The following is a 72089-nucleotide window of genomic DNA, read 5'->3' on the forward strand; positions in this document are numbered from 1 at the left end:
GGGAGGGAGTTGGGGAATGAGTGAAGGGGATTAAGAGGTACAAGCTTCCAGTTATGAAGTCACAGAGAAGAAAAGTATAGCATGGGAAATATAGTCAATAATATTGTATGGTGACAGATGGTGACTACACTTATGGTGTGCATTGAGTAATATATAGAATTGCCAAATCACTATATTGCACACCTGAAACTTATATGACCTCATATGTCAACTGTACTTCAATAATAAATATTTTAAAAGATTGAGTTAATATGGATATTGAGAGGGTGCAATTACTCAATAACTTTATGATGAACATATATTCTTTTTGAGTCAACAAAAAAATGTGTAGTTATTTGCGTTGTGGCATTATTTGGGTAATAGATTATAGCTCCCCAAGTTGGTACTGAAGGTGGGGAGCTGTGCAACAAAAGCCTGAAGTAGATGCTATTGGCTTTTGGACGGTAGCAAGGTGAGAAAACTGGTCACTGAGGCTGGAATAATGGTGAGGAAACTGCTTTATTAAGAAGCTGTTATGATGCAGTTGATAAAACAGCTGTTTGTGCTATCTTAGAAAACAGAAACCAAATGAACTTCTGGCTTTGGCCACGATGTCTCCAGGCAAAATGAAGAAAGTGCCACCTGGTGGTTTTTAGCCACATAGGCTAAAGTACTACTATGAGAAAGGAGTTGAGCTAAGAAGGAAGAAGAAAGGGAGGAAGGGGCTGGTTAGGTTGCAAGCAGAAATTAAAGGTTATATTACATAGAGAGCCAAAGTTACTAAATTGGAAAATGAAACTGTTGTCTTATGTCCAGCCAGCTCAGCTAGCAAAGTCTCAAAAAGACATGGGCACAGTCAAACATCAAATCAAGATTGTGACTATCAGATATTTTGGTAAGATTTCTGAGTTAAGGTGGTACTGAGTAGATCTTCTCAGGTGGACAAAGCCCAAGGGTGTGGTGCCACAGAAGCCTGATGCAAAAGTAGCAATAAGAAAATCTAAAGACGCATATGTTGATCGCAATTTATAGGTATGGCTTTTGGGTGTGTAATGGACCATAACCAAACAAGAAAGCTCAAAAATTTTAAAGTGTTACTAGCAAAAACAAAAACTGCTTGGGCAAAACTAAAAGATGATCACGCTATAAAAATGTCTCGTGGCCCTTGACTTTCTTTGGCAGGAAGCAGCTTGAGAAAGTTACTCAGCTACTAATAAGGATCATTTCTTCAAAGAATAAAGGATGGTGATGGAAAAAGAAGGACATCTCAGATAGTATAACCAAAAGCTGTGGGGAGCAGTGAGCCAGGGAGCAACTCCCAGAGTGCAACTAGAGTTTGGGCTGCAATCAGGAAACATTTCCCCGTTGCCAGAGAGGTAGGCCCAATAGGGTATCAGAATTGTTAGGAACCAGCGACTATATGCTTCCCTTTCTTCCTCCTTTCCAGTGGAACTATTTATTGTGGTTATTCAATTCTCTTTTAATTATTATGTATTGGGGGAGTGTGTGTGTGTGTGTGTGTGTGTGTGTGTGTGTGTGTGTGTGTGTTGAGGCAGAGGGGCAGGTAACTTAATTCCCATCACCTATTTTGTCCATTCCTCCACCCCCTCTGCTCTGGCAACCATCAGTTTGTTCTCTGTATCCATGCGTCTGTTTCTCTTTTGTTTGTTCATTCGTTTTGTTTTCTGGATTCCACATGTAAGTGAAATCATATGGCATTTGTCTCTGTCTGACTTATTTCATTTAGCATAATACCCTCTAGGTCCGTACATGTTGTTACAAAAGGCAGGATTTCATGCCTGTTTTTGGCTGAGTAATATTCCATTGTGTATGTCTGTACCACATGTTCTTTATCCATTTGTCTCTCAAAGGACATTTAGGTTGCTTCCATATCTTGGCTATTGTAAATAATGCTGCAATCAGACATAGGGGTGCATATGTCTTTTCAAATTAGTGAATTTTCATTTTCTTTGGGAAAAATACCTAGAAGTGGAGTTGATGGATTGTATGATAGTTTTATTTTTAATTTTTTGAGGATGCTCCATACTGTTTTCCATAGTGGCTGTAGCAGTGGGCATTCCCACCAACAGTGCATGAGGTTTCCCTTTTCTCCACATCCTCACCAACACTTACTAGTGCATAATTGCTGAACTATTTTTATTTTCCATATTATTTGGATGACAGTGTTATCATCAAACTTTTATATGGAATTTTTGTTACTATAGATGGTACCTTCTAAAATTCCTAGCTATTTAGAGGTAATCAAGATGGTTACCTCTTGATATATAGGGATATATATAGGGTTATATAGGGATATAGGGATAATGACAGGACGAGGAGAAGGAATCAAAGATACAGTACTTAGTATTATTGCTTTGGTATTATTTACATTTTCCTTAAATAGGATACAAGTTCATTAAATATATTATTTTCCTGTTTGTGTAATGAGGAAAGCAGTTTCAAAACTCATTTGTCTTTCTTGGGAAAATGTACTGTATTAAAATGTGTAATTTTGGGATTTGTATGTTTATGGCTAAAAGGCTCACATTCTTCTGAAAGTACAGTCTGAATTGGAAAATAGTAAAAGTGGCACATTTACAAAATAAGGCACATCCTAAATCATGGTATAAATTGCATCTTTCATTATGTCTTTTGAAAATTTTATTAGAGAAGGAAAAATACTCAGAATCTGCAGAGTTTTAGGGAGACCAGCATCAAAGGAGTTGGGGACAGAAGTCAGAGATATCCTTAGCTAAGCTGCTCTTCAAAATCACAGTGGTTTTCTCCATACTTCCCAGCATCTTTCCCACTATGCCCTCCTGTTCCCCTCCCTGCCAGGTTTCTGTGCATCCTTTCTCACACAAAGGGGACTAGAAGAGGAACTTCTGAAGCTAGAAGGTGATTATTAGAGGAGTTAGTTACTTTGCTATGAAAAAATTAATCATTCTTCATGAGAATGGTACTTCTGCATCTTCTTACACTTGAATTTTGACATAATTTTCTGTGCAACATCAGAACCTATTCAAGCCACAACTCCCAAAAAGGTGTGTACCTCTCTATATATTTGAGATTTGGTATATAATATTTATAAACAAAAGCAGACTTTTTCATGGGGCTATCTCCCTAACAATCATTCCATACAACTAGATTAGAAACTCTTGACTAGGGGCGCCTGGGTGGCACGGCGGTTAAGCATCTGCCTTTGGCTCAGGGCGTGATCCCGGCGTTATGGGATCGAGCCCCACATCAGGCTCCTCCGCTATGAGCCTGCTTCTTCCTCTCCCACTCCCCCTGCTTGTGTTCCCTCTCTCGCTGGTTGTCTCTATCTCTGTCGCATAAATAAATAAAATCTTTAAAAAAAAAAAAACAACTCTTGACTAGAGGAATTGCTTGTAAAGAGTGTTAAACAAATACTTCTAATGTAAACATATCAACTATCTATTGTAAAAAATCAGATTTGTAATAGCTTGAAAATTAAAATTTTAACAACAAATGATATTCATTCTGAGATAGCCTTATAGTTATATGACTCATTCAATTTGGGGAGGTTGGATAGGTTTTTAATTTTTTTCCTATTGTTAAATTTTGAGATAATTGTATATTTGCATGTAGTTGTAAAAAAAATAACGCAGAGAGGCTGTATTTCCTTCACCCAGTTTCCCCCCAATGGTAATATCTTGTATAATTATAGTATAATACCACAATCAGGAAGTCCACATTGGTACAATCCACTGATTTTAATCAGATATCTTCAGTTTTACGTGCACTCATTTATGTGTATGTGTGTGCATGTGCGTGCGTGTGTTCAATTCTGTGCAGTTTTATCATGTAGATTCATATCACCATCATCACAGTCAACACACAGAACAGGTTTATCACAAGGATTTCTCCTGCTACCCTTTCAAAGCCACAGACCTCCCTGTTGCCCCCACCTCCTTGATCTCAGCAAACCTCTAGTTTTGTTGTCCATATCCATCATTTTGTCAGTTTAAGAATGTCATAAGTGGAATAATATACTATTTAACCTTTTGAGATTGGCCTTTTTTCACTCAGCAATATTCCCTTGAGACCATCTAAATTGTATCAATAGGTTGTTCCTTTGTATTGCTCAGTATTCCATGTATGGATTACTACAGTTCACCCGTTAAAGGATATGTGAGTTATTGCCTGTTTGGGGCTGTTTATAATAAAACTGCTATGAATATTTGTGTACAGGTTTGTTTTGTTTTGTTTTTAGAGAGAGAGAACCAAGAGGTGGGGAGGGGCAGTGGGAGAGGGAGAGAGAATCTCAAGCACGTTCCACACCCAGCACAGAGCCCAACAGGGGGCTCAATCTCACAGCCCTGAGACCATGACCTGAGCCAAAGGTAAGAGTCAGACACTTAACCAACTGAGCCACCAGGTGCCCCTGTGTATAGGTTTTTATGTGAATATTTGCATTTCTTGGGATAAAGCGTGCAGTTGTTGGGTTGCATAGTAAATGCAGTGATTAATTTTGTAAGACACTGCCATAGTCTCTTTCAGTGTAGCTGTACCATTTTACATTTCCACCTGCAATGTATTAGTGATCCAGTTTCTCTACATCCTCACTAATAACACTTGATATAATCCCTGCATTTTTTTAATTTTAGCCATTCTGACAAGTGTGTACTGATAACTCAGTGTGGTTATTTCATTTACCTAATGGCCAATGATGTTGAATGTTTTTGTGAACTTATTTGCTGGCTACATATACTCTTCTCTGAAATGTCTTTTGTCTATTTTCTAATAGGATTTTTTTTAAGATGTATTTATTTTATTTTATTTATTCATTTTTTAAAGATTTTATTTATTTGATAGAGAGACAGCCAGCGGGAGAGGGAACACAAGCAGGGGGAGTGGGAGAGGAAGAAGCAGGCTTCCAGCAGAGGAGCCTGATGCGGGGCTTGATCCCAGGATTCCGGGATCACGCCCTGAGCTGAAGGCAGATGCTTAATGACTGAGCCACACAGGCGCCCCTAAAGATGTATTTATTTTAGAGATGGGGGAGGGGCCACAGAGGGGGAAAGAGAATCTCAAGCAGACTCCCTACTAAGCATGGAGCCCAATGGGGGGCTTGATCTCATGACCCTGAGATCATAACCTAAGCTGAAATTAAGAGTCAAGCACTTAACTGACTAAGCCACCCAGGTGCCCCTCTAATAGGATTTTTTAAAAAAGATTTTATTTATTAGAGAGAGAGAGAGCACAAGCAGGGGGAGTGGCAGGCAGAGGGAGAAGCAGGCTCCCCGAGGAGCAGGGAGCCCAATGCAGGGCTCCATCCCAGGACCCTGGGATCACGACCTGAGCCAAAGGCAGACACTTAACCAACTGACCCACCCCGGCGCCCCTCTAATAGGATTTTTGAATACTGTTGAGTTTGAGTTTTGAAAGTTCTTTACATATTCTATATACAAGTCCTTGACAGAAACGTCTTGCAAATATTTTGTTCCAGACCGTGGCCTGTCTTTTCATTTTCCTCACAGGGTCCTATACTCCTTCCTAGAGCATACATTTTTAATTTTGACTAAAGTCATGGGCTACTGTAACAAATTACCACTAATTTAGTGGCTTAAAAAACCCAGAAATTTATTCTCTCATAGTCTGGAGACCAGAAGTCTAAAATCAAAGTGTCAGCACCGTACTCCAAGGCTCTAGGGGAGAATCTTCCTTACCTCGTCCAGCTTCTGGTAGCTCTAAGTGTTCATTGGCTTGTGGCTGCAAAGCTCTAATCTCTGACTCTCTTCTGCCTCCTCCACTGTGTCTCTCTTCTGTACATCTTTTATAAGGACACTTAATGATTAGATTTGATTTAGGACTCACTCAGATAATCCAGGATGATCTCATTCTGAGGTCCTTAATTATACCTGCAAAGATCCTTTTTCCAAGTAAGGTCACATTCAAGGTTCCAGGTATTTGACAAGGACATATATTTTGGAGGCCATCATTCAACACACTACAGAGGGGAAACCATTGGAATACATTGGGTGGGCATGGCGGTGCAGCATCCTTCCAGGCCTTGGTGACACTGGGGATCAAGGACGGGCAGTGAAGTGAATAGTGACCCATACTTCTTTGCACTAGCTAGCTAAGTCTTGTTGCCGCCAAATGGGGGACTCAGGACCCCAACTGACACTACCCCAGGTGGGATATCAAAGGACCACTACCTGCTTTTGCTGGGTGGAAGATGGAAAATCAGCTCCCTGCTTGGTCAGCCTATTCCAACTGGAAGGGTTGTCATAGTGCTACTTATGCTCAACTCTGTCAGAGCACCACCACCTGCTTCTGTGGAGTGGAAACAAGGTGGAATATAAGATCATCTGTCTGCTTTGCCCCACTGAAACGAAAAAGGGAGTGGGTGCAGTTTTTAGGTTGATGTTTGGCTGCTGTAGATTTTGTTCCATTAGGCCACCCTTTTGCTCATAGCTACTCCTACAGCTATGAGGAACAGGCTTTTTCTTGAAGCTTTTGTTATTCCTGCCTGGTGGTGATTCCAGGTTCCATGGAAGGCAATAAGGAGACCCTGACAATGATGGCTACATCATTCCTCAAGGCCTAAGGTTCCTAGGCAGTTTGTTGTCTTCTTTTTACATATGCTTGAATATTCGTGTGCTTATATGCAGAGTCTTTTAGTTTTAAGAGGAAGGATTTGGGAGGGATGGGTTGCTACACCTTGGCCAGAACCAGAAATTGATTGATGATTCATTTAATTTTAAATTTTAGATATCATTCTTCATACATTCTATTGGAATTCTTTTCAGTTTTTATGTTCATGTCTCCTACAATGATCAATTTAAGCAGTAATCAAAGAAAAAAACAATTTAAAATATATTTTAATTTTTAATTAGTGCTGACCTCCGACTGTATGTTTTCTTACTGATCCCTTTGCAGAGCATTTGCCAGGGGGAAAAAAAAACAGATAAAAGTGCATTAAGAACATTTGTTATTAACATCATTCTTATATGAGATTAAAAACTATATTTAATGCTGTTCTCTTGTACAACTAGGAGTTCTTATTTCCACAGAGTGCCTTCAATAATTTTTACAAGGATACTGTCTAGAATAGTTTAACAGTATTCATGCATACTGACTTAGAAGTAAACCGTAGTAACTGCCACACATGCTTTTCTATGGCCTCACTTCTTCTTTAGGAATGATGGGTGACCGCTATGATGGTATCCACGTCCTCCTGGAGTTCTGAGTGCCTTTATTCCATCCTTTGCATTGAGGATGAAGCTTACTAAGTTGGAAGGCATGGTTGCTTCAATTATTGATGGGGACAATTTTCCTCTCATTTCTGTCTGGATAAACATCACTAGTTTGGAATGTGCTGGGTTCCTGTAAACAAAGGAAGAATTAAAAAATATAAAGATTTTTAGATTTATCTATTGAATTTATAAGTTTATAAAAAGCAGGATTCTTGTCTCAATCACCATGGATTCCCTCCAAAGTGCTTATGATAGGAGAGTTACTGAAGGAAGGGAGGAAGGAAGGGTACAAAAAAAGGGGCGAGTGATTTGCACTCATAAACATTTTACATAAAAATATTAAGTAGTCAGACTATACATTACGGTCTTCAGTGAGCTTTTCCTTTTTGTCATTTTGCTAACTTTTTTAAATTATAAAATTAATGTATGCTTATAAAAATGTAAACAATACAGAATTTTCAAAGTTATTCTGTTTCCCAGAGCTAATCGCTGTTTATACTTCTATCTTTTCAGACTATTGTCTATGTATATACAAAGATAGCATACATATATGTATACTTACCCCCCACATTTTTGTTTTTACAAAAATGAGATAATACTTTCTGCAACTAGTTTTATTTTCCCTCTTGGTAGGATATCATGCACTTCTTTCTGTTGATACATACATATCTGCTTAATTGTTTTTCATGACTGCATATAGTATTTCATTCTCTACGTAATCAATCCTTTATTAATTATCATTTGGGGTTTTTCCTCACTTTTTGCTACTATGCTGCAATAAAATATCTTTGTAATGTATCCATTTGCACTTCTACAAATACTTGGAATTTCTAGGTCAAATGTTTGTGCATTTAACATTTTGAAATATTCTTTCCAAATGACAGTAGGAAGACTGTAGTATTTTATATTCTAACCCAGTAATCTTCAAACTGGAGTACGTGAAGACTTTCCAAAGGGTATGAGAGGATGAATAACATTTAAAGGAATAAATTTTCAAATCTCTTAACTTCCATATGTACCTTTTCCCTAAACTTATCTGAGACCATCTCTGATGGAGATGTAGGCTTCTCCTTTCCCATTAGCCTGTTCACATCCTCCTTCTGTTGCTTTACAGAACAAAGGTACTGTCATCTTCCCTGAATAGTACCGAATGATACTATGGTGCTTTACTCTGGCATATAAAAAAGCAAATGACAGAAAGTGAACGACTAATGATTGGGTAATAAATCCTTACCAAGTCATGTCGTCAATTCTTTGCTTTCAATAAAATTTAAGGATCTAACTTCGTTGTCAGCTGATAGGTCATTAAAGATAGTTTTTGTTTATAGGTCACAATTTAATTTATGGTACATAACACAAAAGAATTCAAGGCATTTAATGAAAGCCCTGGAATTATACTCTTTTCATTTTAAACCACTTATTTATGCAAAAAAATTTTCTCAGTGCTTACATTCATAAAAATGTGAAGTAGGGCAGACAATAGTAAGTGCTGTCTCATTTTATTAGTATTATAAATACACAGTTAAATGAGTTGTAATTGTTAGAAACATGGACTCTGGAACCAGTTTGCATTGGTTTGAAGCTGAGCTTTGCTATTACCTGTGATTAACCTTGAGAAAATTACTTAATCTATCTGGACTTCCATTTTATTTCTGCAAAATTGAAATAGTAGTACTACCTACCTCATGAGGTTATTGGAAGGACCAAATGAATCAATATATGTAAATTGTTTATAAAGTGCCTGGCACAAAGTAAGTGCTATCTAAGTTTTGCTAATAATAAAAGGTGTGTTTTCAATGTTTGCTTTTATACTTAATAGTTATATAACATTTAGTAACTTATTTTGAACATGTAATAATTTAATCTAGTACACACATATATTTTGTAACATTTAGATACTTAAGGTCACAGGAAATAAAATGGATTTTTAAAGTTAAACACTTATTTTTGCAAAGAAGAGTGACAGGGTGCTTAATAAAAGAATAAAAGAATTCAAACTGTAAAATATATTCTATTAGGATTAAATTGTATGAGGGGAAAAAAAGTAAGAATGTGGGAACAAGGAGAAAACCAATGACATAAATTTCTGATAGAGGTTGTATGTATTTTGAAATTGATAGTTACAGTAGGTTTCCAGTTATGGTATTTAGAGTTTATTGGATATGCTTACAAGAGTGACATAACACTTTTTTTAGATTGTCAATATTTAGAGTGCTGAAAATTGCACCTTCTTAATTTAATCCTATGAAAAATTTTAATATCAACTTAAAAATGTACAAGGCAGAGTAGTTTTACAAAATTCTTTTTTGGGGGTATGAAGACCACTCTTCCAACAAAGCGTGCGTCCATTTTCTTCTACTCTTGTGTATGGAGAGTTTAGACTATTTTCACAGTGCTTCAGGTGGTTAGATTGAGAATATTCACTAGCTGTTGAAAAGGTCTTAAATGTCTATTTGATTTTGCCAGGACTTTACTGCTTCAGAAAACCTTTTCCAGTATTTACTAGACAGTACCTTTACTAGTGGTAATAAGTTTTATAAGTTTACTACATGACTTGTTTACAAATGTTGGCTGTCCCAAATGCTGTGCTGCATGGAAAGAGAAGGTACAAAAGAATCACTTTTTTGTCAATACCTTTCTCTGAGACTATGAATGAGACTGTATCTCTTCCTCTATCAGGATGCTAGGCAGAGCTCCCACCCTAGATGGGATATCTAGATCAGAGCTTTTGTCCCATGTGTTTTGCAGTGGAAAGGGAAGGTTGACAAGATGCAAGAAGGAGAGAGCCTGTGAAACACACATCAGAATATGTAGCTTCCCAACTACAATCCCTGCCAACCATTGCTTTATCCAACTGATCTGAAGCAGTAATCCTTCCCTTGTTTTGTTTTTTCCTGCTGTGGAAAATAAAGTCTTGACCATAGATTCAAAATTGACAGGTGGGTGGAAAGACCACCACTGTCACCATTTGCACTATGATCCTGTCCGTTAACGTATGTAATTGTGAATTGCTTTCAGTTCTTTAATTCAGTAGAGAAAATATTAAGGAATACAGTCTAAAATGTAATTTTATTTTAACTTTCTGCACATGTTGTTTTTTTCCTCCTCTGATTGAGAGGTTTATATCTGGCCAACATAAAATTTTACATGTTTTTATGTGCCAATATCTTTTACTTGTATAAAATCATTTAGCAAAAACTAAAACTTAAGGGTTTACGAAATGATATACATTGAATTAATGTACATACATTTACAAAATATGTGTATTTTTTGTTACCATTTATCCCTAGGCTGGTTACCTATAGGCAGTGACTCTTCTGATTTCTCTAGCTCTTTCCAAATTTACCTATTGTCTGTCTCATTCTGCAGGTATTCATAGGTAGTCCACTGGAAAGAATTCATTTAACATAAAGCGTTAATTGCTGATAAATGTGAATGTATTATAATTCTAGGGAAATATATTTTTAATTTACAAAAATTCCTTAATAATTCACAGAAATAACTCTAATGGAGAAATATAAATAAATCATCAGGTTAAGGTTAACTGGGGGTGAGGGGATAGAGGGGAATGTGTATTTGTGACTAGTCCCAGAGACCTCAAATCATACTTTATAGGGAATTATCCATTCTGAGGGGGATGAAAATACTTATAAAATTATTTTTTTAAATTGCATTTGGGGCAATTTTTTTTCCTAACAATATGCTGGCACATACTTCTACCAATGAGTCAGGAATCCTTTAGTAGAAATAACAAATTGAACTAAAAAACTTGTTAAAATAAAATAAATAAATGCAAGTAACACTTACTCTTGCAGAGGAGAACATACATAGCCACAAGCATGGTTATAACCACGGATATAATTTGAAGATGGAGGATATAATGGAAAATCCACACTGTTAGCTAAGTGATAAAAAAAAAAATTAAAATGAAGCCCATTCCACAAAGATGAAAAATTCTATTTCAAGTAGCATATTTTTAAAATGTATGATATAGCATTTAATTTAATTTAGTTATTATCAGCACTGATACTAGTTTTATACATGTATATATACATATTTATACATATGTATGTGTACACAGACCAAAATTGAGAAAATGCCAGTATGAGCACTACTGTCCTCTCAAATTTTCTCATGTTATTATCTCTAAAGATGCTGTTACCTTTAACATACAACAAAAAGTATTAAATGTACCATTTAATTACTTTCTGAGATTTGAAGCAAAAGAAGAAATCACAAAGGAAAAGACTATTCCATTAGGATAGTGGGTTTATAGTTTTTTTTTTTTTGTTAATCATTATTTATTTATTATTTTTTTAAAGTTAGATCCTTCTTAATCTTATTTTTTAAGGTTTTATTTGAATTCCAGTTAATGTACAGTGGAATATTAGTTTCAGGTGTGCAATATATGTGATTCAACATTTATGTACGTGTTAATCATTTTCTAAATAAAATATTTGATGGGGTTATTTTGTCTATTAATAAAAATAGTTTAAATGCTCTTTTCTGGGGCGCCTGGGTGGCTCAGTCGTTAAGCATCTGCCTTCGGCTCAGGGCGTGATCCCGGAGTCCTGGGATCAAGCCCCACGTCAGGCTTCTCTGCTGGGAGCCTGCTTCTTCCTCTCCCACTCCCCTGCTTGTGTTCCCTCTCTCGCTGGCTGTCACTCTCTCTCTGTCAGATAAATAAATAAAATCTTAAAAAAAATAAAAAATAAATAAAAAAATAAATGCTCTTTTCTGCTAGAGCACCTGGTGGCCTAGTCAGTCAAGCATCTGACTTTTGGTTTCAGCTCAGGTCATGATCTCAGGATCCTGGGATTGGGCCCTGGGTTAGGCTCCACGTCCAGTGTGGAGTCTCCTTGGGATTTTCTCTCCCCTCCCCCCTGCACTCTCTCTCTTAAGTAAACAAATACATCTTTTTAAAAAAAATGCTCTTTTCTGCCAATTCCCTGGAGCTAATTCAAAGTATAATTAAAAATCAGTAGAGTTTGTTTTAGGAATTATGCAGCATAACAATATTGTATGTGAATGTAAAAGGGAGGTAGTTTATGATTATTTATGATAATTATATATATTCTTTCTAAAAATATTTTTAAAGATATATTTGTTTTTTTCTGTGCAACTGAATCCTGCTCTTGTCAGAGAAGATGGATTTTCCTACATGATTTTAACATAAGCAATCAATTCTTTGGGAAATGTAATATTAAACACTAGCTTAAGAACAGCTTAAGAGACAAATGTGGCTGAATGCATTTTCCACATTCATGACCTGTTTATCATCTTAACAGAGCTTATTATGTTGGCATAGGGATACTGCCAGAGGTGATATTAACATATTTTTTCTCTGCTTAAAATATGGAGATTATCCTTGTCTTTCTTTAAAACTTTTTGTTGTTGTTGTTGTTATATTCCACAAACAAGCATGGGTCTTTTGTGAGGCATATGGTATGACAGCACAGATTTTGGAAAGTCAGAAGACATGAGTTTTAACTCTGGTTCAGGTGCTTATTAGCTATGTAACTTAATTTCTGTGAACCAATGAGTTTCCTCATTGGTGAAATAATGCACACAAAATATTCAGCTCAAAGCAAGCTGCATAGTAAGTTAAACAACAGCAAATGGAGCAGTAAGAACAAAACTCAGTATTCATCAAAAATTCATTTAAAGAAAATTGCTTAAAACAGATTTAGTATTGATCACTGGGTGACTGAGTACTACGACTATTTGTTGATTTTAACTTCCGTAATTCTTTTTTACCTTCCCTCTGACCACTAAAAATGAGATTGAAATGGTCTGCTTCAAAATACAGAAAATAACAGATCTATAATTTAGACATACAGTATTTTGTGCTGTGGACGGTGAATAAAATTTTATGTGCTCTCATTTAAGGAGACAACTCAGTGACGTTCTATGAAACTACAAGAGGCCCCTATAGAGAAGTGCTGAATCTCAGACCTTCTCAGGCCTTAGCGGCATGCTACAACAGAACTGTGTTCGAGTGAGTGCTGTTAGCAGAACGATGACACAGTCTGGACTCTGAAACTTAGAGTCCTATAGATATAGCAGAGCAACTGAAGCCTTGTTGGAAAATAATAATTAACAGCACTTAACTGTCCTATTCCCCAAGAAGTTAACAATAGAGAAGGCTATTCAGATAGGAATGGTGAGATTAAATTGAAATCTGGAGAAAAACAGGGCTCTAGGCCACTGTCCTACCGAAGTCCCTTCACCGGGAGTTACTGCATTTATGAGTCCAAAGATCTTTGTGGTATGAACTGGTAGGTTTGAAACGAATAAAGCAAGTTAGGAAGTGATGACACATTTGCATTTTACATAGTGACACATTTTTGGGAGGGCTAAGGATATATCAAAATCTCCAATTTCTAAAAGAAATATAAGCACATTTATGTAAAGACTCATCTAATGATCATCTAAATTTCTTCAGGAATTTTATCAGTTACTGGATATGCCCATTCTGCACAATTCAAATATAACATTATATGTCCAAAGATTAACTTTATGTCTTAGTAGTTTTAAAATATATGCTGTGAGGTTTTTGCCTACAACTTATCTGTCTATACTCAGTGCTGCATGGCATAAGCTGCAAAAAAGCCAAGCAAGAGATGCCATCATGATTGTCTAATGTAAATGGTACCTCCAGTGTTGGGTAAAATGTCAGGCTTCTTTGTCTGTATTATACATATGTTTATTGGTCTCACTAAGTAAATAAAAAAATAAAAATTAATTGAAAACACAGTATCTTCCAAACTGTGCGTTAAAGGAAAATACATTTATTAATGTCTCATACTATTTCCAAAATGTGGGTAAAATGTTTCAACTTACAACTGATAATATCCATATTCCCTTCGTAGCGCTTGAAGTACACTAAGTCGATAAAGTCTCGGGGGGAAATTGAGCCCATGGCAAAACTTTGTGTAATGGTATGACATATGAATGTGTCCTGGAACAAATCAAACCATAAAGATTGCAACAGTTATTTGGTATCTATTCTTCATTTCGCTTCCCAAAGAATTTCACTGCATAAGGTTAGCTACCATTTGGAAAAAGCAGGGCTTTGAAGTTATAAGAACTTATCATCAAATCAGTTTGCATTTTCAGTGTCAGAGGAACATTAGATCTATATTTATAATTGCAAGGTAACAAAAGCAAAAATAAATAAGTGGGACTACATCAAACTAAAAAGCTCTGCACTGCAAAGGAAACCATAAAATGAAAAGTCAATGTACAGAATGGGAGAAAGTAATTTGCAAATCATATACCTGGTAAGGAATTAATGTAAGTGCAGAAAATTCATAACAGAATCTTGTTGTCATCTACTCTTTAAATTTTTTTTTTAAAGATTTTATTTATTTATTTGACAGAGATAGAGACAGCCAGCAAGAGAGGGAACACAAGCAGGGGGAGCGGGAGAGGAAGAAGCAGGCTCATAGCAGAGGAGCCTGATGTGGGGCTCGATCCCACAACGCCGGGATCACGCCCTGAGCCGAAGGCAGACGCTTAACCGCTGTGCCACCCAGGCGCCCCTACTCTTTAAATTTTTAGATGAAGAAATTAAAGCCTAAGAGATTAAATCACATGCAAAACGAGATAAGGACAGAACTACAACCCACGTTCCTGATTCCCAGGACAGTACTATTTCTACCAGTCCACACTTGCTAGGTAATACATTCTGAAAAATATATTAGTTTAGCACCTTGTGGTGTAAAGCCTATATTGTGTGTTGCCTTGACGTCTGCTGAAATGGGAAGAGTCATAAATGGCCTAACTGCAAGTTGTTTTCCCATTCTGCTCCTTAGCCAACAATGCTCCTTATCAGTAGGATCAGACACAGTTCCTACTTGCTCCCTGCTGGGCTGCAGAATTATTCCAACAACCAATCACAGCCTCCTGTAGGAGTCAGGGGTCATCTCAACCTCTTGATACTACAAAGCCTGTCTTGCACAACCTCTGATTACTCACTCTGGTCCTGGGTGCAACTCCCATGTCATGCTGCATGACATGGTGTGCCCTGGAGAGTTTAGCTAGGCTACTCCATGGTATTGCTGCTTCAGCATCCGTTTTGTTGGGGGGGGGGGTGAAACTGACAAGAGCTCCCCATGCAAGCACATGCCTTAGATAGTTGCCACAGAGTCACAAGTGGGTGTCAGTTCCTGATATAACCTCCCCAGCCACCATTCTGATCATGTCTTTCCTACCTCCCATGGCTTTCCCCTCGTGAGCAACTTAGACAAGACCTCTGCGACTTGCATTTTACAGAGTGACCTGCTCTTTTTGGTTTGAATCAAACAATCTGGCCTTAGCCCAGGAATCCCAAAGCACTCCACCCACAGAGCTAATGCAGGCTGGTGCCTCAGGTCCTGCCTCTCTGCCTGCGCCCTGTCTTGACCTCCCCATGTGGCTCCTGGAGGCTTGCCATGTACTTCTTCCAGGACTTGTGAGTAATAAACTTCTCTATTTTAGTTTCTCTTGTGGTCTTTTGTTGAAACGTGGCTCACCATCTGGCACCCTCTGCTCCATTTAACAAATGCCAATTTAACGAAGTTGGAACAGTCCTCCTCTCCTGGGCTGTGACTAAGGTTTAATGATCTGCTGTTGATCTCATTTGTCTAGTGTCAGATGTCATGTGTTTGATCACCCCCATAACCCTAGAGCAGGAATCCCTCCCTCATTAATGGGGGTGAATGAGTCAGTGAAAACACATCCCTGTAGATGCATACTATAAACATTCATAGGAAGGTAAAATAATTCTTACAGTGTAATGCTACTAAGAGATACATAGTACACTGGAAAGGGCATAGAATTTGGAAGCAGGAGATCAAGTGTTAAGTCATGGTTCTACCACATATTGGCTGTGATGACCATGGGCAAATCACATAATTTCTCTGAATCTGTTGCCAGGTCTTTTTTGATGCCAAATCTAGTATTCTTTCCATTATTACAGCTGACTTGTAGCAATAGCAGAAATATATGAAGTATGAATGGAGCTGTGTAATCAGTCATGAAAGAAACAGTCCAATGTTTCAGTTTTCATTTCTGATGGACTATGTTTCCCAATCTGAATGTTTAAATCCCAAGAGGGTAATGGAAATGTTTTTTGTGGATAAGGAACTTCAGGACCTTTCTACAAAATGGAACATTTACTTTCCGGGGTTTTTCTACAACCTCTCTCCACTCCCAAGCTTTAAAGTCAATTTAATAAAAGGAGGCAAAGGTAACCTATGGAATTCCAGGTAAATGATAAGGTGATGGTAGGTATGTGGGACATTTGTTTTGACGTGTGGAATGTGGCTTGGAGATACAAAGGACAAAAGACCCACTGATCTGGAATTTTACAAATGTAATTGTGAAAATCATAAAAGTTTGCTTTATGACTAAATTTTTCAAAACCGCTTATTGAGGGGTGCCTGGGTGGCTCAGTTGGTTAAGCATCTGCTTTTGTCTCGGGTCATGATCTCAGGTTCCTGGGATTAAGCCCCATGTTGGGCTCCTTGCTTGGCGGGGAGTCTGCTTCTCCCTCTCACTCTACCCCTTCCCACCGCTCAGGCTCTCTCCCTCTCTCTCTGTCTCAAATAAATAAGTAAAACCTTAAAAAAAAAAACAAAACCCCAGCTTATCGAGGTATCATATACATACCACAAAGTATAGCAGTCTTAATAAATAAGAGGTCTATAGTGTGCTGTCCTAATTCTCTTTTAAATTCAGTCTTCTTTTCTCTCACCTCTTTGACTTAAACTTTCTACTCTAATTACATGTATTTTTCTTTTCTCTTTGTTTTTAGTCTCCCTCTTCATCTATTTGAGATAATGTATTTGAAAGCATTTCAAAAACCATAACCATCTATATAACGTTATTCCATGCTGTATCCTTACTCTTAAAAAAAGTTACATGGTATTTGCTCTTAAGCCCCTACAGTATGTGTCTGCATTGTTCCTGTTATCTAATGTATTATAACTAAGATAAATCTACTGACTTCCTACCAACAAGGCATGCTTAATCTTTTTTTCCCACCTAATGGAAGAGAATACATGAAGTTCAAACCCCTCAACACCGAAGACATACATCTGCATGAGCTAGCTAGATTCTGAATGCACAAAGCCTTTACAACAGAATCAAGCTAATCAGAATTAAACTTTTGACTAATAAAGAGGGCAGTTTTAAAACTTTTATGAAGATTTCAATTCAAGTCTATAAAATATGAAGTATCTATATCATACTGTCTACATCATACAGGTTTAATATACTCAAATGACTAATAAAACTAAAAATATATTGGTACAGTAAAAGTCTAATATCAGACAACAAATTACCGAATCAATCTTGTGTACCATATTGTACACTTTCAATGATTTATCCCATGTAACTCTGTTTTCAGGTTTGTAGAGGAAATCAGACAGTTTAGTTGTTGATTCTGGAATTATTCCTTCAACACGATATCTGCAGTTAACAAAACAGAGAAAATCAAAATTTAACAAGTTTCATCTAAGCTCAAAATATAATGCTATCATAGTATAAAGTAGGCTAATTTAGCAAATAACGGAAAAGAACACTTGAAAGTAACATTAGCCATTCAAAACACTAATATTCAATTGGAAGTAGCCAGGTTATTTAAATAAGCATTGCAATAATTAACATAAATTATTTCAAAATGTATTTTTCAGCAAATCTTGTTTATACTGTTTTATAGCTGTCTTTTTAGAGGGGGATACTTTCTTTTAGGATTTTTCTTAAATCTTTTTCATAAATATTTACCTGCCGTATTTATCATAAGCCAAATGCAATTGAGAAGTTTGTGTGGTTATACATTCATTATCTTGTAGCCCCAATTCTTTTTTTTTTTTTTTTTTAAAGATTTTATTTATTTATTTGACAGAGATAGAGACAGCCAGCGAGAGAGGGAACACAAGCAGGGGGAGTGGGAGAGGAAGAAGCAGGCCCACAGCAGAGGAGCCTGATGTGGGGCTCGATCCCATAACGCCGGGATCACGCCCTGAGCCGAAGGCAGACGCTTAACCGCTGTGCCACCCAGGCGCCCCCCCCAATTCTTAATTTAAGGATGTAATGTGTCTAAAGCAGTGGTCAGCAAAATTTTCAGGCCAGATGGTAAATAATTCAGGCTTTGCAGGCCACATGATCTATGTTGCAACTATTCAACTTTGCTAGGGTAGCAGTAAAGTAGCCATAGACTATATATAATGAATGGGCATGTCTGTGTTACAATTGAACCTTATTCATAGACAGTGACTTTTAAATTTCATTTATTTTTAACACGTCAGGATTTGGGCAAATGACTAACCTTTGTGTTTGTCCGTCACTGAAATTAGATGTAGTTATCCATCAATGGAATTAAGACAATATGAGAAAACTGGGTTAAAACTCACTATTTAGCAGAAGGCTGTTGAATAAAAATGAAGTCTGAATAATATTGACTGTACTCTTCTCCCTGTTAATGATTCTTTCCAAACTGAGGGGATAGGTTTAAGTAAAATCAAAATTTTTAAACCTCTAAAAAGTTAAAAGTCCTGGGGGAAGTGAGATAAAACCAAATACTATTATTAGTCTAATAGGTGTCATATTTATGAATGGTTCTTCCTCCGAAACTTCGTTTTAATGATTTGGCAAGCAAATAAGGAGTTCATTAGACTATTTCTTTGTATGTTAATTTCTCTTTAAAAGCTCAGTTAGTCCTTAATTTTCTTTATGAGATATCCTCAAATTTCCTTACTATGTAATGTTTCCTTCCTTCAGATCTACAAAGTTTTTAAAAGTTTAATATTAAACTCTGAATAAGATAGTGAGAAAACAACCTGAAAAATTATCAGGTCCCATGAAAAAGAAGTCAGATAAGATACAGTTAAAATTTAAGTACAAAACTCTGAAGGGATTTGTATATACTACCATGGATTTTTTTTTTTACTATTCTGCTCTCTCTCTTTAATTATACTGTAAACTTTAAAGATAAAGAATTTTGAACCTTTTTGTATTTCTAACTGGAAAACTAAGATCTTCCTTAATTTACGATGAGGTTACACTGAGATAAACCCTCGTAAGTTGAGAGTATCTCAAGTTGAAAATGCATTTAATACACCTGTGACCAACATCACAGCTTAGCCTCACCTGTGGTAATCTAACACAAAGCCTATAAGAAAGTGTTGACTATCTCATGTGATTTAGGGAAGGGTCCCTAACATACATATAAGTTTATCAACATTTGAGGATTTGTGATTTTTCATATCTACTGTTTAGGACAGGGTTTGGCAACCTATGGTCTATAGGTCAAGTCTAGCCTACTTCCTGTTTTTGTAGTTAGTTTAACTGAAACACAGCCAATACATTAATGTATTGTCTGTCTACTAATGTTAGTGCCCTTGTGCTACAATGGCACAAAAATGTATTGTCTATTTATGTATTGTGCTTCTATGTTATAATGGCAGAGCTAAGTAGTTGCAACAGAGACCACAGCAGCTGCAAAGCCTAAAATATTTAGTTACTCTCTACCCCCAGTTTAGGCTGTCTACTCAATGGCTGATTTGTTTATTTTCCAAACATTTGTAAAGGTGAGAAAAGTATAAGTTACAGGTATTATATGACTACAAGGCAGAAATTATTTATTTTGCTCTTTGGAAACTTATAAAACATAGTTAAAGTTGTGTCTTGGGCAGAGGGTAGGCTACTAGTTAAAAATTACCTTATCTTAATTCACTAACTGGAGGTATATTAGAGCTAGTGGGTTTTAAAAATATGTAAATATCAAGCCTCTTTGAAAACACAAAACGTTGATGTGTCTTGAGTACTTGAGTCTATCACTCAATGAGCAATTCAGTATCTACTACATTCAAGGGTCTTCAGAGATACCAATTTTGTCATACTTAAATCTAAGAACTATATTCTTGTATCTATTGATCGTTAAGACGAACAGTTCATTAGATATTTTACTATGATCTATAAAAAAGCTTTTTTTCACTATATGTGAAGTGACCTCAGGTCAAATTAAAAATATTTTAACTATTTTCTCCTGTCTTTTACAGTTTCTGACAAACTTTAGCTGGTATATGGAATAACTGATAGATCGGTATACATTAAGGTACACTTTTTACAGACCATACATTTCATGACACTTTCAGGCTGCAATGGAAATCTTTGAGTATGTGTGGATTTGTATCAACATACTAATTTTAATGTCTCCAAATCACTTTATAGGCTTTTATGATTTTTGTGAATGAATGCCAAAAGAGTAACTAGGAGGATGAGGGAGGAGAAAAATAATGTAAAGTGTCTATTTTGGCACACAAGAATTGTAAACTTGGGGAAGCATCTGTAAGATGATAAAATAGTCACGGGCTTTTAGTGATCATATTTTTGGCTATCCTATGTGATATTAGAGTTGGGGATGTGGCTTCCAGAGTAGCTGGGTGAGGATTTTAGTAAACCCTCCTCCATAGTGAAACAGCTCATGAAAATTACTTTAAGAAATAACCATTTAAATTCTCTAGAAAATGACCTAAGGGCATTCAGGAAATGGAAAAACATTTTTTTTCAAGAAAATCTACTAAATCTAGGTAGGAAAAGTAAGAATCTATAGCATTTGAGCCACAGTTGGCTTCTAGCCAACACTTCCTCGCCTTTGGAAGCCAAGGAGGACCTCCCTCTCCCCACTAACTCCCAGTCTAGGGCTATGGTTTCTTTCTTTCTCTCTCTCTCTCTTTTTTTTTTTTTTAATATTTTTTGTTTATTTATTAGACAGAGAGAGAGACAGCGAGAGGGGAAACACAAGCAGGGGGAGTGGAGAGGGAGATGCAGGCTTCCTGCTAAGCGGGGAGCCTGATGCGGGGCTCGATCCAGGACCCTGGGATCATGACCTGAGCTGAAGGCAGACACTTAACAACTGAGCCACCCAGGCACCCCAAGGGCTATGGTTTCATCCTAGGAGGGGCAGAATACTGACATGTCTCATGCTTGGCACCCCTCAGCTCATGCTGTTATCCTCTATGCTAAGCAGACACTGCTGAGAAGACTGGGGCTTCCTTATCCCCACCCAGAGTTTACTGATAGGGTGAGCCTCTATCCGAGGCAGTAAATACTGGGGTTTATTCCCCCCCCCCCAAGAGGGGCAAGCTGAAGTCATGGTACCGTTTCTCCCCAGTGCCACCCTCACATCTCCTTCCTGCTCATGGATGGAGGTGTCACTCCAGTAGTAGTGCCTAGGTTCTGCTCAGGGGCAAAGGCAAGACAAAATGAGCGGGCAGCATCTCAGCTGTGCCGGAGAAAATGGATTTCATTTGGAACAAAATGTGGAGAAATTTTTGAAAAAAAATATTTTGTTAGTGAATGATTAGAAGAATTACGTGGAATGAATGAAAAAGCACTAGAAGACCAGCCAGAAGTAGGGAGAGATACAGTTAGATGAAAAACATAGGATCACACTCATCTCTGGCAGGGGTTGGGGTGTGGAAGGCTGTGTATACACAGTAGACTGCCCCGACTCAGAACAAGTGGAGTGGATATCTTATGATGCACCTATTCAAGATATGAGAATGGAGGTATGAGGATACTTCTACTCAGAGCCATTAGAGAAGACGCATTAGGCTGCCCCTAGAGTAATTAGAATAGATGTACTAGGGTACCCCTATTCAGAGCAATCAGAGTGGACGTAGAGGCTGCCCCTATTCAGAGCAAACAGAGTGCATGTACTAGGCTGCTCCTACCTAGAGAAGAGAGGGGGTATTTGGCTGCCCCTACTCAGAGAAAACAGAGGGGGTATACTAGGCTGCCTCTACCCAAAGAAATCAGAGTGCATGCACTAGGCTGCTCCCATCAGAAGTAATCAGATTGTATGTCCTAGGCTGCTCAGAGCAATAAGACTCAGAGCAATAAGAGTTTATGTACAAGGCTGCCCCTTCTCAGGAGCAGTAAGAAGGGATGTGTGGGGCTGCCACCTACTCAGAGCAATCAGAATGGAGGTACGAGGATGCCCCTCTTAGGAGTTACCAGATTGTATGTCCTAGGCTGCCCCATACAGAGCAACCAGGAGGATGTACTGGGCTGCCTCTAATTAAACCAGTCAGAAGGGCGTTATACTAGGTTGCCCCTACTCTGAGCAATCAGATTAGATGTCCTAGGCTGCCTCTGTGCAGAACAATCAGAGTGTATGCACTAGGATGTCCCTACTCAGAGCATTCTGATTGGATATACCAGGCTGCCACTACTATGGAGTAATCAGAGTGGGTGTGAAAGACTGCCCACTCAGAATAATTATACTGGATGTACCAGACTGCTCCTATTCAGGAATAATCATACTGGATGTACTAGGCTGCCTCTGCTCAGAAACAGTCAGAGTGGAGGTACCAGGCTGTCCATCACAGAAGCATTCAATTAAAGAATTGGGTTGGTGACTTACAAGCATTTTCCAAGCTGAATATGGATTAATCAACAAAGAGCTGAAGTCTTACAGGGTTAAGAGACTGAAATGTAATCTCTGACACATAATACATTCTGACCACTTTAAAATAAAATCATACTTTTTGCTGCTGTTCTGGAAGGATGTCTGTATGCCCACAACCGTTCCCTCTGAGGAGTGACTGGTTACAGAACTTCCAAGCTAGCTTTCCCTGGCTAAGTGCAGGACAAAATCATAAAACTGCTGAATTGTGAAAACAGTCTGTAAGCCACACAAAGAGCCAACTGTAAAGGGTAAAAATTTGACTAGTTTGGGGGTCTTAAGCACAACTTGTGATCAATAAAGAGCTTATGTTGACCCCTTCTATAGGCTAACAGATAAAAACAAAAAGTGATTTCGATAACATATGATGATCTATTTGCATTAATGTGATATCATGAGCAGTGAATGAACAACTCTTAAGAACAAGATTAAAAATGTCAGCACAATTTCTCTCAGTGTAGTTATATTTGAAATAACAGGATCCTCAAAAATATCCTTAAAAGCAGCTTCCAGAAAACATTACATATATCAGCAAGAAAAGTAAATTGGGGAAATAAACTTTATTTTTTTAGTGGTTCATTTAATGGAAAGGTGAAATGTTTGAAAGGCCACAAAATACTACTGTGATCAAGAAAATACCAATCTGCTTTTATAGTAATTATTTCTTGAGGTAGAAATTTCCTATCTTAATGAATTATTCATTTGAAAGACTTTTTTTCCTGATTGTCTTCAAGTCTGAAAATGATTAGGTGGCACATAATTGCTCTAATTTATTAATATCACATTTCAACCCAGTGACTTTATAATTAATTTCTATTTCCTGATCACTATCCAGCAATGTTATAGCTAATGAAGCAGCACTGAATTCCAGATACATCAATGCCACTGAATTCAAAACAACTATAAAAAGGAAATTGTACTCACAGATTTCCATGGAATTTTTTAGAAGCCTTGCTGGAAACAGTTACCTTTTTCTCAAAGGGGAATAAAAATCCAGAAATAAATTAGCTGTCAAATACAGAAAAACAAACAAACAAACAAAAAGTAAAAATATATATATTTTTGGTTCCTAAAAGAAAATATTTTTAGAAGTCTTTTTGAATCGCTTCTCATAAAAAAAATAAACTCTTGAAACATATTTAACTTATCTTACTGAAGTCTTAACCACTTTCCAGCCTGATGTGTCTTGATTGTACTCTAAAACTTCTTGAGCAGTTTCTTGGGCAAGTGCCTTATAGTCCATCTACCTGCAAAGTTGTAAAAACAGACAACTGGTAAGAATATAACCATATGAAACAATTTTAAAATGCTGTATTACATTTTAATACTATTTCTACAGTGTCTGTTACATAGTAATGAACAATAACTACTTATTTTTTTTATTAAGTTTTTACTTAATAATTGCTAAGTGCGTGAATGCATGAATTCCTTTCTCCTTATTCATAATCTTTCAAATGAGAAAATGTGGTATAGTACAAAGAGCAGGCTTTTGACTCAGAGAGACCTGGGTCAAATTCTGTCTCTGCCACTGGTTGTGAACCACATTATTTAATGTTTCCATTTTCTGGGATAATAACAAACTGTAGAATTAATGTGAGGATTAAATGAGATAATGCATTTAAATGCCCTAGCCCAGTGCCTGGCACATAATAGTTATTCAATAAATCATTAATATTTCCAACAGCTTAATCATGCTTCCTTTCTCTTGTAAAGCATAATCTGTTGATCATGTGTTCTTGGGAATTAGTCTTTTTATTTTTTTTTTTTTTTTATTTTTTTTTTAAATATTTTATTTAGAGACAGCCAGTGAGAGAGGGAACACAAGCAGGGGGGAGTGGGAGAGGAAGAAGCAGGCTCATAGCGGAGGAGCCTGACGTGGGGCTCGATCCCATAATGCCGGGATCACGCCCTGAGCCGAAGGCAGACGCTCAACCGCTGTGCCACCCAGGCGCCCCGGGAATTAGTCTTTTTAAAGTGAGGGCAATGGCACTTAATGATCTGACATTTGGCTTCCTCTCCAAAGGCAACTCCTACCTGTTTTCTCTTCCACCACAGCTCCAATCATATTGACCTGGCTGTTCCTCAAATACAACCAACCATCTTCCTACCTCAGAATCTTTGTACTTGCTCTTCCCTCTGCTTATAACATTCTTCCCAAATATGAATGACAGATTCCTCTTCATTGGTGTCTTTGTGTAAATGCCTCCTCTTCAGACAGGATCAAGTTCAAATCAATTCAATATGAACATATTTACGGAACCCTATACTAGTGATTAAGTACTGTGGTAGGTGTGGCAAAAACAGTTGAATAAGATGCTATTTCTGTTCTGAATGAGTTCAGGAAACTGGAGTCTCATTGGTCCTTTGGTTCATTATCTAGTTTTCAGTTAGGGGAAGTTGGCTTGTATGGTGGAAAGAATGTGACAACACACAGCTGGATTCAAATCCTAACTTTGCCACTTACCACCAACTATATTATTTTGAATAAATTGCTTAACCTTTGAACTTCAATGTTTACATGTATAGATTGGGGAGAGTAATACCTATCTCATGGGGTCATTAGAAGGATTAAGTTAGTTAATATATGTGAAAGTGATTGAAACAGTGTGGGACCCCTTCTTGATGATCAGAAACATTAGTTTCTTTTCTTGAAATGACATATTTAAATCCACCTTTTAAAAAACTCTCCAAAGAGCTGCCTCAATAAACCTTCTTAAAGTTTAGTTATCAGAGCCATGTCTTAATTAGCTTTCACTTAAAGCTCTAGGTTGCATCATAAATCCACTTTCTCTTGTTAGTTCTCCAGCAAGGCATAATACCTAGTTGACATCTATATTTGAGAAGCTTTAGTAAACCATTACAACTCCTTTTTCCTAGTAGACTTTTGGTTTCTTTACCTTTCCTAATAGAGCTAGTCCAGAATTTTAATAATTATTGGGACTCTTCTCCAAAACCTTGTGGAGATCTCCATATCTCTTAACCTGTGAAGGAACAAAGTAGAATTATTTTGATCCATGAATTAGGTCAATATATTTGATATCTTCTTTACATTTTCTCAGTGTCCTTTATTTTTACTTATGTCCTCATTAGGAAACGTTTGCTATATATGCCCATGATGAAAGAAAAAGGCAGTAAGAGAAATGTTAATGATCGTGTTTATGAAAAGAACCTTTAAGAAATTATCTTAAAGAGGGGCGCCTGGGTGGCACAGCAGTTAAGCGTCTGCCTTCGGCTCAGGGTGTAATCCCGGTGTTATGGGATCGAGCCCCACATCAGGCTCTTCAGCTATGAGCCTGCTTCTTCCTCTCCCACTCCCCCTGCTTGTGTTCCCTCTCTCACTGGCTGTCTCTATCTCTGTCGAATAAATAAATAAAATCTTAAAAAAAAAAAGAAATTATCTTAAAGAAGGACAGGTTAAAAAGATATTTGGGTGGAATGTAAATAAAGATGTCTAACTTTTTAAGCTCATGCCATTAACAGTCCTTGGCTAGTCACTGACCTGTGCTTGTCCCAGCATATATCACACAGTTTTTTATTTCCAATCAGCAACATATTTGATATTGAATGATCTAGAATCTTCCATTTATTGGAAGATAGCACTAGAGAATAAACTCCTGCAGGGACTTCTACTCATTTTCAAATCACTAACACTTACTGCCACAATAAATGTGTTTAATCGAACCACTTAACTGAATTTTATAGCTTGTGGACTTTTCCATTTGCTAAGAGAAAAGGAAATATTAAGTTTGGTGGGCTAGAGAGGGTGAAAAGAGAACAAACAGCAAGACTATAGCCGCATTACCTGGTGCAACATCGGATGAACTGGAACATATTCAGGTGGAGTAATGGTCAAGGATATCTTCACCCATAGGGTCAGTGGAAGATAAACGTAAACCAATATTGAGATGGCATCTTTTTTTGATACTCCACTTGTTTGAAACTGGATTCTTCGCACCTCATATCCTGTCCCAGCCTCGTAGACAGATTCACACATGTTCTTAGTGGTTCTTTACATCTGTTTGTATAATCTCCCTTTTTCTGGGCTGCCTGACAGGGTCCTCAAATCCGTGCTGGGTCACTGCCATTCTTCCCTGGGAATCAAGGTCCCCAAGGAATTTGTTAAATCCCATCCCTGGCCAAACTCCCTCCTCCAATCCCGCATCTGCTCTGAGTGTGAGTGGCTGGCTGCAAGCCCAGGAGGCCGGGCTCAGGGATGGGATGTGGAAGGCACTGAGGAGAGAGGGAAGAAGTGGTTTGGGGAGCTGCCCCTCCAACCCCGGGTGGAGGTGGTGTCTTATCCTAGAAGGGTGTGCTGTGAAAGCTGGGAGCCCGAAGTCAAAACGGCAGCCGCCAGCGTCCCCCGAGTCTCCTTCCCCACCTCATTCCCTCGCACACTCCCGGGGAGCCCGCGGTGAGAAGCTCAGCCTGTCGTCAGCGCTGAGGGCCCCTCAAGAGCGGTGACGGAGGTGGGGAGAGCGTGCAGGGCAGCGAGGGGGATGCAGTCCTAAGACACCCCCCCGCCCCGAAAGATGAGGAGGGAGAAACTACATTTCCCAGCATGGAGTGCTACCAAACGCTCCGCGGCACCCCCTTTCCCCGGCGGCTCCCGCCCCTCGCCCAGCCGCCCTAGGCGCCGAAAGCCACGCATGCGCACCGCAAGCCAGCGCCATGTTGGATCAGTTTGAAAGCGAGCGCGGGCGTTGCGCTCCGCTGTGACGGCGGAGCAGGCATCGAGCAAGCGAGCCTGAGGCGGGGCGGTGTCTGGGTTGGAGATGCTTTGTCGCGTCTTCCGTCAGGTAACAGACGTGGACTTTGGTGGAGAGTTGTGGGACGTGTGCGTTTCCATCTCTTTTGGCGACTTGGTCGGTGAGTTAGGCTCGAAAAGCGGGTGTATTTTCAGGAAGCGTCCCATCTTTTGACAGCCCATGGGAAAGGCTAGAAAAAGAGTGGCGCGGAGGGAAGAGGAAGATGCCTCCTGAGGGAAGGCGCGAGTGGACATTCCCCTAGGAATAGAACACCTTTATCGGGAGGCTCCCGAGTGGGGAAGGCCCCTGAACGAGACCAAGGGGACTTGACGTGGGCCTCTGAGACTCGAGGCGTCAATTGAAGAGGGCGGGGCGGAAAGGGGATTGGGTTTAGGGGCTGTCCCCTCGGAAAAACTCGTCCGCCCACGGGGGAGCTCACGCTTGCTGCCTAATAAATGGTTTCTGGATGGAAGTACCTAAGTGAAGCCTGTGTCTGTGACTGCCGGGGATGCTGGAATCCCGAAGGGTGGGTGTTTCCTAGGTAAGGGCGGAAGGGTTGAACCCTAACGCATCGGGTGGGAAAGAGATGCTCTCGTGCGGGGGTGCCAGCGATTTTCGCTTTCCGGGTTCACGAATTCTTGTTTTTTTGCTGTTGAATAAGCAAATGTTAGGCTTCAAAACATAAATCACAGAGCTGTTGTTTCTAGGAAGTTGTTCATTTCCTGTGAGCTGTACCCATTGTTTATTTAACACTGAACATTCTGTTTTTGAATCAAAGGTGGTTGAAATTTTTTGCCATTCGTTTAACATTTTATTCTTCGAAATGATGGATTTCCTTTTGGTGATAGGAACAGAAGTGTTTACGGAACAAATGGTAAGATACATTGAATTTGCTTCCAAACAATCCTGCAGCGGAAGTGGGGAGAAGTGGGTGGATAAAAGTTGGGGTATGTTGGTAATTGTTTGAAGAAGAATGATGGGTGCATAGGGTTTTATTAAACTCTTCGTTCTACTTTTGTATACTTTTGGAAGCGTTCCACAATAAAGATTCATTGTGGATTTTTTTTTCTGCCTCCTGTGAATTAAATGTTATTACCCACTTACTGAGAACTGTAATCCAACAGCTTTATCTTTTAGAGGTTTGTTTTTGTTTTCAAAATAAAATTGGTGACCTGTACTGTGTTGGAATAAGGGAGAAAATGTTTGGCCAAGCAATATTTACTTGAGAAAATTTAAGCATCATTAGTGAAAGGGGTAAAGAAAGAGCAAAGCTGATTTAGTCTAGCCATTCTTTAGAGAGATAACAACATCACAGCATTCAGGGAAATCAAAGAGGCTAAATAACCGTTATCTTATGTTCTGCTGCTGCTCCACTGATTGCTGTCAGCTCTCTTGCAAAGGTAGATGCATACTTTAAAGCTGAGGTAGGATGATGTTTTACTCTGTCTTTAAATGGAAAATTTTCAGTATTTTAAAGTCAAATTTGACAGATATTAAGATTACATTAAAAGTTACATTAAAAGTTGTTATAACTTAAACATTCCCAAAATTATACCCCAAAGCTAAATGTATTAACTTTATAACATTATAGGGTTTGTTAAGTCCTGGACATTAATTTTTCATTTTTAATACAGAAGATCCATTTCCACTGATTTAATTTTTTAAAAGAATGTCGCATCATATACTGAAGTGTTATTTTTTAGTTTTTCAAATGTAGATCCTATTACTATCTTAAGGTATACAGGAATTCTCTCAATTTTAGTAATGAAAAACAGTAAGATGAATATGTTGTCCATTTCCAGATTATCTAAGTCTCTTTTAAAAGAGAGGGTAAGTCTGTTTAATGTAAGTGGAAATGGTAAGGGTACTGCCATAAATGGTGAGAAAATGATTAACAATGTTGTTTTAGGAAAAGAGCATTTTGCTAGCTCAATAAACTTGGTAGTTTATTTCTTTATAATAAATATTGTAAATTATTTTGTTCTTGAGTTTTCCTGGGGGAAAGGGTTGGCTAAAGTTACATATTGGCATTTACAACATTGAAAGTGTATATTCATCTCTGTTGTTTCTACTTGTTTCTAATACCTCTTTTGATGCCTTTAAAGATTTATTGAGCACCTACTATCTGTAATGTGTGATAGTAGCCTTATGAATTGAAAAATGTTTTGTATAGGGGAATGTTAGGTATTGTGATGTCATAGAATCTTTCCCTTTAAGAAAAGACTGTACCTCAGAAGTTTTTAGGCCTTAAAAATAGTGAGTACTCTTTCCTTGGTACTATTCTTAGATAATCATGTATACAAAATTCTAGGAACATAGTAGGTACTCAATAAATGTTTCTAAATTAATCATGAAGGAATTCACAATAATTACAATAATAGAAAATCTATAATGTGCATTGCCTTAAAAGGATGAAATGGGGGGCGCCTGGGTGGCACCGCGGTTAAGCGTCTGCCTTCGGCTCAGGGCGTGATCCCGGCGTTATGGGATCGGGCCCCACATCAGGCTCCTCTGCTATGAGCCTGCTTCTTCCTCTCCCACTCCCCCTGCTTGTGTTCCCTCTCTCCCTGGCTGTCTCTATCTCTGTCAAATAAATAAATAAAAATCTTTAAAAAAAAAAAGGATGAAATGGATTTTATTGTTTAAAGAAGATTATAAAAAGTTTACATATTTAGTAATTTCTCTTTGTATGGCTGTTATTCGTTTTAATGCAAGCTTAACCTATTGTTTTTGTATTACAGTTTTTAAGAGAAATGAATAGAAATAACCCATTTTGAGGAAGCCATGGCAAAATCAATTACAAAACACAGAGTTTGTTCTCGGCAATCTTCAGTATCTTCTCTGTTAGCAAGCTGCAACCTGAGTGGTAGTAATTCCTCTAACTCTGATGGCTCTTTTCAGTATAAGGATAAACTGTATAGTTCTGCATCTCAGGCTCTACAGGCCTATATTGATGATTTTGATTTAAGCCAAATGTATCCTGGTGCAAGCACTGGAAAGATTAACATTGATAGATGTTCTGCTAATATGCCAGAATTCTCCAACTATATTTATAAACCAAACAATGGTATGCTTTTATTTTTTTATTTTTTATTTTTTTGTCCACTGATTTAAAACATTTGAGAGATGTATTGTAGCCTTGAAAAACTAGACACTTTTATTTCTTTGGGGTAAAAGTGACTTTTATAATATTGAGGTCTGGATATTTTTCTTAAATGATTTTCTAATTCTCTGCTTCTCAGGAATTTTCAGCTAAAATCTGCTTGTGACCGTGGAGGGAAGGTGATGAGTGTAGCTTATAAGAGCAGGTGGTTGATCCTAAACCCTTAAGCCATTTTATTATAGCATAATGGAAACAGCATTGACTTGGTGGTTCTAGGTTTCATTAACTAGCTTAATGACTTTAAACAGACCTGTCTTTCTGAATTTATACTTGATTAATCCCAATTGAGAGAATAGGATTCTATTAGTCTTCCTGATCTGTATGCTGTGGGACAATAATATAAAATGTTAAAGAGTTTTTCCTTGATAAGGCTTCCACAAAGACAAGTTTGGAAAATGCATCTGTTGATAACCCAGGTAACACTTCACTAAGTACTTATGGAATGGCCCTAGTATGGAAAAACTTTACATTCAACTCTTAGAAGTATGTGGGTACTATATTCCAGAAGAGTATTAGAACAGCTGTTCTCTTTGTGTTAATGATATTGCAGGTTTAGTAGGCAGAAAGCAAACTATTTTTCCACCTAGTTTAATAGCATAATTTCTCCTATGTTGCAGCCAGTGTTGAGTGACCAATATTAATGTGAGTGTATTAGTGCATCAGGTATGTCTAGATGAAAAAAGTTGAAGAAACAGTAGATTAAAGAACAAGGGAAAATTTAGGAGTTGGAGAGAAAAGTGTAGAACTTAAAGTAAATTGGAGAGATGTGAGGAAAAAGCACACTGTATTTCATCAACCTATACCTTTTATACTTTAATCAAAGCTTTAGTGAAGATAAAGAGAAGCAGCAAAAATGGTTCTTAAATTCCTAATTCTATTTACTGTTGAGTATGGTGAAGTATTGTTATATGTAATATAGGAAAATGAACAGAACTGTGCTTTGTTTTTCAGCTTTTGAAAATCTTGATCCCAAAAAAAGCTCTTCCTCTTTATCCTGTAGAAGAAAGACTGTTAATGACATAGACTCCATTAGTCTAACAACTGATGATCTGTTAAAACTTCCGGCAGATGGATCATTTTCTTTAACTTGCATTGGATCAAGTCACCGAATTAGCAAGAAAAACAAGAAATGCATTCGAAGACTGAGTTCATCTGATACTGAAAAGAATAAAAATTTTCAACAACCTTCCACTCCCATGTGCAAAGATAACTTAGTCACTCCTGTTGTATACACAAATATAAATGGAAAGCAACGTGGTAGACTAAAAAACCCAAAACTTGTGAATAAGACTAATAAGTGCGTTTCTGAACCATCTCTATCATTTTCCAAGAAGTTGTCTTTCAAAGACAGTTCAGAACACAGTCTTGAAAAGAATTACCCAAGATGGCTCACTAGCCAGAAATCTGACCTTAATGTTTCAGGAATAACTAGTCTACCTGATTTCACATACCCAGTCTGGCTCCACCATCAAGACTTGCTACCTGATACAAATAGTCAAAGGATTTCTAAAATATTTAAAGAAGATCAGTGTTCCCCTAGACATTGTTACCAGTCACAAAGAACTTCTCGACTTATGAATAAAGTAGATAGTTTTGAATATTCTTTTGAACCCTCAAACATTTCAGACTCCTTGAGTGATGATAAAGGATTAGTTAATGAATATAAATGTGATTCTGAACATAGCCAGTGTCAGTGTGAGAATCCAGTTCTCCCAGGACAAACCAAAAAGCCATTCAGTGGTAATTGTTTTGTTTTGTTTTTAAGAACCAAAGGAAGTGCTGTAAATTTGAACTAATGTCTAGGAGCTTTTATGCTATATTCTTGATGTAATGATCAGATGATAGATCTTTTGAACACTTATGGTCTTCATTTATGTAGCATTTTGTGCCTAGGAAATGTCTTTTCTACCCTTGTCTTTGAAATGTCATATTAAAAAAGTTTATTGTTACAGTTATGTGTATATTCCAAATTATCTGAATTCTTATTTGTTGCGTTTGAGATTTTGCTGTGCTTTGTTTTTTTCTCTTGAATTAATTTAATCTTTTAAATTAGGTGACAAAATTGAATTGCTTATCCTGAAGGCCAAGAGAAATCTAGAGCATTGTTCTAAAGAGTTACCGAAGTCTACAAAAAAGGATGATAGTCCTTGTTCATTAGATAAACTTGAAGCAGAAAGATCATGGGAAAATATTCCTGTTACTTTGTACGTAAGTTACAGTGGAAAAACTTCTTAGTTTTCCAAATGAAAAATGTCATGTGAACAGCTGATTTATTTTTTAAGTAACTCAGTGATAATTAACAATAATAACATGTTAATTGTATAGAACATTGCTTTGTGTTGTTTCTATAAATTGCATTTTTCAGTTGTTACCACAAGATGGTGTAATGTTTCATAACCTTAAGCACATTATATAACTTTTGTCTTTGCTACATGTCTCTCGTGTTGTACTATAAAGTACTGATTTATGTTTAATATGAAGATTCAAGCCAAAAGCAACTATTTTGCAGTTTGAGGATATGAAATTCTTGTTATTTTCTTTTTAAGTTTTTTCTCCTATATTCTCTCCATATATGGAGCTATGCAATTATCCATTTCTTTTCATTTATGTTTTACTTTTTCTTAGCTGTTATTTTCCTTAAACAGTGGTGCATTTTTTGGTATGGTCTGTGGTATAAATTTTTGTGGTTTCTAAGATTATTTTCATTTGTGTGCTTAATCTTCCTGTGACATAGCTTCTCAGAATGATTTAAACTGTTTACCTAATTCCTACGAATGTGAGTGTGAAGTAAGAATTGAACTTAGGTAGGAAAGCTTTTTTCCTTAGTGATATTATTACATCTGAACTCAGCAGAAATGCATTCTTGGTAACCCTGTATCCTGACGTAGGCTCTGATAATTTATATTCTGTTGTCTAAGCTTTCATTTTGTTGTGGTCTGTTATAGACCGAGTCGATTAATTCCTGTATCCATTTTTTATCACTTCTCAGTTGAACATCTTATTTTTTTGAATGTGGACACTTGAGTATAATTCTGGTTTGGAATCCCAGCTCTCTGACTTCTTTGCTGACGCCTTGTATGAGTTATAGTTCTGCTTTTTACAAATTACAGCTTTGTATAAATTCTACATTGTACGAGTTACTTCTACCTTGTATAAGACCTTATGTAAGTTGTTTTTCTACTTGGGGTTGCTGTGAGAATTCGTTTGATTAGAAAACATATAAAAGGTACTTAGGACAATTTCTGACTTATGATGAGCTCTCTTGTAATTGTTAATAGTGGTGATGATTATCCAGGATATTTTGTTTTTCTATATTTAGCTTCATTTCTCAATTGTTGGTTCAATAGTATCTTTATATTTTAAAACTTGGGTTAATAACTAGCTCACTTACTTCTTAAACTTATTTTCTAATTTATTATTTTCTTGTCAGTTGGTCTTTGTAAAGTGCCATAACTTTGCTTTCACTTTGAACCAAAATGGGTGTATTATGTAATTAGATAATATAATTTATGCTTGTGTGATTATTATTACGATCATTGGTTTGGTCCAGTACCTTGTGTATAGAATTTGACTTCTGGAAGGTTGAATTCATATTGTGATGGGTATGTTTGTACATAAAATGAGTGATGGATTGTGAGGAGAAGGAATAGACCTGACCTCAGTGTGATGTTGACAACTTATTGTCAATCTATTATCAAAACAAAAATTGATTAAGAAGTGCCAAGGGTAGTATACTAGAAGGTAGAACAGAACCACAATCAGATAATTACTCTTTTTGTTTGTTTATTTAACATTTTTATAATGGAAAATTTCAAAGAAATACAAAAGTAGAAGAATAGTATAATGAAGCCGTATGTACCCCACACTCATCTTCAGTAATCTGGCAAATGCTTTTTGATGGTAGTGAAAGGATGTGCAAACTCCTTTCATAAAGAATAGGCAAAAAGACTACTTGGGAGCAAGAAAGGCTCATAGTAAGCTACAAATCAAATGAGTCAATAATGAAGTACTGTTAATTATTAAGAAAAAATTAGAATTGTGATGTTTAAATGTTAGAAAGATTCTTAGGTATCTTAGCACTTGAGTTAGAAAAACATTTTATTTTTTTATTTTTTATTTTTTATTAAAGGTTATTTATTTATTTATTTGTCAGAGAGAGAGAGTACACACATACACAAGCAGGGGGAACGGGAAGCAGAGAGAGAAGCAGGCTCCCTGCTGAGCAAGGAGCCCACTCCATCGCAGGACCCTGGGATCATGACCTGAGCCAAAGGCAGACGTTTAACTGCCTGAGCCACCCAGGCTCCCCAGAAACGTATTTTATATTGATATATGAATAAGAGAGAGAATGAGTTTATTTATTCTCTGTGGCTAATAGAATTTGTTTTGGGAAAATTCTGACTTTTGCTGGGGTTGCCCTTTGCTCTACTATCCCTTGAAACATCAAGAAATAAACTAATATTTATTGAGCATCTATTACATGTTCCAAGTACATATAGTTAATTTATGCAACACTTTTGTGAGATAAGTAAGACTACAAGTGTAAAACTAAAGTTTAGATAAATAATTTACATAGAATCACATAGTGAGTGGGATTGGGATTTGAACTCTGGAATTTTAATTTCAAAATTGATCTTTTTCCCACTGTAATCTGTCCTCTTTGTTAATGTTAGTTCTGGAGGGCAAGTCCTATTGCTTTTACATGGAAGAGCATGTTACTGCCATTTCAGTAGAAACTCATATATTTGTAGGGGTTTTTACTATCATTGGGTAACTGTGTTTATTTGGAAAAATGTACTGCTTATTTCAAACAAACAAGATTTTGGAGTATAGCATATAGTTGAAGGCTTATTTATTTAGTTAAAGACTAGTGTTTTTACTTTCTTCATAGTTTTTCCTTAAAGCTTTAAAGGAGAAATAAGGAGATAGGGAGGGTTAGATTCTGGTGTCAGTTTAGAGAGAAGATGAGGGAATTACCAAGCAAAATCAATATGAATCATATCTGTAATGGTTGTTTCTTGGTGACTATTTCTGTTTAAATGATAACTACTCAGTTATACACTGTCTAATTTTTTAAATTGGGAGCTTAATTACTATCTTCTATCCTTAAATCCTATTTAGCAAATCTCCTGTTCCTGTTAACTCTGATGATAGTCCTCAACAAACTTCAAAAGCAAAGTGTGCTAAAGGGTTCCTTGAAGATTTTTTAAATAATGATAATCAGGTGGGTGAAGTTAAATCTTTTTAACTTATTAAAGGAGGATTTATGACTAATATACAGATTTTAAATTCTAAGATGTTAAAAAACTAAATGATTCAAATTCCCTCTTTTTCTTTTTTTTACTTCTTTTTTTTTTTGAAGATTTATTTATTTGAGAGACAGAGTACAGGCAGGGGGAGAGGCAGAGGGAGAGGCAGAGGGAGAAGCAGACTCCCTGCTGAGCTGGGAGCCCCATGTGGGAGTTGATCCCAGGACCTGGAGATGATGACCTGAACTGAAGGCAGACACTTAACCATCTGAGCCACCCAGGCACCCTAATTGCCTCTTTTTCAACACAAGTGCATAAAACCATCACTCCTAGAATTATTAATAATTTTGTTTTAATATTCTAAAGCAGAAGGACCTGGGATTGAACTCTACAGAGAGCTTAAATTATCATGGTTTTTTGTTTTGTTTTGTTTTTTGGGGCAATATATAAAGCGTATAGTTATAGAGTAGGTTATATTTTTGATTATTGAGAGTTGTGTTTCTAAGAGAATATGATAAATCTCTATAATTTAAAATAGGAAAATTATCCAATTTTGCAAAATCAACATATGTGCATCTTGCATGTAACCCTAAAATAAAGTATAAATGTGTATATGTGCACATAAGAAATTATGTATCATTTGACATAGTAGAAATGTAGCCATGGCTGTTAAATATTGAAATCATACTTTTGGGGTCTAAAAATATGAAAGATTTCAGAGGTTAAACACTCAAAAATTAGCTGAAAAATGTAATAAAATGAACTCCTTCTGTGAAATTTACCAGAGGCTGTCAGAATATGTTTGACCTTAGAACTTTGTGTAAGATACTATAGCAGATATTGTATAAGTGAAGCATTATTATCAAATATTTATTTGGCAAATATTTGAGTACTAAGCACTTTTTTAGAAACTGTATCCCTAGTAGTGAATAAGAAGGAGGAAATCCTTGTGTCTTGGATTTTTTATTCCAATTAGACAAACAAAAGAAAAATATAATATGTGATTTTATATAAGGGAGTGCTGTAAGTGTTATGAAGAAAAATTATTTGGGATAGAAAAACGAGGGTATAATTTTAGGCTAGGGTAGTCAGGAATGACCTCTCTAATGAGGTGATATTTGAGCAAAAATCTAAAATGAATGAATAAGCCAAATACACATGGGGAAATAATTTTACATGTAGAGGTAATAGTAAGTGCAGAAACCCCAAGGCAGAATTGTATTTGGCGTGTTCAAGGAATATTAGAGTCCAGTAAGATAGCTCGATCAGAATGAACAAGGGAAAGGATGGTAAGAGGTAAGATGGGAGTGGTAACCATGAACCAGATCATGTAGGGTCTTATAAGTGATGGAATGAAGATTTTATGGTTTTTTTTAGGTGAGATGAGAAATCACTGCAGGGTTTTGAGTGGAGGAATGAAATGATCAGATCTTCATTTTAAAATATAAAATGGCAGCTGTATGGAGCACAGACTTAGAAGGAGCTGGTGAAGGAGCAGGGAACCCAGTTAGGAAACTTTTGTAGTCTTTCTGGATAAGATTGGCTTGAGGTGGGTACATTAGGAAGTAGTCAGAATTGGGTAGACTTGGCATGTATTTTGAAGGTAGACCTAGTAGGATGGAGATAGAATTCGAATAATGAATCCAAGATGTTTGAGTCAAACAGCTAAAAGATTGGGTGGTGGCATTTACTTAGGTAAAGAGCACTGGTAGAGGAAAAAATTTGCAGAAGTTCTTTTAAGTTTTAGATGGGCGAATGTTAAATACTAACCAGCGGGTCCCTTTTCCCCTGCCAATACACACATAATCTCACTACCAGGTTGTTTTTGTTTTGTTTTTAATAATTTTAGATGTACAGAAAGTTCTTATCACCCTTCTTTCAGCTTCCCTAATGTTATCATCTCACATATCATACTATAATGATCACAAAGAAGAAATTTCAAGATAGGTACAATTCTGTTACCTAAACTACAGACCTTACTCTGATTTCACTAGTTTTCTACCAATGTCCTGTTCCAGGGTCCAACGTTGTAGTTAGTTTCATGTCTCTTTAATCAACTTCAGTCTGTGACAATTCCTCGTCTGTCCTTGTCTGTCATGACCTTGATACTTTTAAAGAGTACTGGTCGGTTGATTAGTTTGTAGATAGTTCCTCAATTTGGGTTTGTCTAAAGTTTTCTCATGATTAGAATGAGGTTATGCTTTTGGCAAGAATGCAGCAGAAATCATACTATGCCCTTCTTAGTGCATCATACCAGAGGGTTCACGATATATTAATATCATTGATTTACTGATATGTGTCTTAGTTGGCTCCTGTAATAAGTATGCCACAGACCTGGTGGCTTAAGCAACAAACATTTATTTCTCACAGTTATGGAGGCTGAGAAGTCCAAGATCAAGATGTCTGGTGAGGTCCTGCTTCCTAGTTTGCAGGTGGCCATCTTCTCCCTGTGATCTCTCATGGCAGATAACAGGGAGTTAGAGAGCTCTCTTGTGTCTCTTCTTGTAAGGACACTAATCCCATTCATGAGGGCTCTACCCTTGTGACTTAATTACCTCACAAAACTCCTTTCTCCAGATACCATTACATTGGGATTAGGCTTCAACATAAGAATTTTAGGCGGACACAAACATTCAGTCCATAGCAATATGTTAAGCAATATGTTAATAATATATGAAATTATAATATGTTAATACTTGTGATGTTAACCTTGAACACTTGGAGTTTACTGGCTCTCTCTTTAGTAAAATTAGTTTCCCCTTGTAATTAATAAATATGGGGATATACTTTGACACTGTGCAAATAGTCTCAAAATGTCACTCACTAATTTTAGCATCCATTGGTGGATTTTCTTTTAAATTCTTGTGGAATGAAGCAATGTTCCTTCTCTTCCCCATATATTAATTAAATTATTTATATCGATAGGTACTCATAAATAGATATTTATTCTATGTTTTTAACACAATATTGTTATTTTGTTGCTCAAATTGTTCCAGTTTTGGCCATAATGAGTTCCTTCAGGTTGTCCTCTGTGTCCTTTTGACATGTTCTCATCCTTTTTTTTTTTTTTTTAAAGATTTTATTTAGTTATTCGACAGAGATAGAGACAGCCAGCGAGAGAGGGAAACACAAGCAGGGGGAGTGGGAGAGGAAGAAGCAGGCTCATAGCCGAAGAGCCTGATGTGGGGCTCGATCCCGTAACGCTGGGATCACGCCCTGAGCCGAAGGCAGACGCTTAACCGCTGTGCCACCCAGGTGCCCCCTCATCGTTTTTTGAAGCACTTCTCTGTGGGGCCATGGTTTTGTTTTGGTTTGGTTTGGTTTGTTGTTTTGTTTTGTTTTTTGGAAAAATGGCATTTAGAAACTAAGATCTGGGCACTAGTTGTGCTTGTTGCTACTGGAACGTTATTCATTCTAGATAGACTTCCTCAGCAGGCAGATCTAGGAAACATGTATGTTTACGAATCCACACATGCACGTCTTTATTTCTATATCTGTATATTTTATATGTATGTATAAAATCATGAGTTTTTACTGATATCTCTGACTGCAGTTCTATAGGGTTTGTTTTGGCCTTTCCTGTTCCTTATTTGTAACTTCTTCCCACTGGTGAGAATCCCATCTATTATCCATAATCCCTTAACTATTCATGTATTCTTAGCATACACATACTTTGACAATTGTTAATCCATATACTTGTAAGAAACAAATTTACTAACTAGATCACATTATTTATGTATAGTTCTTTTTATCTTAGCCTCACAATATCCAGTCAAAGCACTGCTTTCCAAAGTTACCTTGGTTAATTATTTTCTTCCCAACCCTTTTTATTGTGGTCATGTTGTTCAATTGTAATACTGTTAGGTGGTTCACTTTTACTGTACATATTGAGTTTAAAGCACATTCCATTTGGTTTAAATTATTTGTTTATTGAATATATGAAAGATTACTATAGTTCTGAGAAAGCTATACAAAAAGATATGCTCCAAGACATTCACTACCAGGTGTTAATGATGAGTCTCAGGACAAATTCTATCAAACATACCGAAATTTATTAAATATTTATTAGTGAATGGCACAAGCAGTTCATATAATCTGTTTCGTTGTTTTTTTTTTTTTGAACTCTGATCACTAGTTTGCATGAAAAATTCACTCTAGAGGCAGGCTTTTGTAGCCCTTATGGTTGGCATCAGGCAGCCAGAAATTCTTCTAAGTCAGTGCTGGATGGAGGTAATTTAGAGATAATGCTTCAGGTGCTGTCCACAAGTCAGAATTAGGAGTATAAGGCTAATTGGATCCTTTTTTTTTAATATTTATTTTTATTTGAGAGAGAGAGGGAGGGGTGGAGGGGCAGAGAGAGGGAAGGAAGAGAATCCCAAGCAGACTCCCCAACACAGGGCTCGATCCCATGACCCAGAGATCATGACCTGAGCCAAAACCAAGAGTTGGACGCTCAACCAACTGGGCCACCCAGATTCCCCAAGGCTAATTGGATCCTTAAGCCCCGTTTATTTTTCTTTATTTTTAAAATTTTGGTGAAATATGTATAACATAAAATTGAAGATGTATGTAATATGGAAGATGTAAAAATAATAGTTTGTTAAGAAGACTTTTAAAAAGAAGTTTAAAAATATCCCTTCTAGAGTCTCTTAAAAGAATCCTGACCACCTTATATAGTGTTGTTGCCCTCCTTGGATGCAGGTAAGATCAGTGATAATTGAGGTAAGAGTGTTCTTTAGGTAGCAAGGAATGTGTGGCCAATGAATAGGTGAAAAGCTAGCATTCTGTGTGAGAAAAAATACTTAAGAGTGTTTAGAGGATGCTATATTTGAAATTCTAGTCCTTGTTCCGCTGATAAACAGCTTCATTTACATACCCAAAAAGAGCATGTTGGCCTACCTGATCTCTGAAGATCTTTCAGTTCTAAAGATCTGTGATTTTAAATGTATAAATGAATGCATTGCAAATGTGAAGGTGTACTATTCATTTGAAAAGAGCAGAGACTAGAAAGAATATTGCCAAACTTTAAAAATGTTTGTCTATAAGTAATTTCATCTAGGGACTGGGTAAGGGGAGGTGTTGAGTTATAATTTTGATTTTTTCAAAACATATTATTGTCTTGTATTGTTTGAATTTTTGCACTAATTTTATATTGGGGGAAAATAATGCAAAATATAACTTTTTCCTTCCTGAATTGCTTGGTTAATCATTCATCTATTTTAATCTCAGAGCTGTACCCTTTCTGGAGGGAAACATCATGGTCCTGTTGAAGCCCTGAAACAAATGTTATTTAATCTTCAAGCAGTACAAGAAAGTTTTAATCAGAATAAAACAGAACTGAAAGAGGACATTAAGCAAGTAAGCAGACTTGATCTATCAATTGAGATCTGCAAATGTGAATTGAGATCTGTGAAGATTTGATTTCTTCCTAGATCTTTTTCAGCTTGACCACTATAATTTTATGTTAATAAGCATGCCACATAGCACATGCTGTAAAGTTGTGCTATTTTTTTTCAGAGATTAACTTACTCAAATTTAATACTATTAAATTTCTGTAGTCGTGTGTACCCCTGAATGGATTGTTCTCTTTAGTTCATGGTTGGTTGTAAATACATCTTATTTAGATCTAACAACATTACAATTGTAGTATGGAAGGATTGCAAGAGTTGTTTCTTAACGCCCTACAAAATTATCTGTATAATCCAGCTTTTTGTATTTATATTCGGGGAGGCCTGGAAAACCTTTTCAACCTTAGACTTCTCCACATAACCTTTGTCTTCTGGAATTTTGTTTTGTTACCATGAATTTGGCTCTTCTTACAGTTGATGTAAAATTTTATTTTAAAACCATTGTGTTTTTATGGTATTTCCTGGGAACTTGGAAATCTCTTTGTGCTTTGGACTGCTGTTCTGTAGGGACTGACTTTTCTTCACAGTAGTATAATGTTTACAGAGATTTATATTCTCCCAAATCTGATTGTGAATTCTAATTCTGCCACTTAACTAGCAAGTGCAATATTTGTACAAATCACTTAACCTCTTTAGTTTCAGCTTCCTGTTCTGTAAAATGAGGTTGAGAAGATAAATTGAGACAAACTATGTGAAGTACTTATTATATAGTACTTGGCACCTGATAAAAAGTAGCTGGTAAATACTTAATAAATATTTTTGTTGTCATTGTTCTGTTATTCTTATTCAGTAGAACTTTATGAAATTCAGTTTTAATTACAAATGAATGGAACAGCTCTTGGGAACTGTCACACCCTGAATTGTATTACTTAATTTTTGTACATTTTAATGATTATTACATTAACATATAGAGTATATTCCATTCTTTTTTAGACATCATTGAGACATAGCCTTGTTCTTATAGCTATAATTTCAAATCAAGGTTTTATTTTCATTGGATATACATTTAGAAGCATACTTGAAAGATGAATCTAAGTAGTAGTTATATTTTTAGAATAAAGAGAAAATATTTATTTTTAAAAAAGATTTTATTTATTTGACAGAGCATAAGCAGGGTGGGGGGACAGTGGGAGAGGGAGAAGCAGGCTCCCCACTGACAGGGAGCCCGACATGGGGCTTGATCCCAGGACCCTTGGATCATGACCTGAGCTGAAGGTAGATGCTTAACTGACTGAGCCACCCAGGCACCCCTAGAATAAAGAGAAAGTATGTAATGTTTCACTGAAAATTATTTGCTAGAATTATTTCCTTGGAAATGCAGACAATATTTTATGTTCGTATTATTCACGTATTATATAGTATTTATGTTTATAGTTACATAATATTTTCAATATCTTGTTATATTTGGTGTTTTAATAGGTTTCAGAAGACAGTTTCTCTAAATTACAGTTGAAAGAGAGTATGGTTCCTATTACTAGGTCACTTCAAAAGTAAGTATTCTCTACTAATTTCTGAATATATTATGGATACAAATCTGTTTTAGCCATTCCTTGGAAATCAGAAGATTGTAGGAGGAATTAAGTAGTTCTAAGAATAGATATACTTGGTATATTTAAGCTTTATGGAACATTGTTTAATGCTGAAGTTTTCTCTTAAACTTGCACTATTTTCTATTAAAATGTTCTTAGGACCTAATGAGATAACCTTAGACACCTAAGTATAATGGATGTGAGTGGCTTGAAGAGATTCTCTTTTCATTTCCAACTAATAGCAACAATTTGAGATAGTATTGGTATGGATATCATGGAAGAACAACTTGTTCATGAAATGTGTTTTTATGATTCCCTCTAGAATAAATATAATAATCATAAATGTATCATTATTTGACATATCTCCACAGAAACCTAAAGTGGACATAATGTCCTAGATATAAAAGTAGGTCTAAATGACATAGAGGTGTTAATCTACCTTTTCCATAGTTACATTATTTTAAGTAAAACGTGGAGATGAATGCAATGTTTCGCATGGTCATGCTATTGGCAGAGGGAATGGTCTTTATTTATGGGTTTGATTGTGTGAATATAAGGTACCCTCAGAAGATGGACTACTGAACTTTAAGACGTGCTAAGATTGAAATTTTTTACTTTAGTAATATCATTTCACTTGGCTATAAGTGGGTCTAAACAAATATTGTCTACCTTTTGTCCTTTCAGAATTTGCTGAGGATTTGGTTTTCTAAGGAAGTGGTGGAAAAGTGAAACACTAGACATGTAAACTTAGGACTCTAATGCCATGATATGTATGTGTATGTGTGTGTATACACACACACATATTTTTTTGTTTCCATAGTTTAAAAATACATGTATATATGGTTTTTTACCCGTTATTTCTGGGTAGAAATAATGCCTCTTTCTTTATAGCTTGCCATAGTACTTGGGTATAGTGTTCCTATCTAGTAGGAGTCAGTGAATAACACTTAACAAGTGTCAGTGTTCTTAGTGCTTTTGAATGTAATTCATGTGATCTTTACAACCCTATGAGGTTAAGTACTATCATTATTTTCACAATTCAGATCAGGTAATAAAGCAAGTAATAAAGTAACTTGTCCAAGGTCACATAGCTAGTAAGAGGTAGCAGTGGGATTCAAACCAGATAGTCTGATTCTATAGCATGTGTTCCCAACACTCCCCTTATTAATGATAGTGGTACATTATCCATTTATGCTAGTGCAGGGCCTCAATTGATTATCTAGGATAAAGACCTCATTCTGCTTTAAAATTTATATTTAGTAGATGACCTCAAGCTCTCCGTGTCTCTTAAAAGCATTAATTTTTTTTTAAAAGATTTTGTTTATTCAACAGAGATAGAGACAGCCAGCGAGAGAGGGAACACAAGCAGGGGGAGTGGGAGAGGAAGAAGCAGGCTCATTGCAGAAGAGCCTGATGTGGGGCTCGATCCCATAACGCTGGGATCATGCCCTGAGCCAAAGGCAGACACTTAACCGCTGTGCCACCCAGGCGCCCCAAAAGCATTAATTTTTTTATTTAAACAGTTTTTTTTAAAAGATTTTATTTATTTATTTGAGAAAGAGAGAGCAGGAGAAAACACGAGCAAGCACAAGCAGTGGGGGAGGGTCAGAGGGAGAGGGAGAAGCAGACGCCCTGCTGAACAGGAAGCCCAACTTGGGCCTCGATCCCAGGACCCTGGGATCATGATCTAAGCCAAAGGCAGATGCTTAACTGACTGAGCCACCCAGGTGCCCTTCTCAAAAATATTTATATTGAGCTTGTGTCACAGACTTATATGTGTTTTCTGAGTTAAAGTAAATAGCCTGGAAGATGTTTTTCTTGGTGGAGATGAACACTGGGCCACAAGTAATTAAATGACCACAAAAATTGATATTAATTGTAGGTACTTTTAATATTAGCTAAAAGAATTTTAATACTAGTAACTTTTTTCTAGCTTAGATAATCAGTAATCTTGCCTACATATAGAATGCCATTTTCAGAGAGTAAGATTCATGTTTTGTTAAATAGCTTTTAGCTGTTGATTCTGGTAGATTAACTGGGGCAATCTTAATTTGGCTTTTACTTAACATTTCAAAGGTATTATCAGTAAGGCATCTGTACTGTTATGAAGCAAGTTTAAACTTTTAAAAGTATGTTAGTACATGTTTTCGTTATTTTTAATCTGTAGATTATTTTAAGGACAATTTGAAATTCAAATTGTTCAGGTTAGGTTTATAGTCATCTTTTCATAATTCAAAATGAACAGACTCAGCTTCTACAAAAGTTGCAGATTGTACCTTTGGTGCTTTAATGACCTTTCCTAGGGTGAAAAGTCCTATTATGTCTCTCCCCACCCCTCAAATAACAGTTTTTGTTTTTAACAGTTTGATTGCTAACCAGTTTTAAAATATCTTTCATTAGCCTTAGGAAATGTCAAGCTCTTAGTATGGGTTCTGTTTACTCTGTTGGACACTCAGTTTTCTTATGTTCTTCCATTAGAGATAACTGCTCTCTAGGAAGACCCATTGGACCTGAAGTATAAATGATTGAGTAGCTTAAAATGTTTTTTTTTTTTCAGAGGGATTTTGCTTTTAGGAAGAATCTAAATTGTAATTGTTTTGTATCCCTGAAATTCTTAGTTTTGTCTTATGCATTTACATATTAAGAGCTCAATAAAAACCTATTAACTAAAACCTCCATAAGAGAAATTTGTCATCTTAGCAAATGAAAAAGTTGTAGTTTTTGAGCAGGGGCCTTTTCTAGAATCTTACATGTGATGTAAGCCACCAGCTCCTCTGCCCAGGCTGGCTGTGAAGAATGAGCAATAGTATATTGCTCATATGCTATAAAGGTGAGCAGTAGGAGATGATTGCAAAATCATCAGTCGTCCAGAAATTATTTGTATTGGCTCTGGAATATGTTGTTTTATATATAATTTGGAAATGAATGTGTTAAGATTTTATAGTTCTCAGTACTAAAGGCCATGCCGTGAACACTTAATGATAGCTAGAAAGTCCTGTTTCTCAGTTCTCTTTTCTTGCTCAATTTTCTGGTCTTCATTCTATACTAGAAATAGAATTATCTCTCAGATTTGCAAAACATGATCCTAGAGCAAAGATTTTCTTTTATTCTAATGTACTCTACTAAGACCTATGGAGTGGTTGGCAGTTTGTTCAGTTGTTGCTGGACACTAGGCTGAATATAGGCCAGTAAACAGTATTTAAGAACAACCAGTATAGTAGTACTAATAGGAAACCAGATACAAGATATCAGTAAGTTAAAGTATAATTAAATTGCCTTTATATACAGTCCGTTAATGAGTTTCTTTGGGTTGATTTCTATTCAATGCTCATTGATACATACTTTTTCACAATAAGACATGAGTTTTTTTATTTTAATTTTTAAGGTGAGTGACTATTCAGTGTTGTGTGTAACGTAACTCTTAAATTGATATTTTCCCCATTAGCTTGCTTTTTCACTTTTTTAGAGAAGAAACTCAAGAATAATTTCCTTCTATAATTTTATTCTGTGCTTGTCCCTACACATAATAGCAAGTCACTTTTGATAGCCTCTTCTCTAAGTAGATTGTCTTATTCTTAGCAGGACAAATACAGGTTGAATGAAAGAAACTGCTAGCTGATTGTGTAGCTGTTTTCACATTTCTGCATAGCTTTTTTTTTCATTCCCATCATACTACACCCCTCCCTTTCCTTCCCATCATTCTCCTTTCTCCCTAACATTGTTTTTTAAAGACATAAAATAAGACTAGAAAGGAAGCCAGTTATATTGTTATAATTATGAAAATATTAGAATGAATTTCTAATTAGTAATATGTGCTTTTTAATGCATTTAAATAAGACATTTAAAATACAGGTAAGTTAAAATTCATTTTGTAAAAACATATTAGTGTGAAGGTATTTTACATAACTTGAATAAAAGTGTTAAACCATGCTGTGGTCTTCTATTTACCTTTCACATGTTGATCAGCAAACAGAGAAAGGGAATATTGAAAGCATCAATGCCTGGGGCACCAGTGAGACTTCACTGTTCGGTGGATGAACAACAAGGCTCAGAGTTGTCTAACAGTTGGCCAGTTATGTCATATGAACTTTTGGACTGTAGGCGGAAAGATTTAGAATATATATGTTTTAGCATGGGGTTAATAATTAATGTAATTTTGTAACTATTATATATAATTATTGTAATTTTTAAGAAGTGGTAAATATAAAAGCTATTTTGAGATACCTGCAATGACTACAATGTGATAGAAAATATCTCTGATTTCTGTGGCATATGAGGTCACAGATTTTGGTCTGTTGCTTAAATTCATAATGGAAGGAAATGCTAATTTACAGAGAGTGTTTAGTGAAAAAATAAAGATGAGGATTTTTTCCCCCATCCAGTTTCATACACTCTTTAAATCCAGGGGATCTGTGGCCCTCAGAATTGTAAACAGTGAGAGAAGACTCTAGCTGCTTACCCCTTCCTTCCTCCCTTCTTCCCCCTTCCTCCTTCCCTCTCCTCCCTCCTCCCTCCTCCCTTCCTTCATCCCTACCCCCTCCTTCTCTCCCCTCCTCCCTCCTGCCCTTCCTTTTTTTAAGATTTTATTTATTTATTTATTTTTAAAGATTTTATTTATTTATCCGACAGAGAGACAGCCAGCAAGAGAGGGAACATAAGCAGGGGGAGTGGGAGAGGAAGAAGCAGGCTCCCAGTGGAGCAGGGAGCCCGATGTGGGGCTTGATCTCAGGACCCTGGGATCATGCCCTGAGCTGAAGGCAGATGCTTAACAACTGAGCCACCCAGGCGCCGCTTAAGATTTTATTTTTAAGCAATCTCTACACCCAGAGTGGGGCTTGAACTCACAACCACAAGATCAAGAGTCTCAGGCTCCACTGACTGAGCCAGCCAAGTGCCCCTCTTTCTTTTGAATTATAGGTTGCTAAATAATAAGCCTGAAAGAAGAAGGTAGACCTAAGTCTGAAGTATATTCACAGATTATCTTCTATCTCATAAATGTGTGTCTCTAGGAAGAAAATAATTTTTTTAGGTAAAGAGATATTACTATGGGATGTAGAAATGATAGTGTCTAATTTTATCTCTGATTGCATAATAACTTTAGGTGATTTATTGTCAGTTAATAAAGATGAGAATCTCAAAAATTAACTGAAGTGGCCAAAAGGATGGCAAAATCCAGATTCTTATTACATTTGAGTAAAAGTGTCCAAGAAGTAGAGTATAGGGAAATAGATATAATGCAGTAATTAACAGTGCTAGTTTCTTCAATCTCCATATCCTGGATCAAGTTGAAGATATATTTTATTTAATATACATTTCCCATGCCTGTGTTAGAGACCGTAAAAATAGGGTTTTATAGTCACCACCTTTCAACTCAACTTAGAAATTACTAACAGATTACAGCACATCATAATTGTTACGTTTGTTTTGTGGTCTCTTATTTATCAGAGATCTGAAAAATGGTTGATTAACTGACAATTTCTGGGTGGTCTTTAAGGATCTGTATGAATAATAGAGAAAAGGGAAAAGGAAGAATATTTTCAGAGGAAGACTGGGAAGTTAAGGGCCTCTCTTTTCTTGGTTTGTTTGAGGGATGATTAAGTTTTCTTCACTGAGACCTGACCTATAATCTTAGCTTTATTTTAGAGAAAAAAACCAGGTTTGTTGGTGTAATACCATGTAATTGTCATTTATTTCTCCTTAGCTTAATAAAAATGAGTTTTCCTCAACTGTAACAGATCCTTCAGTGCTATTTTTTAAATTTTAGTTATCCTGAATATACATCTTAATGAATGTACTTTCTTTCTTAAATGATATAAACAGTATTCCAAAAGGAAAGGTATAATTTCACAGAGCCATTGTGAAAATGACATGAACAAAATGTTTGTTAAGTGTGATACAAATAAAACCTATTATTATTAAACTTGGCAACCTTAAAAAAAAAAACCTTGAATGTCAAAAATATATTTTTTAAAGTAAACGTTTATAAAATTTAAATGAATGATTTTAGTCCTCAGTTATTCAGATCTCAAGGTTTTATAAAGAAAAATTCTTAATGTTTGATACTTATTCTATTAATTCATTTCTCATACTAATTTTGAAGTTAATAAACAATGTAATCACCATTTGTTTCTGCATTGTCTGTTCAGTCCTTAATATTGGTTTATAATGTGTTTTATACTTTTTAATGAAGGGCTTTGCACCATTTATCTCGCCTGAGAGACCTGGTTGATGATACCAGTGGGAAACAGTCACCGAAAATGTGAAGAGGAAAATAAAACAGTCCAACCAATAAATAGTCATCACAGAACAGAGATGAATTTTTTTTCCTATTGCTTAAACTGACAAAGAAATTATAAGCCATACATTATTCTGTGATTGGTTCAAGTATTATATATTTTTTTAAAAAACAAACTTGAAAATGTGCATAGGTTTTGTGACCTATCCTCATTTTATGCCAAAATACCAGAATGTGAACTGGAAGGACCCACACTGTGTCCTACAGTCTGACTTTGGTCTTCAGGCCAGCAAATGTCCAATATTCGAAGATGGATGATGTCCGTTATTGAAGCTTACATGGACTTAATCTTCTTGAGCGTCCTCATCATTTTATCATCTGGTTCTGGATTATTAAGAAACTCTTCCTGGTTTCTATCCAAAATCTCTTTAGACTTTTTGATACAAGTATCATCTACTTTTAAATAGGCTAAAGGAATATCAAAATGGTTATGGTATATCTTATCCATATATAAGTATGTTACTTTTAATTTTTTAAATATTTAAGATATGTTGTATTTGCAAATAGCATTAATTTAATAATGGGATGATACAGTGCTAAAAGGAATGTTTTATGCTGTGAAATCCAAGAGAAAAACTCATTTAATTAATGCTTTGATTTTGAATCTGTGTAAGATAATCTTGGTATCTCTTGACAGTTTACAAAACATTTTTTGGGAGTATATTTGAGAATTTAATATTTTGATATTTCCCAGATTTTAGTTTTGAGGTTAGCTCAAACCTGTAAAAATTATGATATCAGTGACCAATTGCTTTATGCAGTTTGTTAAGTAAACTTAAAATGAATGTGGAAAATCCAGAAGCAGCTGTGTATTATAAAGCTATTTTGTAAGAGCTGAACTTTCTTTAAAGCAATCTGTAAAGTTTGTCTCTAGCTGGAACTTGGCAGAGCTCTATGATTTTGCATTTTCTACCAAGTAAACTTCTAATAAGCAAGAAAGCATCTTTACCAACAAAACTAGGAATTAAATCATAAAGCATATTTTAAAAGCCTGATGAAAGAATATGAGTGTTATGTATACAAACAGTACAAATTGCAGCATCTTCATTAGGTAGCTTTAGTGTCAAAAAAAATTTCTAAGTACATTGTGTTGAAGAATTTTTTTTCCTTCAAGTTTAAAGCACTATATAAGACCTTTGTTATAGATCTTACATGTCAAAAACTATAGTGTGAACCCTGTCATTTTTTTCTTGGCCAGTGAGTCAGAGTTACCACCATACAGTTGTTTTTGCCCAGTTTGAGAGTGACTTGCCATTAAGTGTGTTCTGTTTACTCTGTGGAGGTATTTCTACTACGGACATTCTATTTTCTGATTATTGTCTTCTTCAAAACATATAGTTTGCATATAGTCAAACAAGGCATTACTTTGATGATGAAAGTTATGGCTGGCTGTTAAAAATGCAGATTTTAAGTGGGTGTACATGAGGTGGGTCTGGGTTGATCATGTTCCAGGCTTAACCAAATCCACTGTTAAATTCTGTAGAAAGCAGAGAAGATGAATACATCAGATAATAAACTTCTAATTGCACATATGTTGATCAGACCTAGTATTTAGTATGCCCAAAAAGCATTTCTAAAGGGATTGTACTATAATGGCTGAACAGCACTGATTTGGTTAGTGCTGTCATTTGCAAGAAAATATCTCCAATGCTAAGTAAGATAAGCCTTCTAAATTTTTATATTATAACTAATATTTTAAGAAACTTGATTATACTTACTAAAGAAGTATTTTTCCTCTTGTGTCAAATATGGAAGCTAATCATTTACCTAAAAAGGGAATTAGCTTTATTAAAATAATTCCAATTAAAAAAAACATATAGGAGAGTCAACTATAGATGTTCATGAAATTCTCTAAACAATTGATATAATTACATGTTAAATATTTCAGTATTTTTTATTGTGAGTTTTCCAGGGGGAAAAAGGGTGACAACAGTATTGAGATTGCTGAGTTGGAAATTAAAAGCAGACAATGGGAACAATTATAGGTTTTAAAAATTGCAGTGAGAATATATATGTTTATCAACCCCTTTCTTTTAGGTATGTTTAAAAGTATAGGTAGAAAAGGAATTTTGAAAAGACATTTCAGATTTTTAGTTGACTATGAAAAAAATTTAACAAACCTACTTCCGAATTTTTTTTTGAGATCGAAGGATAAAGGTGTGATGAGTATATGAAGACTCAAAACTCAACTTTATGTTCTTCATTATCAGGAATTTTACTTTCAGTATTTCTGTGTTAGCACATTTCAGCTTCATAGAGATTTCTGACCAAATCGAGGAACACTATCTTGGGTTTGTTTGGGTTATATGTCTTTCTAGTTTTGTTATTTCTTGAAGTTTATAAATGTGGTTTTTTTTTTTTTTTTTTTTGGTGTTACATTGAATGTTTAGGATAACATCTTATTAAAGTACATAGAGTTCTACCAAAATATTTTTTAAAGATAAATCATGACAAGATTAACCCACCCTTTGTTTAGAATACATAGAATCACTCATGGATTTGAATTTTTGTTTCATCTTTCCTTTTCCAATGTTAACTGTGTCTCAAAACCTGTTTGGTGGAAGTGCTATGGAGACTTGAACTTGTCAAAAGGCAAGTATCGTGAAAAGAGACCAAAGAAGCAAAAGGCTAATAAAGTTGATAATTTCTGAGCAACTGAAGTTTCTTCAAATGTGAAAGACTATCATTCTATTCCACGTATTGATTGGATGTTTTATACATGGTTATGTGTCCTATTGTGTTGTAGTGCCTATCACATAATGGTTGGGACGACTTAGGCCTAAACCTGAACGTATATTCAGGTTATATTGTTACATTTTTTCCCCACAACATTTGAAATGATTCCTTTCCTATTTCTCTGTTTTCTTTCTTCTTTATTTTCACCTGTGACTAAGATCATTTTCCTTTTTTGAACAAAAATATCTTTGCTTTTTACCCTCCCAGTTCTGCATTGTCCTTACTCTAGACCAGACTTGTATAACAGCTTTTCTCACATTATAGCAACTTTTCTAACAATGTAACAAATATAACAACTTTTACCCATCATTACCTTAACTAAGAGGAGTCTGGCCTCCTAATACCTATTTCAACCTTAAACATTCCTTCCCCTGACTTTCAGCCCTTGCATTGAAGATAGGCTGACTGGTCTTTGTAAGACCCTGTTGTAACACCACCATTATAGCATTACTAATTTATTTCAGAAATTTACTGTGGTTAAATTGCTTTACTCATTCTCCCAGACTTCCTATGTATATTCTCACCTTTGTGCATATTATTTCCTATACTTGAAACAGTTTTCTTTCATACTGGTTATGTAAAGCTTACTCTACCATTTTTTTTAAAGTTCTGACCGAATGTTGTACTTTCTTTTCCACATATTCTAACATTTTTTCCAGACTTGATTGTTTGGCTTTCCTTTTTCCTTACCCATCACTCATTTAGCTATTATATTTCTTGTTCTTGTATTGAATAGTGTCTCTTTACCACATTGTATCTCCAGGGGAGAAAATGTTTCAAAAGTTACAGGATTGATTTTTATCTCCTTTATGACAGCATCTCTTACATTACATTGTATAACACCTCTTACATTACATTGTATAACCAGGAACAACATGTAAACTTAAAATGACTGATGATTGTAAGCCTAGTTCTCTCTCTAAGATTGTAGGCTCAAGAAAGGAGAAACCATATTTTTTAAAATTTATGTAATGTTCTGCAAATCCTTAAAATGAAGTAAATTAAACCTATTTTTCGACGTTGCTGCCACTATTTATCAAATAGGATCAACATATGTGTACGTATTTTGGATGACATCTATAAACCTTCTAACCTTTTGAGCCCTTGAAGCTAAGATTTTTTAGTTTTTATATATTTTGCATTTCATCAGATACACAAATTATTTTACAGATTTAGGACTACGTCTAGGAAAACTCTCAGTGACTGGCTTTCATTGTATCACTTCTTTGAGCCTGGCTTGATGGGAAACTGGTCTGGGTCCAATCTAGAAACAGAAAACATGTAGTGATTATAACAAGGGAAGTTTAACATAAAAAAGCTTTAAACTGTGGCCAAAGAAAAGAGATATGGGAATTCTATATGGTAACCCAGAACTGAGAGAGAGTACTGAAAGAAGAGGTACTTGGGTACCTCTTGGAAGTAGGGGGCCTAAGATTTGGATTCAGACCTCCCTGAAGAAGGGGTAGCTGCAGCCTACTAGATGGCAGAGTTTCCAGAGTTGGTCTTCAGTCACTAGGCAGGTAGGAAGGCACCCTCCAAGATTCAGGGAAGCTGTAGCTAGTAATTGAGTGTGTGAGCACAGAGATAGGGAGGGGTCTCAGTGTTGGCAGGACACCTGGAACATGAGATGTTTGTGTTGGAAGGGTTGAAGGAAGGTGATCACCAGCCTGGCCCAGGTCTGTGAATGCCAACGAGAACCATATATTCTGAGATTGTGACTGGGGAAGAGCACCACCAGACGTCTTCATACCCACCTTGTTAACTGGTACAGCTGCCAGAAAGCAGTGGGAGGGCCCCTTCAGGGTGCATTCGGAGCTGAGAAGACTGTAAATTGATAGATTCTAGAAAAGTTTTGGTGGGAGAGAACATTGTACGGAAAATATAAAATGCCTCACCTGTCCATCTCTGCTTTCCCTGTTTTGCAATGTCTTAATAGCCAATTCAAATCAAGAGCTGGGCATAAAGGTAAGGTAGCAAAAATGTCAGGTCATTTAGAAAACAGGCAAAATGAGAAAACTTGGACCAAGGTTTTAAACATCTGTCTCTTTTTTAAAAATATTTATTGGGATGCCTGGTGGTTCAGGTGGTTAAGCGTCTGCCTTTGGCTCAGGTCATGATCCCAGTGTCCTGGGATTGAGTCTCGCATCAGGCTTCCTCCTCAGTGGGGCGCCTGCTTCTCCCTTTGCCTGCCTCTCTCCCTGCTTGTGCTCTCTCTCTCTCTGACAAAATCTTTTTTAAAAAATAAAGATTTGTTTATTTTAGAAATAGTGTGTGTGTTTGGGGGGGAGTGGCTCAATCTCACAACCCTGAGATTACGACCTGAACCTAAACCAAGTTGGACATTTAACTGACTGCATCACCCAGGTGCCCCTAAACATCTAATGAATTTGATAACTATAAAATAGTTCTGAACTGGAGATCTGGGACTATTATAAGTATTCTGGAATTACAGGAATTAAACTCTTAATCAGAATATCAGAGACAGGAATTAGAGTACAATCCTTCCCTTATTTGTCATCAGCGTAGCCACATAGCTTTTACATGAACTTTTCTGGAAATGGGGAGTTTCCTGCAATCGGAATGCTTTGTCTTACAGTATATTCTTGCTTCAATTAAACCACTTTTTGCTTCTCTGTGTCTTCACCGTATTTTTAATTTTGCCACTCAAGACAATGTCAGGTGCATGTTTCAGTCTTCAGGTATTGAAATCAACAAGAGTAATGCTCTTTCCATCTTTCTGATAAAGTGTTTCTATTTTCTAAAGTATTTCTTTGGACAAAGTTTTGTTTCTTCCTTGTCTCACTTTTTGAATATTATTTAGCTTTCAATATTTTGTTTAAAAGCCTATATTTTACAAATGATCCAGAGCCCTACTTAATAGAAAAACTAGAGTATATGCTTTATTTTTTTAATCTTTAAAAAATTGAGTTATAACAGTTTCATGTGTACAACATAAGAATTTGATATTTGTGTGTGTGGTGAAATCCCATCCACTTTTATCTTTCTTTTTTTAGAATTTTAAGTCCAGTATAGTGAACATACAGTGTTATATTAGTTTCTGTTGTACAATATAATGATTCAACAATTCCATCACTCGTTGCTCATCAGGACAAGTGCGCCCCTTAATCCTCATCCCTACTTCACCCATCCCCCTACCCACCTCCCCGCTGGTAACCATCAGTTTGTTCTCTACAGCTAAGAGTCTTTCTTGGTTTCTCTCTCTCTCTTTTTTCTCCGACTTTATTTTTTTCTTCTTGCCTCCTTTGGCTAAGTTTTTAAAAAATTTTGTTGAGGTATAAATGAAAAAATTGTAAGATGTTTAAAGTGTACATTGTGATGATTGGATATACATACACATTGCGAAGAGTGATCCCCCCCCCCCATTTATTACACCCACCATCTCATATCTTTTTTTTTTCCTTTTTGGTGAGTTAGTTTATTGTGACACCAATATGCAAGATGCAAAGAGTAGAATGGGGATTCTACATTTGATTCTTTAATAATTTTTTTATGCCATCCAGCTAGCATGCATTTGGCTCCTGGCACTGTACTAGATGTGTGTGGAGGTGGACGGAGGAGGGAGGAATGAAGTGGGGGAGGTGATGAATAAGAAGGCATGACTCTATCACGTGGAGCTCAGTGGTGGAAAGATATAAATGGACACAATTACACTACAAACAGTAAGTATTGTCTCAGAGAAATGAAGATAGAGAAACTGCTATAAAGGCACAGAAGATGGAGCAGCTAAGTGGCCTGGAAAAGATCAGGAATGATTTCACTCAGGAGGGAAATGGAGTTGATCTAGAAAAATGAACAAGTTTGCCATCAAAGAATTTGGGTGGAAGGGCATTCTAGGCAAAGGGTAATAATGTACAAAGACTTGAGCAGTAAAATGGTCTGATTCAGAAATCATTGACTTGGAAGCGTATGTTGTGGAAGAACAGTGGAAGAAACCTGCATGATAATATCAAGCTTATAATTGACCATTTATTAGCTCTTCATTGTGAACAAGGTACTTGACTTTGCCTGAGTCTTTTTAGTTTTCCCTCCCACTTGTAACAGCTACTTTGTAGTTTTGAGGATTAAATGGTGTAAGTTATGCTTGGCACATATGACACGGTAAATACTAGCTGCTGATGTGGTAATACCTCTAGTTGGGGGAGGCACTAGGACTGAGATGTAAAACTGCTTCTACCCTTGTGCTTCCCTATTCATTTCTCCATACTATTGCAAGGCTTATTCTTTAAAAACATATCTGAGATGTACCACTTCTCAAAATTTCTAGAGGCCTCTCCTCTCAGAGTATATGTGAAGTTTCTACCATAGCCTAAGTAGTCCTATGTGGTGTGCCAACGCCTCTCCCTTCACTCCCAAAACCAGAAGATGTCCTGCCACTGGATTTGCTCTCTGATTCAGCCACGCGGGTCTTGCCATTCTCAGATAACTACAAATATGCTTCTGTCCCCAGGCTGTTGCACTGTATCCTTCATTTGGGCAGTCTCTCCTGAAATACCCCATGATTCCCTCAAATGTCTGCTCAAATGTCATTTTATCAGAAAGGCCTACCCTAACCCCCACCACTCCTCTATGCCATTATTTTTGCCCCTCTACTACTACTTTTTTTCCCTTAAAGTTGAGGGCAGAGATTTTTTTTTATTCACTGTTTTCTTCCCAACAACTAGAATTATGCCTGTGATTAATTTAAAGTGATACATAAATATTTGTTCTCTGAATGAGGCTGAGAAAGTGCCCTGGGGACCCATCTAAGACCCTTGGAATGCTCAGTTAAGAATTTTGGATTTTATCCTGCAGGCAAAAGGAAAGGAACCAATGTTTTTGATGCAGCCTAAAGCGAATGCTCATCTTTTGTGTTAGTCCCTACATTGATTTGCGGTTGCAGTCAAATTGAACTTTTTTCCAAATACTAAAACCATTTTCCTCCTTTCCAGTAATTAGTCCTTAAAATCTGGTACCATGGCATAAATGCATTATGTTAGCAATTTATTTAGGTAGTAAAATTAGAATGCAGGTTTTATTTAGTTTTTGTTCAGAGGTATAGAGCGACTTTTACTGCAGCAACTATGATGTTTTAGTGTAAAGTTCTCAGAACATAGGTTTCATTTTTTATAATGTTTAGAGGTCTCTTGATTTGTCTTAGGCTGCAGTGGTAGATGCCATTTAATTTACTGAACAATTTAGTTGGGTTTTTGGACAAGAGATAAGATGACAAGAGAAATGAGCATAAAGAAGTCTTTTGGAAGGGGACTCAGCAGCTCTGATGACAGAGCAGAATATTGTGCATAAATTGTCTCACCCAGTGCTAGAAGGAACATGATGATGCCCTGACTAATAATTCGGCACCCCTTTGGATCATTCAAATCTTCAATATTTTGAGAGAGACTTAGGGGAAATATGAAAAATTTTATTCATAAGCAGACTTACTTATTTCATTATTGCAAGTTAAAGCTTGCAATATGCTATTTATAATGAGCAAATAGTAACAAATGTTTTCCAAATTTCTGCTGTAGTTCTTGGCTTTTTGTGTGTGAGCATGTAGCTTTCTTAAAACAGTTTAAAATTATTTTGCCCCTCGCCCTCACCCCCCTGCCCTTATTGGCTGGGGTGCCTTGGGCAAGTTATAGTTTTAAGTTCAATTTCTAAAGCAGAGTTAATGGTACCTGCCTCACACAGTATTAAACGAGGTAATACTTGTAAAATGCTAGCACAGCGCCTCACACATAGTAAGTGTCCAGTGTCAGATATTATTGGTAAATACAATTATTTCAGAGTTTCAGCTGATCATAATTATTGCCATGTAGCTGCCTGTGTGTGGTATTTTGTAGTAATAGATAAAGCTCAGTAATAAGGGCTCCTTAAATTTTTTCTACCACTAGAGGGCACTGTGTTCTTTGACGATGACAGATAAAGAAACTGCCTGATTGATTGCCCTTAATCTGACTTTGAGCTCAACCCTGGGCATTCATTCTCCAGTTACAGCTCTTAAAAACTGCTGGAGTATGTTAAGATATGATCTTTTTTTTTTTTAAGATTTTATTTATTTATTTGACAGAGAGAGTGAGAGAACACAAGCAGGGGATCAGGGAGAACAGTAGAGGGAGAGGGAGGATCCTGAGATCAGGACCCGACCTGGAGGCAGACACCCAACCATCTGAGCCACCCAGGCGCCCCAAGATATGATCTTTCTTATCTTCCCCTTCCTACTTCAAGGTACAACTTTTTTTTCCTTTTTTTTTTTCTTTTTCTTTTCCTTTTTCCTTTTCTTTTTTCTTCTTTCTTTCGGAGGGAAAAGCATCTTCCTCCATTCTGTAAACTGTATATATTATTTAGACATAAAACATTATGATGCAGACCCTGACACTCTTCTCTTCAGCATATGTTAGCCCCAGGATTCCTGTTAGACCACTAACGGACGTGCATCGTACCAGGTCTCTTCCTTGTCGCCCTCCCCAGAATTGCATAACGGAGGAGTGTTTGAGCGTTGGCACATGCTTTTTGCCATTGTAAGGGGGAGCCTTGAAAGAAAAATTGACTTTGGGTCTTAAGCAAGACATAGGCTTGACATTATGAACTGGGAGCGGAGGTCCAAGGAAAGTACCCTTGGTACTTACCATCCTTGAAGCTTCTTCCCCCTCATATGGTTAAAGCACGTTCAGCTAGTTGACTAAACCAGTGACTATAGCTTCCCCAACATCTCTTCATTTCAAGTCAGGGAGAAAAGAGGAGAGGTGAAGCGGGGAAGGAGAAAGAAGGTGGAAAGGGGCAACAAAAAGTGAAATACAAAGTTTGGTAACATCACTATTTTGAACTAACAGATCCTGCTTAGGTAAATCTTTTCATGGATTAAAAGAAATTTCTGATTGCTACCTGGTGCCTGTGTCTACAAAGTAACTTTGCAGAGGATGATATATCCACATCCTAGCCTGCACGTGACCTATCATTTTCTCCCTTGTTTCCAAGGGGAGAAACAGACAGCAGGATGTCAATGTGAGGGGATTCCACTTAGTGATGGCAACAAAAGGGAGCCCCCAAACAAGAAAGGGTGAGTCAGGTGGAGAGATATGGGACAAGGAGGAGAGCTGAGGATCTGCCAGGATGACTGGAACGCTAGGGATTTCTCTAATGCCCAGGGGGAATAGCGGGGGAGGGGCTCCCCTTTGAGTCATCTTTGTACGGTCCTGAAGTGTAAAATCCTATTAGTAGCTGGAGTCCCTCTAGCCCAGTTTTAGTTTCTAGAAATGTCTAGATTTCATAGCGTATGTTTTTCATAGCATTCTCTGTGACCCATTCTCCGTATCAGATTCAAATGGAAAAGTCCGAATTTAGCATTAACTGCATAGCGAAGGCTTCTCTGGCTGTTGAAAGGGCTCGCTTTTCAAGAATGTTCAACATCATTAGCCATCAGGGAAATTCAAATCAAAACCACATTGAGATAACACTTTACACCAGTTAGAATGGCAAAAATTGACAAGGCAAGAAATAAAAAATGTTGGAGAGGATGTGGAGAAAGGGGAACCCTCTTGCACTGTTGGTGGGAATGCAAGTTGGTACAGCCATTCTGGAAAACAGAGTGGAGGTTCCTCAAAAAGTTAAAAATAGAGCTACCCTATGACCCAGCAATGGCACTACTGGGTATTTACCCCAAAGATACAGACATAGTGAAAATGAGGGCCATATGCACCCCAATGTTCATAGCAGCATTGTCCACAATAGCTAAACTGTGGAAGGAGCCGAGATGCCCTTCAAACAGACGAATGGATAAAGAAGATGTGGTCCATATATACAATGGAATATTACTCAGCCATCAGAAAGAATGATTACCCAACGTTTGCATCAACATAGATGGGACTGGAGGAGATTATGCTAAGCGAAATAAGTCAAACAGAGAAAGACAATTATCATATGGTTTCACTCATTTGTGGAACATAAGGAATAGCAGGGAGATCATTAGGAGAAGGAAGGGAAAAATGTAAGGGGGGGTTAAAGAGAGGGGAAAATGAACCATGAGAGACTATGGACTCCGGGAAACAAACTGAGGGTTTTAGAGGGGAGGGGGGTGGGGGGATGGGCTAGCCCGGTGAAGGGAATAGGAGGGCACGTATTGCATGGAGCACTGGGTGTTATATGCAAACAATGAATCATGGAGCACTACATCAAAAACTAATGATGTACTGTATGATGACTAACATATCATAAAAAAAGAAAAAGAAAGAAAGAAAGAAAGAAAGAAAGAAAGAAAGAAAGAAAGAAAGAAAGGCCCAAACCAGGGCTTTGGTTCAATAACTCGATCAGTATCTCATCCAATGACCATACATTCTGACCTCAACTGAAAAGGGCAAGGTAGGAATGCTTTTGATATTGACAGCTGAAATAAGGGGTAAAATTAGAGACAACTAAGGAGTTTCCTGAAAGCCACTGACTCAAAAGTAAGCAACTTCTGGTTCTGCAGGAACTAGATTATAAACAATCTAGTAGAAATAATCATCCTTTTAATGAAGCAGGATCTGCCCCTCCTGGAGGAGAAACCAATAAATGTTGATTTTTTTTTTTTTTTAAGAGAGGGAGAGTTTCTTTTTTTTTGGCTTTTTTAGAACGGGAGAGAGAGAGTGAGAGATTGAGTGAGTGTTGGGGGAGGAGCAGAGGGAGAGGGAGAGAGATCTTAAGCAGGCTCCAGGCCCAGCACAGAGCCCACTGTGAGCCTCAGTCTCACAACCCTGAGATCATGACCTGAGCCAAAATCAAGAGTTGGTGATTAACTGATTCTTATCATGTACCTTTCTAGATGATGGGAAGAAATAACTGTGTTCTAGAGCAGGGGTGGGCAAACTATGACTCACAGGCCAAATTTTAGCCTGCTGCTGGCCTTTGTACAGTCCACAAGCTAAGAATGCTTTTTAAATTTTTAAATGATTTAATTTAAAAGATGAATATTTTATGACAGAAGGAAATGAATACAACCTACATCAACGTTACTAGACTAAGTACTCATCATAATATTTCTAATTCACCGAAAAGCAACAAATACCACAGCAAATTTCTTCACAAAAATAAAAAATGAAAATGAGGTTGAACCCATGGTGTTTTAAGCGGCTTATTTGTCAACCAAATAAGGGAAACTTGTTTATTGATAATGGGTTAGTTAAATTGTGATTGATTACAGCAACTGAGGGCGTGTGTCCAGAGAAAATAAACTTGTTTAAGACTGTAAGCCTTTTGGGGACCAAAAGTGGACCAAAGAGTTGATGACTTTAGGAGCAATATCAATAGTAAATTAAAAATCAGGACAAATGAGGGGCATCTGGGTGGCCCAGTCCGTTAAACACCCAACTCTTGATTTCTGCTCAGGTCATGATCTCAGGGTCTTGAGATGGAGCCCCATGTCGGCTCTGGGGTGGGTGTGAACCTGCTGAAAATTCTCCCTTGCCCCTTCCCCACCTCTCTCTCTCTCTCTCTGCCCCCTTCTCAAAAAACAAAAAATCAGGGCAAATGATTTTAATGGTCTTCTTGGTTCTTCATGAGTCCAAAAGATGAAACCAATGCTAAGCTGCTTTTTATTCCAGAGGTCGGTGCTGAGTTTGAAGTGACAAAAGAATTAGCCTCTGTGAATAGTCTTCATGTGTTACAACTGAAGGAGGAATATTTCAAAGAAACTGAGAATAATTAATCATGATAGTTAAACATGAAGTGGAATCTGCTAAGATGTATTACAACTTAGAGTAATTAAAGAAATGCGTGAAGTAGGAAGAAAAAGCTTAGTAGTACAAATCTACAAATCTCATGACAATGTAAGATGTCTGAAACTTATTTTTGGTTATTATTCATTAGCAGGTGTTCTGCAGAAAGTATTTGGGTCTACCCTGTGTTACTGAACCAGCAATATTAATGGTGCATTTTCTTTGCTCTTGTGGGCTTAACCTTTATCAGTTCTGTGAATTTTTGTCAGAAATTGAAGCTAAATCTCTCTTACCCCGCCACACGTGAGTTTGATGCCTCCACAGTGGTAAAGTTTTCTCGTGATTTTTTTGATCTTAGGGCCAAAGTCGAAATTTTTCTTAATGAGAAGAACCAGCCTCAAACGTAATGGAACACTAAAGTGGCTTTGGAAGCTAGCCTTTGAGGCAGACTTCATAATGTTTCTAAATGAATTCAACCTAAAACTGCAAGGGGAAGCGTCAGTTATATGCAAATGGTAAAGTCATTTTGATAACAACTCATGTTTGAGTCTCGAGTAATGTCAAACACTTCCTGTACTTTCAAATGTTAAAATAAGAAGCAAGATCTGGACTCCCACACACATTTGCAGGGGATGCATTTTTGAAGCTCCAACTAGTTTGGCAGCATTTTTTGGACCTCCCACCAAATACAAAGGAGATTTACATATTTTTTAAAAAATCCATTCATGTACAATTGAACTTTCACCTTACTTTCAACTGGAGGTGATTAATGTAATGACAAGCTTAAAAAGGCAAATATCAAGTGAAGAATCTAATAGAATTCTGTAAATGCTTCCCAAATGATAAATATGTTCAACTAAAATAATATGCTGTGGTTCGGTATCAGCGTCTGTCAGTAACTGTCTGTGTGAAAAGATGTTTCCAAAGATGAAATATGTAAAATCTCAGTATGGGTCAGCATTAATAGATGAACATGTGTATTTAGTTTTGATGATAAGGGGCATTAACTTTGAATCCCAATTAAGCAAAATGTTATCTCCCTCCAAAGAATTCAATTTTCTTCATTAATAGACTTGATTATTAAAAAAAATTGCACTCCTTATTATATTCTGAATTTTAACAGAAAATTCGAAATTTATTTTCTTTCTTGGTATATAAGTACTTACATAATATCTTTGATTTTGCTTCTTGGACCACGAAGACTAAAATGTTTACTATCTATCCCATTACAGGAAGATTTAGGAATGTTTCTGGAATAAAGGGTTTTGAGGAGTAACCCTCTAAGTATATATCGAATACCTATAGTGCTGTGTTGGCATTTTTCAAAATGTCTGCATGCTGTGTTGTCTAAAAGGTGGTGTCTGTCTGATCGGATGGGGGCCCCCATGTGAGGTGACAATCCAGTGGAGGCCGGTGGTGTGGGCAATGAAAGGATTCACCTGAGGCAGAACAAAGGAGAGAGAAGTTTATTGAATCTGCCGGAAGGGAGCAGCAGGCAGACAGCAGAGGAGAAGCTGTTTGCAAGGCAGTGAGTGGATGGGGGCTATTTTTAAAGAAGGAAGATGAGAAGGTATGACAACATATGAATTCTCCCTTTTCTGCCAACAGGTCCTGGTTGTAAGTAGCCCATTGGTCAGTTAGGGCCTATGGATATTTTGAGATGGGTCGCCTGATGGGTCTGTCCATATTCAGCCAATTGGTCACTGTGGGCCCTTTCTACACTCCATCGCTCAAGCCTGTGTGCCTAAAAGCAGCCTCTACCCATTCCTTAAAGAATTTTATTAAAATTAGTAGGACCATTTAGAAGTTTTTTTTCTCCTGGGAGATGAAGATTGGCTCTATAATTATGCCTTCTCCTTAGAAATTTAGTTAATTTATCCTTTTGTAACACACAGGTGAACCCTTCTTTTACTTGGTAATTGTATGTAAGCACAGGTGCTGATTAACCATTGAGCCCCTTTCCCTTCCAGTTTTACATGTGGCCATTGGTGCTCTCGGTCCTTCCTGGTTTGGGTACAGTATCTGCTTTCCCTAGGATTACTCAGTTCACTCACTTTCCCTTCCCCTGGTGTCTACATAGAAATACACATATATCTGTAATTTATAAATGGATGTATTATTAATAGAAGAAACAGATCCCTATATATTAATACTTTTCTAGTTATTAAAATATAGAATATATTCTAATTATCCTTTTATATTACAACTACTCTATCCACCCTTTATATTACCTTTTCTCCTTTGAGTATCATTGTGAACATAGAGTATCATCGAACATTTTACAGGTAAAATATGTTCCAATTAACCACAATAGAACTTACTTGAAGCTCAAATGATCACAGTCTGGCTTGTGAAGGCCCTTGAAAGCCTCCTTTGTGTTGACATTATTGAAAACATCATTGCTTTCTGGAAACAAAGGGATGTTCCTGATCCTTCGTTTTTGTTTCTGTTTTTTTTTCTTGCCATGAGACAGAGTCATAACGTCCTTTCAAGGAATCAGGGGTTCTTGTTCCTCATAGCAGAGAATTGTATTGAAACCAAGGTCTGGACACTAGGGAAGAACACAAGAGTGGATGGAGGGCAAAAGTACAGCAACCACAGATGTTGTTGGACTGTTTTTAGTAGTGACAGAGCTCGGAATGTATATATGAATTTACACAGATGTTTCTTATTTAGCTCATTGTATTACTATACCATATCTGTTTTGTTATGTTTTGTTTTTAAAAACTGTTCTGTATATGATTTCATTGATCACTTAGATTTTCTCCTATTTTAACACTATTCTAGAAGGGTAAGACAGGGGGAGACTGATGAAGGCTGGGTGCATCGGTCACTAGTAGGTAATGGTTTTGGGGAAGAGACATGATTGTATGGAATGTAAAAGAGCATGTAAGAATGAGACATTTATTCATGTATGTCTACTAAATGTCCCAGGTGTTATGAGGCTTTGATGCTGATGTCTCTGCTCCATGTGGTCTATAATCTGATAGTGGAGGCATTCATGTAACAATTTTTTTCTTAAAGATTTTATTTATTTATTTGACAGAGACACAGCGAGAGAGGGAACACAAGCAGGGGAGTGGGAGAGGGAGAAGCAGGCTCCCCGAGGAGCAGGGAGCCCGATGTGGGGCTCATCCCAGGACCCTGGGATCATGACCTGAGCTGAAGGCAGATGCTTAATGACTGAGCCACCCAGCCGCCCCTCATATAACAAACAATTTCACCATTAACTGAAATGAGAACTTCCAATGAAACATACAGAATGTTCTGAGAATGTATTGTAGGAGCCTGTACCTAGTTCTGAGGGTGTTAGGTTAGACAGAAGGGAGCAAGGAAATGGCACTTGGCAGGTGAGTGGTAAAGAACAGTGAACCATGTTCAGAAGATGCTTGCTGTATTTAGAGACATTAAGGGCCCACACAGACAGGAGATGAAATTGTAGCTATTGGAGGCCTGTTTTTAAAGAAATAATTTATACCTTTTCTTCCAAAGCCTTGTGAATTAAAAGGAAAATAAAAAAGGATCATAGGATCAAAGTTTATGGGCTGTGTTAAAAAGAAAACCACGGGCCCAAAATGGTATTACTTAGGTTAAGGCCCCAAGTCAGTAAACCAAGACTTAATACCTGACCTAACTGTAGTTTCAGCCCCCCAAGAATGTAACCTTGACCTAATCAGCATGGAATTTCCTTGTTAATATAAGGAAAATTTACTGATAGACCCCTTAAGCTCCCCTTAAGAGGGCAACCTTGCCAAAACAATGCATTCTATGCTAATAAATTCCTTCTTTTTTTATGCCCTCTCTCTGCCTTCAAAAACCTTTCTTTAGTTTAGTGCAGTGGAGCTCTCCCCTATTTTCCAGATGGGGTGCTGCCCATTCATGAATATTTAATAAAGCCAACTAGATCTTCAAATTTACTCTGTTGAATTTTGTTTTTTAACACCCATTTACCCTAAGAGTAACAAAGACACAATTTATATTCCTTTCCTATAGGCACATAGCTTGGCACCAATAAAGCTGAGCTTCCCTTTTCTAGGAAATTTTGGTTACCTTCTTGAAATTGCTCCCTCCCACACCACACACTTCTGCTCCTCCCCTGCTTATTTTTTCCTGTAGCACTTAATATTTTCTAATGTAGAATGTAAATTACTACGTTTTTTTTTTTTAACTCTGTTTGTTCTGATTCTTCTACTAGAATGTAACCTGCACATGGTCAGAGAACTTTTGTCTTTTTCACTTACTGCTATATCCCAAGCAACTAGAATGACACCTGGCACATATGGGGCATTTAGTTAATATTTGTTGAATGAATGCACTTGTGCTGCGTTGGGGAGGAAAAATTTTCTTTGGCCCTTCAAGATTATTCTGGCTGGTCTAAGAATTAACAGGAGACAGATTAATAGGAGAAAATCAAACAAAAGTTTATAATAATATGTATACCTCCAGCATACATCGGAGAGCCCAGAAAAATGGAGTAACTCCCTATAATGACTGAAACCATCACCTTAAACACTAGCCTCAGCTAAAGACAAAAGAAGATGTTGGGTGTGAGGAGTCAGTTATGGAAGGTTACTAGGAAAAACACAGTAAATAAGAGTAAGATTGTTATGCAGATTTAATCCCGTGCCTTCTCCTTGATAAGAGTTTCTAAAGATTGAGCCATCCCCCTCTTCCTGGCATAGCAACGGAGAAACACCCTTACAAATGAGATTTGCCTTATGAATGTAAATACCTTTTACAGAAGAGTGACTTCTACTTGGTTTTCAGGGTTTCTCTCATTTCTGCTGTTTCTTAAAAGTAACCAGCTTAAAATAACCAATACGCCAAAGCGTCATATCTTGGGGTGGCAAAATTTGCTCCTTTTCAGCCATAACAATTTTTCTGGAGTTGGACTCAGCTGATTTTGTTGTTTGTATAATCACTCAGTGGCCTTCCTGGAGTTATCTTTCTCTGTTAATATTCTGTTAGACTGACACTATAAATTACATGTGAAGCAAATTATTTTGCAGAAAAATTGGAATGTTGAATATCTTGAATCATTGTGTCAGTGGAATCTTGAAAAAATGGGGGCATTGGGAAGCTAGCAGTTTAATGCTGTTTCTCAAAATTATTGTATGCTCAATTCAAGTGGGTAGAGCTAGACTGTCATAAGGCCATTTAATCTAGCCTTAATTTTATACACATGAGGAAATTGATTTAGCAAGGTTAGTCCAAGATCAGATTGTCATGTAGAGTTGAATGAATAGAATACTCTCATTTTCTTAACTTCGTAAGTTCGAAGCTCATTCCCAGTGTTCTCTGACACTTATTATAGAAGCTCATACCCACATAACACCTGTCATGTTAGAGTTCTTCCTGGGAACATTCTGGAATGGATAATGGTGGAGTGTGGGAGCAGGGGGAGTATGTATTGAGCCTTTTCCCACTAAGATATGGGATTTAAATATATGGCATTGATTTTGAGGATATAAAATATTTAAAATAATTGTTTAAGTTTTATCTGTGGGGCCAATAAGGTGATTTCCTCATCTTATCAGGGTGCCATAAAACATTACATTTTCCCTGTTCGATTTTCCTTGTTCATTTGTTGGCTGGAATGAATCATTACATTGTAGAGTCTTTGAGGCAAGAGTCTATGTCATCTATGATTTTGGTAATTCCTGTAGTGTCTGGGATATAGTACATCCTCATATGTCTTTGATATCCAGTGGTCATCTGAAAGTTGAACAACAGATAACAAGCATTTACATAATGAGAGCATGGATCAATCTTATTACTAGTAGAGATTTCAAAGGAAGTAATCAAAAGAATTGCCCAACACTCTCTTATCAGTCTTTTCCACCTGAATGATTATAGAAGGCAGATAATTTAGAGATGGGGGAAGTTGGGGAAATGTTTTTCTTCCCTACTAGCGTGGTATACAAGATCTAGTTGGCCCAGTTTATTGAAGGAAAACAATATTCTTTTCTGATTGGATGTGTTCCAGGAAAATAAACTCAAGTCATTTAATGAAGAATTGTATCTTAGCGTATATTCAGTTTATCCCCTTTATAGACATTGCTTTTTTTTCCCCCAATTTTTATATTTTGAGAGAGAGAGTGAAGTGGGGGCAGAGGGAGAGAGAGGATCCCAGTCAGGCTCCATGTCCAGCACAGAGGCTTCATGCTCTGCGCTGGGCATGGAGCCTGACATGGGGCAAGATCTCACAACCTAGAGACCATGACCTGAGGTGAAATCAAGAGTTGGATGCCCGGGGTGCCTGGGTGGCTCAGTTGTTAAGCATCTGTCTTTGGCTCAGGGCATGATCCCAGGGACGAAGCCCACATCAGGCTCCCCACCCAGCAGGAAGCCTGCTTCTTGCTCTCCTACTCCTCTTGCTTGTGTTCCCTCTCTCACTGGCTGTCAAGTAAATTAAAAAAAAATCTTAAAAAAAAAAAAGAGTTTGATGCCCAACTGACTGAGCCACCGAGGTGCCCCTCTTTGATAGGTATTGCAATCAGCAGCACTTAGCACTTGCCAAATTTATTGTTAGTATGCTCCTAGCCCTTGTGATGGAGATAAACATTAAGCAGAAATAAACCTGGCAACAAACCTTAGTGAAAATAAGGCCTTGAGAGAGTATAAATATGTTTGTCTTAGTTTGTGGTAAAAAATAGACTGCCCAGATGTATCCTGGTGCAATAAGAAAAGAACTTTATTATTTTTTTATGCCACATCTAACTGTTAAGGATGTTGGGAAATATGAACTAGTCAAGTGCCCCATAAAGAGGTAATGGTCATTTTTCAGGATTTTCCTTCTTTCTCTCCCCCTTCCTTCCTTCCTTCTCTCCCTCCCTCTTCCTTCTTTCCTCTCTTCCCCCTGCCCTCCCTCCTTCCTTCTTTTTTTCTCTCCTTTTTTACTTTTTATTTTAAGATAACCATAGACTTTAGACCTTGGAGTTGCAGATATTCCCTGAGTGGCTTTCTTCCAGCTTCTCCTTATATTAGCATCTACATAACCAGAGAACAATTTTCAAAATCTGGCACGATACTATTAACTAAACTACAGACCTTATTCAGATCTCACTAGTTTCTCCCCATAATGTCATTTTTCTGTTCCAGGATCCACTCCATTTTGTTGTCATGGTTCCTTAATCTCTTACAATTTATGACAGTTCTTGCCTTTCCTTGCCTTTCATGACCTTGGCACTTTTGAAGAGTCAGTAATTACAGTCAGTAATTTTGTAAAATGTCACTCAATCTGGGTTTGTTTGATGTTTTGTCATGATTAGACAGGGTGTTATGCATTATTGGGAAGGCGACCATAGACCAAAGGTAATCTGTTCTTCCTGGTACCTCGTATCAGAGGGTATATGATGTCAGTAAGTATCACAGATGATGCTAACCTTAGTCACTTGGCTAGGATGAGGCTTTCCAGGATGCTCCACTTAACTCACTGTTTGTCCTTTTGAGTAATTATCAAGTGTTTGGGAGCAACAGTTTAAGAATATATAAATATTCTGTTTTTAACTTAACCTTTCAACCGGTAATTTTAGCACCCACTGAGGGATTGCCTACAGCAATTATTACTGTGGTCCTCTAATGCTCATTTCTATTTCCTACATTAAAAAATAGATTTTTGTTAGATATCTGATGGTTACTGATAGATATCAAGGATTCCCGCCCTCTTCCCAGCGCTGCCCATTTTGGAGATTAAAGTGATCATGGTTTAAATAATATTAAATGTGGGAAGGGAGATTAAGAGAAGATGAAGGGTTTAAAAGAGAAGGATTAAACTACTTCAGCTTTGCAGCACTTAGATATATGGTCCATATAGGAAGCCCCTTGGAATGGCAGTAGGAAAACCTGGGTCTTAGTTGAAATTCTATTAGCTTATTATAAGTAGGTCTTTTTACTCTAATTTTCTAATTTTAAATATAAGGACAACTTATAAATTATTCAAGGTAACAGGTAAGGATGTAGTGCTTCGATTATTATGAAGGGTCCTAGAGGGTTTATGAACTCAGGTGTCCTTATGCTATATTAAAATATAGGTATTATAGCCAAGTCTACTTGTACTTATTAAAAAGGAATCAGGGGAACATTCACTGGGCATTTACCATGTGCAGGCACTGTGCTAAATGCTTTACATATATTAACTAGTTTATCCTCTCGCACTTTTATGAAGGCAACTTTATCAGTCCCATTGTAAAATTGAAGAACTTGAGGCACAGGGAGGTTAAATAGCTTGCCCCAGGTCACACAGCTAATAAGTGCAGAGTTAGGACTCAAACCGTGGTGGTCTGGTTCCAGCATTTGCACTCTTAACCACTCTACTATAAACTTGGGCCCTGGTTGTAGCTATTGGCAGGACTGATGTTCACCTAGTACACATTCATCTGGTGGCCACACCCACTAACTTCTTCTCTTCCAACTGCTCGGTGCCTGTGCCCTATAGGTGGGTAAATATTTGGGATATAATCCTGACCACGGGAGAATAACAAACGTTCGTATCTCCTAATTATGTTTCAACTGAGCAGTTATTACATTTGACAGCATAAGTGAACCTGTGGAAATATTTTAAGGTGTTTATGTTTGGAAGCACAACAGCTTAAACATTTTGAAGTCAAAACAAAAGTATTGGGCATGCATTTGTTCATTGTTCTTCCCAATTTTGTGGCATTAACCCATGTTTGTCTTTGGCCACAACATACAAATAGTATGGCTCTTATTTAAAAGTGAATATTAGATGTGCGATTAGGTGTGTTACAAAAATGGGATATTTGAAAAATGGGGTCACCAGTGTTCTACTTTTTTTGAATGTCTGGCACCAGCTTGGTGATTTGGCTACTATTTGTAGACTCTGGTTCAATGAACAGTTCTGCCTATTTCCTTCCCCGCCTGCCAAGCATTTGTGGTCTAGTAGAAACGACCCTACTTCTGAGGGTTATGTGACTGGCTAGCATACCCACTACTGAGGGGTGGCTGGGCTGCATGAATGAGTTACATTCATATGTCTTAAAATGATTTTGATAATATTCCTGCTTTCAACTATGTTGCTTCAATTCACCTTGCACTATTTACACGTATATCAAAGGCATGAAGTTCCCCTACGGCAAATAGAATTAGGAAAATCTCCGGCTGAAAGTGAGAGAGCTGGACTTTTGTTTTGGCTCTGCCAGTGACTTACTCTGTTACTTTGGGAAAAAATACTTAGCCTCTCTGGCCCCTGTTTTCTTCTTTTTTAAAAAAGAGTTATTTATTTATTTTAGAGAGAGAGAGAGAAAGAGAGAGAGAGAGCATGAGCAGGAAGGGCAGAGGGAAAAGAAGAAGGAATCTCAAGTAGACTCCACGTGGAGCCTGAGATCACGACCTGGGTCGAAACCAAGAGTCTGGCGCTTAACCAACTGGGCCACCCAGGCCCCCGCCCTCTGTTTTCATATCTGCAAAGATGAAAAGGACCTCATCCAGCTGCAGCATTCTTTGATTTAGTGCTGAAGTGAGTTTTCATATAGTTTGGTTGATGATTTGCTTGTCTTGCCATTTAAATAAATGCTAAATGCAGCTCCTAGATAATGCTGGTGACAGGGGGCTGTGTTTTCATACTTCTGAGAAAGAAAAACAGCAAAATACAAAAGTATGTAAAACTTGCTTTGAAAATTCATATAGTACCACTTGCTGATAAGACCAAGGAGAAGCGGCATACTTTCTTTTCTTTTTTTATTTTAATGTTTTTTTATTATATTATGTTAGTCACCATACAGTACATCCCTGGTTTCTGATGTAAAGTTCAATGATTCATTAGTTGCATATAACACCCAGTGCACCATGCAATACGTGCCCTCCTTACTACCCATCACCGGTCTATCCCAAACCCCCCACCCCCCTCCCCTCTGAGGCCCTCAGTTTGTTTCTCAGAGTCCATAGTCTGTCATGCTTCATTCCCCCTTCTGATTATCCCCCCTTTCTTTATCCCTTTCTTCCCCTACCGATCTTCCTAGTTCTTATGTTCCATAGATGAGAGAAATCATATGATAATTGTCTTTCTCTGCTTGACTTATTTCACTAGCATTATCTCCTCCAGTGCCATCCATGTTGCAGCAAATGTTGAGAACTCGTTCTTTCTGATAGCTGAGTAATATTCCATTGTATATATGGACCACAGCTTCTTAATCCAGTCATCTGTTGAAGGGCATCTCAGCTCCTTTCACGATTTAGCTATTGTGGACAATGCTGCTATGAACATTGGGGTGCATATGGCCCTTCTCTTCACTACGTCTGTATCTTTGGGGTAAATACCCATTGTGCAATGGCTGGGTCATAGGGTAGCTCAATTTTTAACTTTTAAGGGACATCCACACTGTTTTCCAGAGTGGCTGCACCAACCTGCACTCCCACCAACAATGTAGGAGGGATCCCAAAAGCGGCATACTTTCATTTAGTCTTAGAGACCACTCATTGTAAAACATATCCCATTTTCAGAGATGTTAAGGTGTGGAATTCATTCCAGTTAAGAAATGCACAGGGAACATCAAACAGGAAAAACATTGTATTTTATGATACCCCGATAACAAGATGACATCACCTTACTGGCCCCGCAGACGAACAATTATTTTAAATATTTTCTGACC

At 37.0% G+C, this 72089-nt stretch overlaps 2 protein-coding genes across 7 annotated transcripts; one reads left to right on the forward strand and one right to left on the reverse strand.

Annotated features, from left to right (window-relative positions):
• Window positions 1-6838: 6838 nt before the first annotated feature.
• STARD6 (StAR related lipid transfer domain containing 6) lies at window positions 6839-26597 on the reverse strand. Its single transcript, XM_019794608.2, has 8 exons — window positions 26465-26597; window positions 25560-25643; window positions 23816-23909; window positions 23587-23636; window positions 17534-17660; window positions 14049-14166; window positions 11013-11106; window positions 6839-7335 (listed from the first exon to the last, which is right to left on the reverse strand). Exons 3-8 carry the CDS (start codon window positions 23903-23905, stop codon window positions 7134-7136), a joined length of 681 nt encoding a protein of 226 aa, XP_019650167.1. The 5' UTR covers window positions 23906-23909; window positions 25560-25643; window positions 26465-26597; the 3' UTR covers window positions 6839-7133.
• Window positions 26598-27304: 707 nt separating this feature from the next.
• C14H18orf54 (chromosome 14 C18orf54 homolog) lies at window positions 27305-52889 on the forward strand. 6 transcript variants are annotated; one of them, XM_034642555.1, is made up of 9 exons: window positions 27305-27458; window positions 28186-28281; window positions 30149-30474; window positions 31522-32310; window positions 32624-32774; window positions 35692-35794; window positions 41049-41177; window positions 42647-42717; window positions 46723-47318. In XM_034642555.1, exons 3-9 carry the CDS (start codon window positions 30192-30194, stop codon window positions 46916-46918), a joined length of 1722 nt encoding a protein of 573 aa, XP_034498446.1. In that variant the 5' UTR covers window positions 27305-27458; window positions 28186-28281; window positions 30149-30191; the 3' UTR covers window positions 46919-47318. The 6 variants fall into 6 exon arrangements, with proteins under 6 accessions (XP_034498446.1, XP_034498451.1, XP_034498448.1 ...); XM_034642557.1 differs by having other exon boundaries at window positions 27312-27948; XM_034642554.1 differs by having other exon boundaries at window positions 27312-27528.
• The last annotated feature ends 19200 nt before the right edge of the window (window positions 52890-72089 follow it).

The sequence above is a fragment of the Ailuropoda melanoleuca genome, chromosome 14, assembly GCF_002007445.2.
Source record: "Ailuropoda melanoleuca isolate Jingjing chromosome 14, ASM200744v2, whole genome shotgun sequence".
NCBI lineage: Eukaryota > Metazoa > Chordata > Mammalia > Carnivora > Ursidae > Ailuropoda > Ailuropoda melanoleuca.

Coding starts and splice junctions, on each gene's coding strand:
- STARD6 (XM_019794608.2), bottom strand. CDS start 23,905: ATGGACTATAAGGCACTTGCCCAAGAAACTGCTCAAGAAGTTTTAGAG. Junction 23,637..23,815: donor GGAAAGTGGTTAAGACTTCA/GTAAGATAAGTT, acceptor TTCCCCTTTGAG/AAAAAGGTAACTGTTTCCAG. Junction 14,167..17,533: donor TGGTACACAAGATTGATTCG/GTAATTTGTTGT, acceptor GATTTGTTCCAG/GACACATTCATATGTCATAC.
- C14H18orf54 (XM_034642555.1), top strand. CDS start 30,192: ATGGCAAAATCAATTACAAAACACAGAGTTTGTTCTCGGCAATCTTCA. Junction 30,475..31,521: donor TATTTATAAACCAAACAATG/GTATGCTTTTAT, acceptor TTTGTTTTTCAG/CTTTTGAAAATCTTGATCCC. Junction 35,795..41,048: donor TTTTAAATAATGATAATCAG/GTGGGTGAAGTT, acceptor TTTTAATCTCAG/AGCTGTACCCTTTCTGGAGG.